Source organism: Microcaecilia unicolor, chromosome 2, assembly GCF_901765095.1.
Source record: "Microcaecilia unicolor chromosome 2, aMicUni1.1, whole genome shotgun sequence".
NCBI classification, from domain to species: domain Eukaryota; kingdom Metazoa; phylum Chordata; class Amphibia; order Gymnophiona; family Siphonopidae; genus Microcaecilia; species Microcaecilia unicolor.
Genome location: NC_044032.1, coordinates 271,427,933 through 271,500,021, shown reverse-complemented (window position 1 = coordinate 271,500,021; position 72,089 = coordinate 271,427,933).

Genomic DNA, 72,089 nt, shown 5'->3' with positions numbered 1-72,089 from the left:
CTGTGAGGAGGTATTGCTAGATGTCTCTTGGTCGTGGGGGAGGGGGAGATAGTGTGTATACATAACATTTTCACAGGTATCCATGCTATTTTATCCTTTTTGGTGCTTAGTTGAAAGAGCAGGTGCAAAGCATGAAAGTTGTTTTTTTTAAGTATGCATACTTTATGCAAATTTTGAAAAAAGCACTGACCTACTTTAAAAGTGTATGGGCTAGTTGAAAAGTGCTGCTATTATTGCCAGAGTTAATAACAATGATAAAGTTCTGCCCCATTAAAATCAATTTTTTTTTCATTACGAACCATTGCTTTACAGAATGACCCTAGAGGCACATCTCGCCAACATGTCTGTTATGTCTGCTTGACATCATTCTTTCTCTTGAAAAATGAGATTTTCTTCAAAGCTTTGAAGACCAGATAATAACTTAGATCTTTTGATTCCCAGAATTTTCCAAGTTCAAAAATGAAATAAACAGCATGAGGTTTGCACAGTATGTTTTGTTTTAAACAAGAGGCCTTTTTGTTTTCTTTGCTTTTGACCACTGTAGTAACAGAATCATTTTCCAGATGGGGTCAGATAGGAGGGCATTAACTACCCATATTGCATGAATTCTCACTCTTAGTCAATCATCCTAGAAGACTGCCCGCAGCTCATGACTCAGACTTGGTATTTGATTTTACTTAACAAGAAAGGCAATAGCAAACAATAGATGTACCCTTAGTCAAGGATATGGGGAGGACAAATTTTTTGCAGCTTGCCTAGCTTGTTCATCATATACAGTACACACATAGGTTATATTAATTCTTAAAAGGAAAATCATCCCACAGAAAATACCTATATACACAAACATCTGCTATTTTATACTTCCTATCTTTTTCAGACAATTTTCCCCCTGATTCTATGAAAGTCACCAAAAATTGTGTGCGCACATTTGCATGCACAATTTAATAGAATAACGAGCCAATTAGTGACAATAATTGGCTTTTTATCAAGCAATTATTGGCACTATTTAGATTTAATTGGAACGTATGCATGTACATTAAGCCACAGGATCTACGCCTAAAATGTACACACTGCCTGAAAGAGGGGGCACGGAAATGAGGAGCTCATGGGCATTTAAGGGCAGATCGGGGGAGTGGTTTTGTTATGCACATAATTATAGAATACTAATGGAACCATGCCCGTTTCCTTAACAATGAAACGGGCCCTAGGTAGGCTGTCCTGTAAGCTTTTTTTTTTTCTCTTCCCTGCATTTCCAGCGATTCTCCTCTTCTCTGCCCTCCCATCCGTGTCCTGCAATTCTCTCCTCTACTGTCCTCCCATCCCATCCATGTCCATTAATTCTCCTCTGCCCTCCCCTTCCCTTCCTTCCTCCCCTCGATGTCTTGCGATTCTCTCCTCCCCTCGATTTGTACCTGAATGTTCTCTGGCTGGCTGGCGCTGGCTTCCATTCTGTTCATAACATCCCTCCTGTTGTCAGCTTGCCTCCAGCGTTCCGTTCCCTCTCATTGTTCTGCCCTCTGATGTCATTACGTTTTGATGCGAGGGCGGGGCAATGAGTGGGAATGGATGTTACGAACCCAGGCATCCAGACGTAGAATGTTGGAGTTGCAAATTATTATATAGGATGAGTGTTCTGAGTGTAAATTTAGGCCTGGGCATTTGTGCCACGTTTTTGTTGGTGCAAATGGCAGTGTCAAAATTTATGCACAACCTCTCAGTTTAAGTGTTATTCTATAAACCACGCTGAACTTTAGATGCAGCTTATAGAATACTGCTTAAGCGGGTTTTTTTTAAGAACCCACCTCTTTGTGTGCATAATTTTGAAAATCTCAATGAATACACATAAATCTAAACCCCCACCCTAACCACATCCATGAGAAAGCATTTGCTTACACATACACGTGTGTTTACCTGCATAGGGCCAGATTTTATATATGGTACTTAAAAATCTGCATGGAAAACATTTCCGCCTAAGAGTATTCTGTAAAATTTAGGCACGGTATATAGAATACCGTGCAATTTATATCCTAGCACATAAAACTACACACCTCCATTTACACCAATGAAAACGTGACATAAATCCCTGCTTCTATATTTACATGCACTGGTCCATATTCTATAACTATATGCGTACATTTTGGAATGCCCATGGAATGCCCCTTTTGAACTGCGCACATTAGAATTTAGGTACAGTTCATTACAGAATTTGCTTAGTGAGTTCTGAACGTGAATTCTAATTAATGCCAATTAGCGCTCATTATTGCTTGTTAGGTGCTGTTATTAATGCTGATTAGCTTAAGCCAATTAAGTTGTGAGCATTTTTGTAGAATATGCTTAGATTTCAGTGTGGAACACTAGCAGGCTTATTTTCGAAAGAGAAGGACGCCCATCTTTCGACACAATTCACAAGATGAGCGTCCTTCTCACAGGGTCGCCAAAATCGGCATAATCGAAAGCCGATTTTGGGCATCCCCAACTGCTTTCCATCGCGGGGACGACCAAAATTGCTGGGGACATGTTGGAGGCATAGCGAAGGCGGGACTTGGGCGTGCCTAACACATGAGCATCCTCGACCAATAATGGAAAAAAAAGGGTGTCCCTGACGAGCACTAGGATGACTTTACTCGGTCCTTTCTTTGTTACGAGCAAGCCACGAAAAGGTGCTCGAACTGACCAGATGACCACTGGAGGGAATCGGGGATGACCTCCCCTTACTCCCCCAGTGGTCACTAACCCCCTCCCACCCTCAAAAAATTCTTTAAAAATATTTTGTGCCAGACTCTATGCCAGCCTCAAATGTCATACTCAGGTCCATCGCAGCAGTATGCAGGTCCCTGGAGCAGTTTTAGTGGGTGCAATGCACTTCAGACAGGTGGACCCAGGCCCATCCCCCCCTACCTGTTACACTTGTGGTGGTAAATATGAGCCCTCCAAAACCCACCAGAAACCCACTGTACCCACATCTAGGTGCCTCCCTTCACCCATAAGGGCTATGGTAGTGGTGTACAGTTGTGGGTAGTGGGTTTGGTTTTTTTTTTTTTTTTGAGAACTCAGCACACATGGTAAGGGAGCTATGCACCTGGGAGCAATTTCTGAAGTCCACTGCAGTGCCCCCTAGGGTGCCCGGTTGGTGTCCTGGCATGTCAGGGGAACCAGTGCACTATGAATGCTGGCTCCTACCATGACCAAAGGGCTTGGATTTGGTCATTTCTGAGATGGGCGTCCTCCGTTTCCATTATCGCTGAAAATCAGAAACGACCAAGTCTAAGGACGACCATCTCTAAGGTCGATCTAAATTTCCAGATTTGGGCGTCCCCAACCATATTATCAAAATGAAAGATGGACGTCCATCTTGTTTCGATAATACGGGTTTCCCTGCCCCTTCACAGGGATGTCCTGCGAGGACGTCCTTAGAAAAACTTGGGTGTCCCTTTCGATTATGCCCCTCCACGCATGCTATATAGAATCTGGGAGATACATGCAGGGCAGTTTGATAGCAAGCGAGTTCCAATGCATAAAACAGTGGTTTCTGCATGGAACTGACTTTGCAATGTATCCCTGTGATGACCAATAATCCTCAGCAGGGACTGAACATTTACTATCCCAGTCATGGAATTCTTTCCTAACACTGTATTTCATTGTATTTCATAAATATGCATTATTTGTTGTTGCAGCATCTGAATTAATGAAACAAACTGTGTCACTTTGCTCACGCTATCAAAAAGCAACAATGCATCTTAAAACCATCTTTATTTTATAGGAATCAGCAGTCAAATATATTAATTGAATTTCACCCTGATGGTAGAAAGAATTTGCAGAGCCCAATTAAAGGGTCAGTTGAACTATGCCACCAGTACCCTATCTATCTTGTTGTCATGGTACTGTTCTTGGAGTGACAGCACCATCTCACCCTTGAAGCAATTAGAAAACTCAATTGATTAATTATATATCAATGGAAGTTTGATTCTGGAAAATGAAATCACCTAGTAAGGATTCAAATCACACATATCTTATGCCTGCCATGGGACTGCAAGTGCTATTTTACAACAGTGTGCTATAAAATAAAAAAATGTCTTGTCTTCCTGCAGGTCTCAACTTTCTAGCATCTCTGTTTTAGACTTTGGGACCCTTTTACTAAGCCGTGTAAGCATGCCCAACATATGCCAAAATGGAGTTACCGCCCAGATACCGAGTGGCTATTGCGGTAATTTCATTTTTGGTGCATGTCCAATGTGCGCATCAGAAAAATACTTTTTATTTTTGGATCCTCATATTGGACGCATGCAGGTCATTACTGCCTGGTTACCACGTGAGACTTTACCGTTAGGTCAATGGCTGGCAGTAAGGTCTTAGACCAAAATGGACGTGCAGCAATTTTCATTTTGCCGCATGTCCATTTTCGGCAAAATGTTTTAATAGACATTTTTTACAGGTGCGGTGAAAAATAATTCTGTGTGCGCCCAAAACACGTGTCTACACTACCACAGAAAGCCTTTGTAAAAGGGCCCCTTTTTTTCAATACAAATCATAATTTTTAGTGGAATGCTAAGAAGTAAACCACATGTCTTATTTGTTGTTGTTGTTGTTATTATTATTATTTTCTGCAAAGCTTAATATCTCTGCAAATTTTGAATCCGAAGCTAGTGACAAATCCTGTGATTGTCCATGAATATCTGTGACTAGTATGATCATAGTTTGAGGGAGGCAAACAGCACTGCTCTCTCTAAGCTGAGTGGGAGTCCTCCATCTACAGTCCTGCCAGTGAAGGGTGCTGTTTCACTGTCACATTTTCAATAGTGAAGGACAGGCAAGCTCTGCAGGACTCCAAGGAATCTGCCTGCCCCTAGGAATTGAAAACACAGTATTGAAGCACCTTCTCCTACTGGTAGCAGTGCAATTGAAGGACCGTTCAGCTTAAAGGGAACAGTGGCGAACAGTGTAGTGGTCTTATTGGAGCTAGAGGATCAATGGATGGAATAGTTGTGGCTGACTGGTACCCTTTGACCCCAACATCAGGAAGTAATCTCAGAAATCTGTGCACTACCAACAGTTAAGATCAGTGGATTGCTGCACAACACAGGCCATGGAACATTGGCCCATGGACACATGCTCCTGGGGGCATGTCCGAAGGGAGACTCCCAGGAGAAGACCCCCTTTAGAGCCCACTGAGGAGCTCATTGAGGAGGTATTGAGGAGTGCCATCTGTTTATGTAAATCAAGGCACTGTTATTAATATGAATTGTGGGATAAAGAAGTATGGGGGAAAAGAGATTATAAAGATTTAGGACCATCTTCAATTTCAACCCCACAAGGCCCAATGGATTACTTTGTTGTACTAGGGCTTTTGGCCCCTAAGGCCTCTGGGAATATAATTTACTATCTGGTTTTAGATGAGGCCTTGTTAAACCCAATCTTGCATTCACTGCCCTTATGTTTTTCTGCACTTGGGGAGCAACTACTCTGATTCTGGAATCTCTCAGAGAAGAAGTACAACTGTCAATGGCTAGATCATTCTTCTCAAGGTCTCCTGATTTAGTGACTAGTAGTTTAGGGGGTACCATTCTGTTGTCTTTACATGAGGGGTCACTAATGACTGTTCCAGCTTTGAAATAAACATTTTTTTCAGGTTGCTCTAGATTTGATCATATCTTACCACGTCTCCTCCTGTGGGCAAATTGGAATCAACTTTGCCAGGATATTTACCCCAGCTATGTAGATTCTCTGGAGAAACTTCTGTGAAACTTGCAGAACTGGAGAGGAACTTGGGTTAACATAAAAAGAGTCTGGAGGAATTGACCATGAAGATTGAGAAGCTGGAAATCATCACTAAAGCATCATTTACTTTTTCTGAATTTTCCCAATTCCATTACAGTATCAGCAAATGAAAATGTTTATGAAATATGTTTTTGGTATTTTGCATTGGAACCCCAAATCCCTGACAGGAGTAGAAAGAGCTGATTATGTTCCTTGTTCCATAACGTCAATTCCTATTGACCTCTCTGCCCTCTCAGAGACTGGGGAATGATCTTATTACTAATCTATCCAAGTTGATGCCTGATTAGATTCTAGAGAAAGGTATGTGTAATCACTGAGCTGAAAAAGTTGGAGTTATTGAGCCAGCAACAGGAATTTAATCATTAAAGCTAAGTGATACTTCATTCTGAGATATCTGGATTATTGTAGAGTCATTTGGTAACAGACCAATACTGAGTTGAACTAGTCAGAAGCGTAGCCAGGTTTTGATGTCAGGGGGAGCACTTAACTAGAAATTTAAGCCCATTCTATAAAATTTGCCTAGGCATAATTTTTTCTGTGCAGAATTTTCAGGCATCACATACAGAATCTAGCCCCATGTGCTTAAATTTACATGCGCACATCTTAATTGATTCCAGCTAGTGCCAATAATTGCTTGTTATAAAGCCAATTATTGGCACTAACTAGCTCATTATTTAATTAAATTGTGCGCTCAAATTGGGCACACACCCATATTTGTGTGAACAATTTTTGGCAACTTTTTTAGAATTAGGGGGATGTGGTGCATCTTCCAGAAAGAGTACACCCTCTTCACGTATAGTGCGACCATTTCAAAAGAGTGTGCACTCAATGACTTTGCTCCCTTGATGAAAAAATGGCCAAATGAAAATCATATACTATGTTTCTGTGAAGTGCAAAAGAATCCATTCAAGAGAAAGGGAAAAAACCTCTGTATCCCAACCTCCACCCTATCTATATTCTTTGCAGGGTAAGGAGGAAATGACATGGGTCACTCTCTTCATCGGATTCTGATACACTGAAGACGTAGAGAGCTCAAAGTTACCGATGAGTTATGCACGCCTTGAGACAACCTTTTATGGCGAAACTTTGGCCTTAGTCGGTGTGATTGATTCTTCTTACACATCTATGTTTACCACCAATTAAGAAGTCTTAAGTATTTTTCCATTTCTCTTTTGGGATCCATGAGAGAAAAGATTACCTTCCTGTGAAGTATTTAGCAAAAACAGAAATGAGATAAGGGTTTTCTATGCCGATGAAGAGAGTGACCCATGTTATTTCCTCCTTACCTTGTAAAGAATATAGATCGGGTGGAGGTTGGGATACAGAGGCTTTTTCCCTTTCTCTTGAATGGATTCTTTTGCACTTCACAGGGACATAGTATATGATTAAGTAAACTTGCAGTTTATATAAGAGAGTTTGTTGATTTTATGTTTCTATAACTAAATACTCTCTTTCCCCTTTTTTTTGGATCAAATGAAAATGAATAACATGAACATTCCTGGAAATGACATGTGGAAACAAAACAAAACAAAAATTTGGCTGCCCATACCTAATAAATATCTCATACAGTGCCCTATAACTGAAGAAATGTAACTCCTTTTACCACTTTTCTGATTTATTTCATAAATAAATGCTCAGTTCAGGTCAACTCAATGGCAGATAACCAAAGGTGACTGCAGTTTGCTACTTTGAAGTGATTAGAACTGCATTTTACATAGTTTAATAACCGAAATTATATTCTGTAACTGAATTGCACATTTGCATTACAAGTTAGAAAGCATCAAATGTAAAATTCAAGGAGCACAGCAAAGAATATATTAAGCAATTTAGAAAATTGCTTTGTCTTACCTAGGATCTCCCTGCAGTACAGCATATTATAATTGCATCTTTGAGGGGGAGGGTTCTAGAACATGATAGGATTCCTTCGGTTATAGGAGCCCTTTTACTAAGCATTGGTAAGTCGGAACTATTGCCAGTCCAACGCGGGTACCGGCGATAGTTTCGCCCCAGCGTGTGGCATTTCCGGCGCTAGCGGAAATATTTGAAAAATATTTCCGCAAGGGATTACCTGGCAGTAGAGCGGGTGGTGGTAAGTGTCCCCTCCCCCATAGCCACACAGTCAGTGCAATCTTACTGCATGGCCATTTCTTTTTTCAGTGTTTTTACCTGCTATGGTGAAAAGGACCTCTGCACATAGCAAAAACAGCCGTCGCAGCTGCTAGCGCAGGGCCGCTTTTGCCGCAGCTTAGTAAAAGGACTCCTTAGGGCCCAATTCTATATATGGCACTTAAAATTAACATGTGCTAGGCAATTACACCTAAGCATATTTTATCTACGTGCGGTATTTAGAATATGCTTAGGTGTAGTTAATACGACTAAATCTATGTCTGTGATACGCTTAGCAACGTATACGTGTAAATTCTAATTTTTGCCAATTAGTGCTCGTTATTGCTTGTTAAGAGCTGTTAACGCTTAACAGCATGTTTAAACAATTAATCTATGCATATAGTTAGAAATATGCCTAGATTTACGCACAGAATCATGTGTAATTCTAAGGGTACTATATAGAATCTGAGGGTTAGTTCATGCTGACAGACAGCACACACTAACACCCTAATTCTGTAAAAGCAAAAATTGCACATGTAAATTTGGCCACATGCCCAGTTTGCTCATGCAATTTAATTAACGAACAAACTAATTAGTGCCATCAAGCAATTATTCAAATATGCAATAGGCACCAAATATTATTACAATTGAAGGGAGCTCACAGTCATATAATTCAAAATACGCTCTGCTTCGTCATATTAACCACAAACATTCAAAAGGTCAAATGAGTCAAGGAATCATAGTAGGATCTCTCAGATCAGCGTACATACCCCTATTTTGGCTAAAATGAGCCAAGCATATTTCTTTCAAGGGTAGTATTGCAATCGTCATCAATCAATTTATGCTTATAATGTTTTAGTGCTCTTTTAGCACTTTCAGCCTTTTACTTTCAATTTTTTCAATTTTTGTTTACATATATACTATAGCCATATAACAGTTTCACAGTGATACTTAGCTTTTACTAAGTTGTCAATATTGGAGACAAGTTGCTGCCGACATAGATCCATGTTTCGCATTTCAACGCCGCTTCAAGGTAGTCTCCAAGAGTGTTTCTGACAGACAGCATCCATCCATGTGCATTTCCCCCCACTTCCCTTCCCTGCTATCCATAGACGGTCGGTAGCCTACTGTTTTGGGGAGGCTAAAGGGGGCGGAGTTTACCTCCATGGCGACGTCAATGATGTTGCATCGCTGCCAAGAGGGTGGAGCTGACCTCCATATTCTCCGTGGGAGCGACGTCAATGACGTCGCTGCCATGGAACTAAAACAATTAAACCGCACGCACGAGGGGAGCGGGTAGGGTGGGCGCAACACCCGGAAGTTGACCATTGAGCTGGGGACGCTTAGCCTCCCCAAGCCTCTTATACGGGGCACCTATGCTGCTATCTGTTAGTAGCATTTCCCCCTCTCCCTTCCATCCATGTGCAGCTTCTTTGAAAGAAATATGCTTGGCTCATTTTAGCCAAAATAGGGGTATGTACGCTGATCTGAGAGATCCTACTATGATTCCTTGACTCAATTGATCCTTTGAATGCTTGTGGTTAATATGATGAAGCAGAGCGTATTTTGAATTATATCAAGCAATTATTGGCACTAATTAGATTTAATTTAGACACAAGATTTGCACTTAATTTTTTACGTGCAACTCATACCCACCCATCCTCACTAAGATTCATTCCATCCCTACCTATGCCCAACACTCATCTTCTCCATCCCCACCCATACCTATAACCTTCAGAAGTAAATTTTTCATTTAATTATGCTGCTGAAATACCTGCCACTGGGAAACTGGAACAAGATGGACTGTTACATATTCCTACACAGACACCACATGTCAGCAGATTCCTTTACCTCAGTTACAGATGCAGAACATGACTCTCACCTGATACAAAACAGGGAACCACAAAACACATGCAGACAAAAACTGAAGGCAGAGATATCGGACTCTACATGTCATGCAACACCAGAGAACTAGAAAGAAATGCATGTTCTCCTGTACAGTGCAAAATAAAGCCGACAGATGTAAATTCTCAACACCACCATGATTCAATCACTAAACTGAAAATAAAATTGTTTTTTCTTACCTTTGTTGACTGGAAATTTTATTTTTCTAATCATCTTGTTACCACTCTTTGGTTCTGCTTCCCTTTCTCTGTGAGCTTAGCTCTGTTTTTAGGACCCCCTGCCATTTGCTATTTTTTCTCTCCTCTTTTCTTCTTCATTCCCTGCCCTACATCCATCTTTAACACTAATCTTTCACATTCAGCTTTCTTGCATTTTCTGCCTCCTTCTCAAATCTAGTTTCCCATATCTTCCCTTCTCTTCCATTCATGTGCAGCATGAAAATAAAAGGGCTGCATCCAGGCAAGCGCCCTGAAGGAAGTGGGAAAGGGTTGGTGGCCGGCACAGAAGGGAGAAAGAGCTGCTGGGAATCTGAGGGCAGCAAAAATGCAAAGGGCCAGCACCTTAAAGGTAGAGAAAGACAGAGGTGATCCAGGGATGGGAAAAAGTGATGTCCATAGCACTGGTGGGGCCAGGATTGAGGGGAATATGAGGGTGGTTTGGAGACAATGACAGCTGAATGCTGTGTAATTTAGTACAAATAGGATGTGTGGTGTATTGGGTGTTGGGATTGTATAAGTTGGGTCATTTTTCATTGGAAAGTGTCCTTAGCTACTTTAAAACAAGTTCACATCACTCAATGTTCAATCAACTGCAGTTTGGAATCCAAGTGGTACCTAAATTAAAACTTGACACATCCTGGTTAACACCATAGCAAACTCTTGAAGCTAAGCTCATAGCCATGGTAACACTTTTCTATACTGCAGGAGACTCTTTGTAGCAGCTGAACTGAGTGGAGGTGTTTGTGAAATGCTCTAACATAAGTGACAGAAATTTGAGAGAAAAAGTCCAGTAAAGAAAAAAAAAATTGCGAATGAATCAGTGTATAAATGAGGTAATTCTAGTTTCTGAGCCACTCGTGTATCATTGAACTGCTCTAGCTGTGAATGTAATAGAGGGGAGTGAAGGGGAAAACCTTTAAAAAAAAACTGCTCTGATCTCCTGTGAATAAGCCACAGCTACTGTAGTAAATGTTGGGCCTTTTCCGAAGAGAGAGACTGGGCATTTTGTTAAAATGGTTGGCTTTAGGGGGCCATTTTACTAAGCTACGGTAAAAGAGGCCCTGAGCTTGTGTCAGTAGTCGTTTTTGCCATGCACCAGGGCCCCCTTTACTGCAGCAGGTAAAAAGGCCAAAAAATGAAATGGACATGTGGTAAGTTCGCACTTGCCATGCGGCCATGTTGGGGGGAGCACTTACCACCACCCATTGAGATGGTGGTAAGGGCTCCTGCGCCAACACAGCAGTAACTGGGCAGCGCACAATGCTGCCTGATTACCACTGGGTTAACCCCCTGTGGAAATGATTTAAAAATATTTCCACTAGCGCAAGAAATGGCATGCACTGGGGGTGAAACTACTGCCAGCACCCACGTTGGGCTGGCAGTAGTTCCGGGTTGCCACGGGTTTGTACAAGTAAAAGGGCCCCTTAATAATTTAAGAAAAGATAGTAGGGTGGCAATTCTTGTTTCCAGAGGAATTGTATCAGAGGGAGCCAGGCCAAAGAATCTAGATTAAGCAATAGAAAGTAAGCAACTATAGGAAAGCTAAGTGTAAACCATTCATACACACCCTGACCAGAGATTAATATTTAGAACCCACAGAGTTTTTTTAAAGCAAGAGTTAAATAACTCAAACTGAATATTTTAACATAGCAGTCGGAAAGGTACATGATAGGGGTCCTTTTATTAAGGTGTGTCAAAAAATGGACTGCGCTAGTGTAGGCGTGTGTTTTGGGTGTGAGCAGATCCATTTTTCAGCGTGCCTGTAAAAAAGGCCTTTTTAAAAAAAAATTCCGAAAATGGACATGCGTCAAAATAATAATTGGCATGCATCCATTTGGGGTCTGAGACCTTACCACCAGCCATTGACTTAGCGGTAAGGTCTCACGCGTTAACCGTGCGGTAATCGTCTACGCGTGTAGAATGAAGATTACTGCCTGGTTTCTACCGCGTACCAGAAAATAAAAATTATTTTCCGGTGCACATAGCGGACCCGCATCAAAAATGAAATTACCACAAAGGCCACACGGTAGCCGAGCGGTAACCCCAAATTCACGCACGTTGGGTGCACATAGGCGCCTATAAATAATTATGGGCTCATTTTCAAAGCACTTAGCCTTCCAAAGTTCCATAGGTTTCTATGGAACTTTGGAAGGCTAAGTGCTTTGAAAATTATGCGGCTTAGTAAAACGACCCTATACTTACCTGAAGGTGTCATCAAGCTGAGTGTACTAGAGACCTATAAAAGAAAATTCATGAAACAAAAAAACATATTTAAGAAGTATATATTTGATTGAGTGTTGAAATAATGGTAATTTAAATGTCCTTATGTGATGCTCTCCAATCGGTTCAAAACTCTGCTGCCCGTCTCGTCTTCCGCCAGGGTCGCTTTACTCATACTACCCCTCTCCTCAAGTCGCTTCACTGGCTCCCTATCCGTTTTCGCATCCTGTTCAAACTTCTTCTACTAACCTATAAATGTACTCACTCTGCTGCTCCCCAGTATCTCTCCACACTCGTCCTTCCCTACACCCCTTCCCGTGCACTCCGCTCCATGGATAAATCCTTCTTATCTGTTCCCTTCTCCACTACTGCCAACTCCAGACTTCGCGCCTTCTGTCTCGCTGCACCCTACGCCTGGAATAAACTTCCTGAGCCCCTACGTCTTGCCCCATCCTTGGCCACCTTTAAATCTAGACTGAAAGCCCACCTCTTTAACATTGCTTTTGACTCGTAACCACTTGTAACCACTTGTAACCTCCTCTCCTCCTTCCTGTACACATTAATTGATTTGATTTGTTTACTTTATTTATTTTTTGTCTATTAGATTGTAAGCTCTTTGAGCAGGGACTGTCTTTCTTCTATGTTTGTGCAGCACTGCGTACGCCTTGTAGCGCTATAGAAATGCTAAATAGTAGTAGTAGTAATGTAAAAATGGGCTCTGAATTCTGAATTGGTTGCGTTCTCTGTAAAAAAACAAAACAAATAGTAAATGTTTGGTTACTTTTCAGAGTTCCTTAAAAGGTAAAGATGCAAAGTAACTGAATTATACAAGGTTTTAAAGAACTAACTGTGCAACATAACTTATTGTTCTAATTGGCTTATATTAATGGCCTTCTAGCAACTATTTATATACTCTAGCTTAAACTCTAGAATAATAAATTGCAACCTATTTGCACAACCACTTCTTCCATTTATTTAATTACAATACACTGCTAGGAACTCCTTGGTTTGCATTTAAAAAAAAAAAAAATCTTTGTGAATGCCTATTCTCAGAGGGGCAGTCTGAGTTACACTTTGACAGACTGTGACAATTAAATGAATGGGGTATTTGAGTGAAATTGCTTTCTCAGGAAGACTAGTGTGTTTACAGTAAGAATTACAAAACCTGCTTTCTCTACTTATTCTTAACATTGTTAGCTTGATCACAGTCAATAGTGGACAGGTCTTTGAACTGTGGCTGTACTTCCACTTGTATGCATTTTAGGGTGGGTTCAACAAAGTGCACCCAAAATTAGGTGCAGAAAATATGGGTGCTAACCCCCTAATTCTGTAAAAGTCAACAAAAGTTGTGCACGCAAATTTGGGCATGCACCCAGGGCTGCTGAGAGACTGGGCTGGGTCCGGGGCAAGGCTGCCCCTGGAGCCCCGCCCCCCTGAAGTCACCGCTGCTCCCCCTTCCACCCCCCCCTGAGGTCACCGCCGCTCCCCCCTCCACCCGCCCCCTACGTCCACCACCGGGCCAGGCCCCTTGCATTGAAATCACAGCGCCTCTCACCTCCGTGTGAAAGCGCTACAGGCCTTCCCGCCCTGTGTCCCGCCCTCGTGGAAGTTACGTCAGATGAGGGCGGGACACAGGGAGGGAAGGAGGCCCGAAGGGAGGTGATCTGCTGTCCTGCTGTCGGCAACGCTTTCACATGGAGGTGAGAGGCGCTATGATTTCAATGCAGGGGGCTCGGCCCGGTGGCAGATGGTCGACGAAGGAGGGTGGGTGGGACTGCAGTGGCTATGCCTAATTTGCGCATGCAAGTTAATTGAATAATGAGCTAATTACCGCCAATAATTAACTTTTTATCAAGCAATTATTGGCACTAATTTGATTTAATTGAACTTTATATGCATAAATTTAGGAAGTGAGTCCTCGGACCATCGCCAAGTTCCCAACCTGGAGGCCAGGATGGTCCCCACACATAGTAGACAAGTCACTCTAGAGTAGAGAAGCCCAACGGGTGGCCATGAAAAGGGACCTTGGGGGCAGGCCCGGCAGAACTGGGACCTGGAGTGGCTCTGAAAAGATACAGCCCTTGTGTAGATGAAACATGGCCTGTTTGGGGCATTATTTTGATTTGTGTTTCACCAGTAAAGATTTTTTTCCATCTCTAATTGATCTGCTTGGTTTGTTTCCATGTTGGAGTTTCCAGTTAGGCTGCCCTGTTGTTTTTTGGGACCAAAGCAAGAGATAAGGCAGGGCTAGGAGCTGGAGACAAGGGCGGTTTGGAGCTGGAAACAAGACAGGGCTTGGAGCTGGAGAGAAGGGAGGGTTTGAAGCTTGAGATTAGGCAGGTTTGGAGCTGGAGATGAGGCAGGGCTTGAGCTGAAGACAAAGCAGGGCTTGGAGCTGAAGATATGGCGGTATGGAGCAACTGGGCCACAAGCTAGCAGTTTCGAGAGCAGTGGACACTGGACCCCATTGCCCTAAATGGGCTGGAAGGGCCTGACATCAGCAGGAAGTGCTCAGCCCAACTTTTGCTGCAGGAGAACAATGATGCCACTGGCACGCACATGCATGATCCAGACCGCCAGCAGGAGGAATGGGTGACCCACGCAAGCAGAGGCAGCGTCAGGGCCTGGAGGTACGAAATGTTGTGTGTGTGTGGGGGGGGGGGGGAGGGCATGACCCGGCACTGTGATACCCACCTATGTCCCTCCCACATTACACCCCCTTTGCAGACCTGTGGGGAAACACTTAGGCACTATTCTATAAATGGGTGCATGTGTTTTCATGTGGATCTGCCTTTCTGCCTTGTTTCAGCACCTTGCATCCATTAGAATGCTTTTCAGTACAGAACTATAGGTAGCATATATAGAATCTGGGGGTTATTGGATAAACATTGGAAACATTCCACTTCCCCTGATACTTTTTCACCCCTCTCCTGGCTTATCTTGTACCCTTGTACCCTCCACTTATTTTTTTGTGCCATTTCTGTGCTAACTTGTCCTAAGTTACACACACGTACATATTTGATTCTACCAGAAAAAGTATCAAGCAATAGTACCTGTTGTCTGAAAACAGCAATGAATACCAATTTATTGTACGCTCAAGGAACCCTAAAAGCCAGAAAATAATTTATTTTAAATAAATAGTTAAATTTACACTTTAAAAACAGCTTAGAAGAGATATATGTATGATGGAGATGCCTATTCATCTATTTTACTGTTGCTTATATGCATATTCCTCACTGCTTTGATGCTTCCATTGTGTTAAGGACCTGAATACCCATGCTGGGTGGTGCCTTTGACTCACTATTGTGAATCAACTATGTAGAAATTGGACCTAAAAAATGGAGTCAAATTAGCCCTTAGTTTAATTTTTTTGGTCCGTTTTTGCAAAAAGAAAATTGACAGTACCTGAGGCCCACATTGATCCTTGGATATTGAAAGTAATAAAGAAAGTTTAGAGTGAAATAATTACAAGTAGTGAGATTGTAGAATCCCTGATGCAGCGGCGAGGGAGCCGTGAAACGCTGGCCAAGTCACAGTCATTTCGTTGGACTGCAGTAAGAGAGTGTTTCAAGAAGGGTGCTGCATGACTTTAAAAGCCAAAGAGCAGAACTTCAAAAGATAAGTGGTTTATTTTATGAGCCACATTTTGAGCCTGGCGAATATGAAAATATATTATGACTACAGACTGTGAGAGGTGCTGGAACAGTTTCTTAACTATGAATGTTTTTTGAAGTTGTAAATTCCTGAAAGATTTTACAGAATAAAAGGGAGAGTTTTTTTTTAAGCTGGTGTTGAAAGGAAGGGAGCAAAACACATTGTGGTTAAGCTACCCAAATTTTCTGAGGCTTTTTTCTACCCTAAAAAAGATACAACCAGCTGTGCTATTAAGAAGATAAAGATGTTATTGAACCATTAGGGAAGTTCCTGTATTTGTCACAGTATTTCAGTGGTATTATGGTATGTTTTGTTAATAGCTGGAACCACTGTCCTTATTGTACTTTGGAACGAACTGTCCTTTTATCAACACTGCTTCATTGATTAGTCCTTTTTAGGTGATCAATAGAAATAGAATAAAATAAAACAGAGAAAAGAAAAAAAGGTGATACCTTTTTTATTGGACTAACTTAACACATTTTTTGATTAGCTTTCAAAGGTAGCCCTTCTTCGTGAGATCAGAAATAAGCAAATGTTGATGGATAACAGTATATATAAGTGAAACATCAAAGCATTTCAGTGACAGTCTAACAGAATGAGGGTGGGGTGGGTTAGGTGAGAGACAGGGAGGGCAGGGTGGATGAGGGACAGGGATGTATTCATGGTGATAAGAGGGTGACAAAGAAGTAGAATTTTGTTGTTTACAATGGGCTAGAAAACCCAGATCTTTGATAAGTCCTGTCTGGTGGGTGTCAAAATATTTAATCATTCTGACTTCAAAGGTCTTATGTTCCTATATTGTTAAAGTTACCTTTTAGTATTCTCGCCATAAAATCACTGGTAGAATGTTCTGGTTTTCTAAAGTGCTGCCCCTTTTTAGGGGAATCCTCAGACTAGGAGAAAGGGGTGGGATACAGAGGGTGCAACTTGAAGAGGTAGCCCTGTCTTGTGTCAAAATGCCAGCAGTTTTTGTTATTAATGGAAAATCACATTCTGCCAGCTTGCACACGCAGATGGCAGCCAGGGAGACTGATGCCTGGATGTGAAAAGGGCAAAAGACTGCCACCTATATATACAATACATAGCATACAAAACTACTTTAACAATCCACACAGTTACCGCAGTTTACCTCTAACCTACCTAACACTTTCCGTCTATTCTCCCTTACCTAATCTTTAAACAGTAATAATTGTACTTGTTATCATGAAATGACTATGCCTATCTTCTCTTACGATCATTCAAACTATAAGAATTGTACCTGCTATCACGAAATGACTGTCATAACCACACTCTGTAAGCCACTTTGAGCCTGCAAATAGGTGGGAAAAGGTGGGATACAAATACAATAAATAAATACAAGTTACACTCTGCCATAACCACATCTTGTCACTGCTTTCCAGCTGCCATCATCTATTTATGCAAGGCAAAGTATTTTAGATCATCTACACAAATTTGTATTAGGCTGGTAGAGAGAGAGAGAGAGAGAGAGAGAGTGAGAGAGAGAGAGAGAGAGAGAGAGATTAAAACCAACATTTACGTCAAGAATGGGATGTTCAAGGTGGAACATCCAGACTAGCGCCAGTATTTTACAAAATATAAATAGTTGTTGGTACCATTCAAGAGAAATAAATCATTACTCTTAATTTTATTTGAATTGAGAAGTACTTTGCAAATTTGTATGAAAGAAAATATTTTCTTAGTATAATGTAAGTGTGCTATTATGTAGGTTAGGCGAGAGTCACTTTAAGAGTAAAAGATATAAATCATACATTTTAATGCCTCTTTGGAATACCAATTAGAAAAGCAACTGAAAGCAGAATGTGGTGTTGGGAAAAGTGCAAACTATTTCCAAGGCAGAAGTGTAATTAAAAATATAGTTATTTTTCACGTATAAAGAATGTTCCTTGCTGAGATTTTTCTTAAAGATCTAATTATATGGAAATGAAGGTTTAATTATAATATTGATTCCACATTTTTTCTGTAGAAAGGAACTAATTGAATTACAGCTATTTATATGAATCAAGAAATCAAGCTTATCTTTTGGGCTCTTATATTACCAGCAGGGATGGATAAGGGGATTTGGATTTAGCACCCACTTTTTTCAGGAGAAGCTCAAGGTGAGTTATGTTCAGGTTGAGTGAGTTTTCCCCTGTCCCCAGAGGCCTTATATTCAGCAATGGAGGGTTCAGTGCCTTTTCCAAGATCACAAAGAGCATCAGTAGTATTTGAGCCTTGGCTTCCCTAGTTATTAAGAAATAAAAAGAAAAAAATAATTCTAAAGAGAAAGAAATATAAGAAAACTGGGGTTTTTTGCCAATGAAGAATGGAGGTTCAGCAAATCTGTTAAGTCAAAAACATTCAGACCGCTGACGTTTAGAGGCATTTTCCTGCTTAAAAAATCTCATCTCTTTAAAATCCCATCTCTAGATAACTTGCATAAGAAGTAAGCTTTGCAAGACAATAATAATTAATTCAGAATATTATCTAGAAAGGATTTCATAAGTGGAGTTAACACAGCATTATTTAGTAAAACCACTTCAGTTTAGGATTAATGTTCATAGTTGAGTGGTAAAAGTTCTACTATTTTGGAAAGTAATTTCCCTAGTTATTAGCCTACTGCTCTAAACATGAGATTGCCCGTTCACTCTAGGTCGTCTGGGTTGAATTCAGACCATTGTTTAAATCAGAGAGGTACGGTGGAACATCTAACTATCTAAACTATAGCTATATCTGCCCTAAAATGTTTTATGAGTGAATTCATACTTCCTCGGAGTAGCACAGAAAAGCTACTATTACTAAACATTTCTAGAGCGCTACTAAGGTTACGCAGCACTGTACAGTTTAACAAAGCTAGCGCTGTTAACCCCTATTTTCATTTTTTTGGTATGTTTTACTAAATACAAGTGCAATTGATGTTAAGGTTGTATCAATCAATCTGTCTATTTGTCTATCCATCCATATCATGTGTTTTTACATACATGTGACTGAGGCAGCAAATCTATGCATATTCCATGATGAGAGTAGGTGAAAACACTGGAGGGTTTCCAACCCTTGCCATCTGAGGACCTGCATCAACACAAGCACTGAGTGCTTTCAGGATTCCTAACCTATGCAGGGGTAACGGCTGAACTGTTAGGCAGGTTCCCAATTTGAATCAACTGAAGAGATGGACCCATGGAGGTTACAAGAGTGGCAGGAAAGAGAGTGCTGTAGAAGGGTGGGGGCATGTAATGGGAGGAGGTAGGGAAATAAAGACAACTTGGAAGAAGGGAATCCAAAGAACAATAGTCAATCATTAGCCACGGTTCATGCACTGACTCAGACAATTCACTTGATCCATTCATGCATATTCATGCAATAATATACCCAACTCATTCACAGACACGCATCCCCAAACACCCACATACCCCCTGTCTAGTAACTCATTAGATAGTAACATACTCATTTACAATCACACAAAGTTCAAACATAGACTCAAATTCATATACACCTTACAATTTCACTGACGCATACACACAAACACAGCCAAATCCCATTCACTCATACCTCACACACCCCATCCAGTTATGGGCATCTACCTCTCCAATACACACACATACATCACTCACACACACACACACACACACACACACACACAAACACACACACACTCATACACATACCCAGTGGCGTAGCTAGGGTAGTTGACACCCGGGGCCGGTCATTTTTTAACACCACCCCCCCCCCCCAAATCCAGTACTAGGCATACCGAGAATACAAAACACTCAGGACCTATAGCGCAATTCTACCATACCATAAGCAGTCATTTCTACAAGTCACACAAGCATCTTAAACGCTACAGTGAGCACTAGAGCATCAATTCACCTATTGTAAAACGAAAACAGACAGATTAGTACAGATCGTCGATCCTGCACAGTCAATGCCAACCGAAAGCCATGTCTTTTTCACAAACACAGATACACCCTAATCCACTATAGAATAAGTAATCATAAACTTTCTATTTAGACAAAAATTAAACTGAACCCCCGATGCCAGACTCTGCATACAATGCAACACCACAGAAACAGAAAATGTCCCCTAGTACTGTGCAAAATATAAAGACAGTGGATGTAAATTTGAAAAAACTAACAAATCCGATCACCACTTTACAAATTAACAAATAGAAATAAAACAAATATAGAAAATAAAATACCATTTTATTGGACTAATACATTTAGCTTTCAGAGGCCAAAACCTCCTTCCTCAGGTCAATACAGTATAGTGCTGTTATAGTATCCTATCCTGACCTGAGGAAGGGGGTTTTGTTCTCTGAAAGTTAAGTCAAAATGTATTAAAAATTAGTCAAATAAAATGATTACCTTATTTATATGTTCTATTTATAAACATTTATTAACACATAAACACAGATACAATACTATACCCTAAAGCAAAAAAATAAAAAAATATATATTTTATTTATAGTTTGTTGTCTCTGGTTTCTGCTTTCCTCATCTTCTTTTCACTGTCTTCCTTCCATCCAGCATCTGTCTTCGCTCTTTCTCTGAAATCCAGTGTCTGTCCTCTCTCTCTGCCCCTTCCATCCACCATCTGCCCTCTTTCTCTCTCCCCCTTCCACCCACCATCTACCTTTCTCTCTGCCCCTTCGATCCGTCTGCTCTCCCTCTCCCATCCATCCAGGGTCTGCCCTCCCTCACGCTCCCCCTCCTTCCATCCGGGGTCTGTCCCCTCTTTTTAGCCCCCTCTTTCCATCTGCACCTAGTTCCATTTCCAGCCCACATCTCCCACCTGCCACCCTTTTCAGCCCCACTATCCCACCAGTCCCCAGCCCTTTTCTCCCATCAGTCCTGGGCTTCAGCCCCCAGCCACTTCTCCCTGTCCCCTTTTCAGCCCTAGTTTCAACCCCAGCCCTTTTCTCTCACCAGTCCCGAGCTTCAGCCCCAGCCAGTTCTCCCTGTCCCCTTTAAAGCCCCCAGTCCCCACAGTTTCAGCCCCTGCCCCTTTTCAGCCCCCAGTTCCAGACCCCTTCTTCCATGAGCACTTCCCTCCCAAGTCCCCTTATCCCCTCTGAGCACCCCCACCCCTCCCCAATCTCCCCTCTAAGCACCCCCACCCTCCCCAATCCCCTTCTCACCTCTGAGCATCCCTCCTCTGAACTCCCCCACCCCTTCCCAATCCCCTTCTCACCTCTGAGTACCCTTTTGAGCTCCCCCAACCTCCACAATCCCCTCTGAGCACCCCACCCCTCCCCAATCCCCATTCTCCCCTCTGAGCACCCCTACCCTCTCCAATCCTCTTCTCCCCTCTGAGCACCCCTCCTCTGAACTCCCCCACCCCCTCTTCAATCCCCTTCTCCCCTTTGAGTACCCTTCTGAGCTCCCCCACCCTCCCCAATCCCCTCTGAGCACCCCCACCCCTCCCCAATCCCCATTCTCCCCTCTGAGCATCCCCACCCTCTCCAATCCCCTTCTCCCCTCTGAGCACCCCTCCTCTGAACTCCCCCACCCCTCTCCAATCCCCTTCTCCCCTCTGAGCTTCCCCCCTGACCCAGTCCCGTCCCCCCTCCATTGAGAGCCACAGAGCCCTCTTCTTCTGCCACCGCCTGCCTTTTTCTTTCTTTTTTTTAAATCCGTGCAGCCACGCAGGCAGCGCTTCGTGTCTGCCCTGTGTGTGCTGTGAAAGAAGTAAATCACCAGCACTGGCTTCGGGCCTTCCCTCGATGTCCCGCCCTCGAGGAAATAGGAAGTTACCTCACAAGAGGGCGGGACATCGAGGGAAGGCCCGAAGCCAGCGCTGGTGATTTACTTCTTTCACAGCACACACAGGGCAGACGCGAAGCGCTGCCTGTGTGGCTGCACGGATTAAAAAAAAAAGAAAAAGGCAGGCGGTGGCAGAAGAAGCGACACGATGGAGCACCCCCCCCCCCACCGCCCCGCCCTTGCTACGCCACTGCACACACCACACTTACACACCCCATCAATTTATGGACATTTACCTCTCCAGTACACACACATACACCACACATACACCATTCAGTAATGGACATCTACCTCTCCAATACATACACACACACACTACTATATGTGTAGGCCATCCAATCATTAACACACATATACACACTTTAAACAATCACTCCTTCAGTCACACATTCCCATATCCTCCTCACACACACCCTATTTACTTGCTGACCTAAATGAATGGGATGCAGAATGTAATAGCACTCAAGCCATAAGTAAATACAGATTAAATGAGTAAGCCATCTCAGCTGGCTACAGTTTTTACTTTTTCAAAGGAGCAATTTATTTATTTTATTTTTATTTAGTTTTCAAACTTTTATACCACTTATACCTAAGCAGTTTACAAAACACAAATACAGCTATAAATAAAATATAAAAAACAAAAACATGCAAAATTAAAAAAAATAAAACTATCTGTGAATAATTATAATAATATAATCTGCTATTACACTCAAGCTACAACAGTCATCTCATATGGTTGAAATTACACAAATGCTTTAACAAACAGAGACGTCTTAAGATAGCATTTAAATTGTAAAATCTGTGTACATAAACGTAGCTGCCCCTTTAAAGAATTCCACATGGGAATCCCAGGAATAGAGAAGGCTGAAAGTCTTGCATCATTGTATCTCACACCAACAAATGGATCAAGTGAAATGCGCAATTCTGTCTCAGATCTAACGCACCTCCTGGATGATATATATAAAAAGAATCTTTCAAGTATTGTGGAGCTGGCAAATAAGGTGCTTGATATACACAGTGCTTTTTTTGTGCCAGTACGCGCTGGTACGGAGTACCGGCACCTTTTTTTCCTAGGACCAGCTCACTTGCCCGCCCTTAGCTCACCAGTCCTGCTTTCTGTTCCTGCCCGCGACGAGTTTAAATCTTTTATCTATTTTTTTTTAACCTGAAGTTGTAGCGCCGGCTTTAGTGAAAGGACCAGGCTCGCATCCTCCAGCCTTGCCTTTGTTCCTTCTCAGTGTCCCGCCTTCCTCTGATGTAGTTTCCTGTTTCCATGAGGGCGGGACACTGAGAGGGAATGAAAGGAAAGGCTGGAGGAGGTGAGCCTGGTCCTTTCACAAATGCTGGTGCTGCGACTTCAGATAAAAAAAAAATAAAAGAATTAGACGTGCACGCATCGCAGGTGGCAGGAACAGAAAGCATTGCTGTTGGGGAGCTAAGGGCGGGCAGGTGGGGCTGGGGTACTGGAACTTGGCGGGGCTTAAAAGGGGGGCAGGTGGAGGTTGGGGCGAGTTATTGGACATGGAGGAGAGGATAGGGGCAAAGGAGAATCGGTGGACATGGAGGGGAGGGCAGAGGAGAATCACTGGACATGGATGGGAGGGGAAGGCAGGGGGGAGAGGAGAAATCACTGGACATAGATGGGAGGGGAGGGCAGAGGAGAATCGCTGGGCATGGAGTGCAGAGGAGAGAGGAGAATTGCTGGACATGGTTGGGAGGGGAGGATGGGACAAAGAAAAATCACTGAACACAGATGGGGGGGAGGGCAGAAAAGAATCTGGACATGGATGGGAAGGGAGGGCAGGGGAGAGAGCAGAGTTGCTGTGCATAGATGGATGGAGGGAAGGGCAGGAGAAATGCTGGACATGGATGGAGGAGAGGGAAGACAGGAAGGAGATGCACATGGAGGGGAGGGGAGGGGAGAGAGAAGAAATGCCGGCCATGGATGGAGTGGATGGAAGACAGGAAGGAGATGCACATGGATGGAGGGGAGAGAGGAAAAATGTTGGACATGGATGGAGTTGAGGGCAGGGAAGAGAGGAGAAATGTTGGAAGGAAGGAAAGGCAGAGGAAGGAGATGCATATTTTCATATTTTCACAGCAGATGTTAATTTGAACATGGGCATTTGTGCATTATTGGATCTGGACCTGGAAGCCTATTTTATAATGGCAAATAGGTGTTTATGCTGATTTTTTTTATAGACTTAGGGGCCCTTTTGCAAAGCCATGAGGTTGCACATGCCATATTGGCACTACTGCTGGGGTAGCACATGTGTCCGGCAATAATTTTCTACTGCAGGGGGTGTTCCTGGTGATAATTGGCAGTGCAGCCATGTTGGCATGTGCTGCATGGTTACCGCACAGGTAGCACGTGAGCCCTTACCACTGGGTCAATGGCTGGCAGTAAGGGCTCAGGCTGTAAATAGGCACGTGCTAGTTTTAATTTTTTTGTACGCCCATTTCTCAGCCCATTAAAAAATGGCCTTTTTCCCAGCTGCAGTAAAAAGTAGCCCAAAGTGCATCAAAAAGATGCGGACACACTACTACAGGCCACTTTTCACCACAGCTTTGTGAAAGGGTACCCCTTAAAGAGGATAATTTTATTGTTGGTCACCTAAGTGATGTGACATAAGGCTCTTTTCACCTGTCGTATTCAATTGTTAGCACAAGTAAGATCATTTTCCCTTCAATTTCCTTGCAAATGTTTTATCACATTTTCTAAAAAAATGTATGTTTTCTTAGATCCAGAACATTTAAATAGACTCTTAAAAGCAAGGACTCCTATCCCTTTGGCTGCATCTTCTCCTTCTATTAATCCAAAGTAGATTTGATTTATGAAGCGGTAATATTGTTAATTACTCTGGCACTGTTCTTGACTACTTTTACAGCTTTTTTTCCTATTATAGATTAGAGGGTGATTCCTCCTAGCTTTCCCTGTTTCTTTTGGATACCCATTTTCTTTGAATTGGGATTGGTGATATTTCTTATAATTATGATTATGCTTTGATGTAGTATTATTATTTTTCCATAGTTCCTTATACTATTTTTCATTTAAAGATTTTCTTTCGGTTTTAAGTTTATGCTTATAAATGTAATGCAAATATTCTAAAAATAATAAATAAATTATGGGTTCTTTTACTAAGCATCGCTAAAAAGTAGCCTGTGCTAGACCCAACACAGGTCTTTCCTGTGCACTAAAACCACTTGTAGTGCTGCCAGTAAATGGTTTATTTTTATATTTCAGCAATAATGGCCACATGCTAATTTTCCCATTAGCACATGAACAGCAACATCTATTTTGTAGATGGTAAGGGCTCACAAACTAATCCTGCATTAATCAGTTAGGGGCCCTGTCATGAAACATCTAGCCACCCGCCTGAGGTTACCCCGCGGCCACTTAGAGAGTCTATCCCCAGCACAGCTCAGGTCCACCTTGTGAAGGAGAGGACCTGGGGGTAGATAAGATGGAAGTGGAAGAGGAAGAAGGGAGGCGGCTCACGAGCAGACATAGGCAGAACAGAGCCTTGCCTCCATTCCATCCCCAGAGAGCGAGAGAAGTAGTAATGCCCCCTAGAAAAGGGTGGAGGGAAAAAGACTACATTACCCAGCATCCCCCGAGAGAGAGCAGAGAAAGGTTCATGACCCCTGTAAAATGGAGGAGAGGAAGAGACTACATTTCCCAGCAACCTCGGGGCAAAGCCTGGTACAGAGATTACCTTCCCCAGCAGGAACAGGGGGAGAACTCTAACAAGGAAAGGGTGGTGCCCCTGCAGGGTAATCAAGGGAAAGAGGAACAGCTGCAAAGTGGGTGGGACGGGGAGCCCATGGAGTATCAAGAAGCTGGGCAGAGAGAAAGAGAGGAGAGCGAGGAAGAGCCTATGGACCTCTCAGCCTGGGCTCACTCCTTAGGTAACAAAATAAGGGACCAGGTAACTTCATGGTATGGTAACTGGGCTAAGAGAGGAAAAAGGAAAGGTCATGTGGGAGAATGGGTCAGTGCTTAGAGAGAGTGACCCAGATGGGTGGGGCCTTTTCAATTTCCAGAGTTCAGGCTGTGAATGAACTTTGAGTTTAAAGAGTTCTGGTTGAAGAGGGATAAGAGATTTCCTCGGAGTGGGCTGAGCCCAGCAGGAAGAAGGTGGAGTGTGAACTGTGGCTAAAAAGCCTAAAAGAAGCTGAAGGGGTTTGAGCTGTGTGCTGAAGCCTCAAGAACTGTGTTTGTTTGTTTTTTTGGAACTGCTTGCAGTGTTTTGCCCCCTCCCAAGGGAGAGGGGGGGGGGGGGGAGAAAGAAGACCCAGGGCTATAAAACTGTCTAAAAGGAGCCCAGCTGGGTGCTGGAAGCCTGGGAGTTAAAAGTTGTTTTTTTTTCTTGATGTGTTTGTACCCCTGAGAGGAGCAACAGGGGGAATTGTGAGGTTTTTTTTGTTGATTCAAGTATTGTGTCTTTTTGCACTGCTGGACTGTTGGATCCCAAGCAAAATAAAGAACTTGTTAAGTTTGCTTTGAAGTTGATTTCTTTGAGCCCTGCCCTGTGGACTGCAATGAACCAGGAGGTTGGGCAGCAAGGGTGAAGGGGAGATCCCGAGGACCCTCAGGCGCAGGGGAGGATCATTTTCACAACCTACACCTGCTACTTATGCTCTACACTAGCATCCTCCTCCCACTGTCTGGGTCACAACTGCCTCTGGGTGAGTCTCCCACTGTCAAATTACTCCCAGTGATTTCTAGGTTACTGAAAATAACCCTAAAAGAAAGATGGAGCGAGTACATAAACATCTAAAATAGGGCAATTTTCGAGCCAAAAAGAGAGACATTTTTCTGGTTCGAAAATTACCATGTTTGACACTGGATTTTTAGACTTCTTTGCAAAACATCCAAAATCAGATTTGGACGAAAATGCTCTTCTAAATATACAGTACAACAAAAAAAGTGGGAGAGCAACCAAGGATACCAAAGACAGGAAGATGTACATTAAATGAGAGTTTATTTGAAGTATGAAGAGTCTTCATACTTTTTTCTTCAAATAAACTTTCTCATTTAATGTACATCTTCCTGTCTTTGGTATCCTTGGTCGCTCTCCCACTTTTTTTTGTTGTGCTGTTGTATCTACCGTGGGGTGGTTTGAGTTCTCCGTCTTCTGGAGGATTTCTTCTTCTAAATATACAACCAGAGAAGCCTAGAAAGCATGAAAAGAGGAAAAACTACATGATTCAACAGAGGACAAATATAAAAGATAAAAAGTCATCATGCTACCTGTTCCAGTCCCAGACCTATCATAAATATCTACATGAAGGGGCATAATCGAACGGAAACGTCTATCTCCATGGGCATTTATCTCCGAGAACGGGTCCGTGAAGGGGCGGACCGAAGCATATTTTCGAAAAACATGGACGTTTATCTTTTTTTGAGCTGGGCGTTTTTGTTTTTCAGCGATAATGGAAACCGAAAGCGCCCAGCTCAAAAATGAATAACTCCAAGACATTTATTCGTGAGAGGGGCCAGAATTCGTAGTGCACTGGTCCCCCTCACATGCCAGGACACCAACCGGGCACCCTAAGGGGCACTTTTACAAAAAAAAAAAAAACAAGGTAAAACAGCTCCCAGGTGCATAGCACCCTTCCCTTGGGTGTTGAGCCCCCCAAATCCCCCTCAAAACCCACTGCCCACAAGTCTACACCATTACTATAGCCCTAAGGGGTGAAGGGGGGCACCTACATGTGGGTACAGTGGGTTTGGGGGGGTTGAAGACTAAGCATTAAGCAGCACAATTGTAACAGGTAGGGGGGGTGGGCCTGGGTCCACCTCCCTGAAGTCCACTGCACCCCCTAATAACTGCTCCAGTGACCTGCATACTGCTGCCAGGGAGGTGGGTATGACATTTGAGGGTGAAAATAAAAAGTTGTGAAACGGCATATTTTGTGGTGGGAGGGGGTTTGTGACCACTGGAGGAGTCAGGGGAGGTCATCCCCGATTCCCTCCAGTGGTCATCTGGTCATTTAGGGCACTTTTTGGGGCCTTATTCGTGGAAAAACAGGGTCCAGGAAAAGTGCCCTAAATTCTCGCTAAAAACGCATATTTTTTTTTCCATTATTGGCGAAAGGCGCCCATCTCTGATCGCCCGATAACCACACCCCAGTTCTGCCTTCACCATGCCTTCGACACGCCCCCATCAACTTTGTCCGCATCCGCGACGGAGTGCAGTTGAAAACGTCCAAATTCGGCTTTCGATTATACCGCTTTATTTGTTTTTGTGAGATAAACGTCTATCTCCCGATTTGGGTCACAATATAGGCGTTTTTCTATTTCGATTATAAGCAGGATAGCCTCCTATCTAGGGGTGGACTGATCATTGGAACAATAGGGCAGCATCCCAATGCCCCCTGCAGTAGTGGGCCCACTCTCCCCTAGCTTCCATCTAGATTAATCATTTTCGATAAGTGGTTAGCTGCCCATGACATTTAGTGCCCATGGGCCCAGATCACTGTCAGTCCACCCCTGCTCCTACTACATGTCTCTGTGTTGGAAAAAAGAGGTGAAGGTTAGCCTTTCTGATTTGGGACTATGTGTGCATCCTTCTGAACATGGACAAGATCAAACCAGTTCCCAGTGTGTTACTACTTGTATGCATTCTGTAGCTGTATTCCCAGAGTCATAATATCTTCATAAAGTGATAAGTGATTTCAAAGAAAATAAATGTTGTAAATTACTTTGGGACTTGGTTATTCTCATTGTTGGCATCCTAGCATCTCCCCTTTTGATAAACATACTGTACATCTTGTATGCTGTCGAATTTGAAGGCATGCATATCCCCTGGACAAGCTTGGATATAGTTTTTGTAGCATGAGAAAAAGAGGGCAGGCTGAATATATCTAGATGTTTGACCATTTATGCAACAGAGGAATTTTGCAGAATTCAAACAGTATGTTGTAGGTATCCTGTCATGCTACTACGCACAATGTCAGCAGGATCTATGTAAAGTGGTATGCTAATTAGAAAGGGGCAATTTCTTGGGCAATTAGGCTGCAGCAAATATTTAAATGAGGTATAAAGATAGCTGGCCACCCTGGATTTTTCCATATTTTTTGCACTTTTCTAAAGATGATACAATTTGTCAGCTCATTAGACAAAACAATCGTTTTTTATTGTACTTTTTGTTCATTATTTCTTAGCACAAAAAGATATTCAAAGAAGTGAAACTGACTTAGATGTGTTTTTTTTCTCATTTTATTTAATATATTAAAGGCCTGATTAATGGGTCCTTTTACTAAGGTTCATCGTAAAATGCTCTGTGTTGGTGTAGACACATGTATTGGAAGTGCGCAGGTCAATTTTTCAGCATGCCTGCAAAAAAAAGGGGGGGGGGGGGGTTGGCCGAAAATGGATGTGCAGCAAAAAAAAAAATTGGTGTGCGTCCATTTTGGGCCTGAGACCTTACCGCCACCCATTGACCTAGCGGTAAGGTCTCACAAGTTAACCAGGCGGTAATGGTCTATGTGTGTACAATGACGATTACTGCTCGGTTAGCACTGCGCACCAGAAATGTTTCCAGTGCGCTTAGTGGACGCACATGAAAAATGAAATTACCACCTGGGCGACGCAGTAGCTAGGCGGTAGTTCAAAATTGACATGCATAGCACGAACGTATGCGCCTAAAAGGCTTAGTAAAAGGGCCCCTAGCATTTTCTCAATATGCAAAGAATGAGGAAAGAAGCACCAGTAAATGAGCCCTAGGCTGGTGCCTATATAGGAGGAACTTGCTATTCCTATAAATAATATTGTCATCTCCCCTCCCCTCAAATGGTAGAAAAAGAGATTTAAGCGTTGATGTTTTTCATGGAAAACTGAATTTGTCTTCTTTTTCTTGTTACTGATCAATTAACACATTATAGTTGGAATCTGAGGCAGGGATGAAACTCCTATAACAAAGACAAAGAGTGAGAATAAGCAATAAACATCCTCAGAAACTGGACTTGATATACTGCCTTTCTGTGGTTACAGTTGAAGTGGTTTATATATTATATTCAGGTACTTATTTTGTACCTGGTATAATGGAGGATTATGTGACTTGCCCAGAGTCATAGGGAGCTGCAATGGGAATTGAACCCAGTTCACCAGGATCAAAGCCTGCTGTATTAACAAGTGAGTTACTCCTTTACTCTATGCAAAACCCTCTTTGAATAAGGTTCTTATTTTAGTAATTTCGGAGTCTTCGTTGCTAGCATGTTGAATGATTGAAACAACAGCAGAGAAATATTTTATTAAATTATAAGACTCAATGGTGTGACGGCTTCTAATAAATGTCATTCTACAAGACAAGATTACATAATTATAATACTAATTATTGACTGCTGTAGTTGATCAGTCCAAAGACTGTTGCAAGCATTCTGAATCTTGAGCTAATGTGAGCGAACACGGCTTCTTTGAGGTCAACAGTGCTTTTTGTTTGCCTACAGAGTTCTTTTCTTAGAACTCTGAAAGGCTGAAGGAGAAAGCTATCGCAGGCAAAAAGCATGTGGTTACCTAGAGGTCTATGCATGAGTTTCTCTGCACGTGATGCAGAAAGAGGTTTTGTGCAAAAGTTAATTCACACGGTAGACATCAGTGCATAGTATATTAAAATGAATGGTAATGAGGCTATTAGTTATTCCACTGCAATGCAGAACTCTTAAAAGGAAGCACAATGCAGGAAATTGACTGGCAGGTCCGAGGATGTACAGAAAGGTTATCGGAGAGGTTTTAATGCCATCTTTTTTTTTCGTTTTGCTGTGAGCATGCAAGACATTTTTGCAATGCTGGAATTTATCCACAGAATAACATTCCAGCAAATGTGTGCTGACACTTTCATTTTGCTCAGATGCACACACAGTGCTAACTGACCTCAGCTCAGAACTTCGTGTGCATACATAGTAACATAGTAACATAGTAGATGACGGCAGAAAAAGACCTGCACGGTCCATCCAGTCTGCCCAACAAGATAACTCATATTTGCTACTTTTTGTGTATACCCTACTTTGATTTGTACCTATGCTCTTCAGGGCACAGACCGTATAAGTCTGCCCAGCACTATCCATACATCTGGCAAGCTTACCCTAACTAGTGCACAAGTTCTACACACTTCAAATTTGCCTTTGATTAGCTTACTGCATCAGCATGTAGTGGTGTGCTGGAGCAGGCTCTCACAGGCTCACAAGAGCCGGTTGTTAAGTTTTTAAGAATTTTGGGAGCCGGTTGTTAAAGTAGGACCCTCCATGGCTACTTTAACAACTGGCTTCCAAAATGTGGGCTTGGGCCCCCTGCTGAATTCTCTTTTACTTTGCTGGTGGGGATGCTGAGCCCTGCCAGCCAAGTAAATAGACTGCTGCTGTGCCCTGCTCCTTGTTTCCAGCTCTGAGCAGCAGGCTGGGATTTCTAGAGCATGTGTGAGAAGTTCCAGCATGCTGCTCAGAGGAAGACATTGGCAGTGGTGGCAGTCCATTTATTGGCTGCCAGCAAAGGTATGCCTAGTGTGCCTGCACGAAGGGAGGGAGGAGAGGAAGACAAGTGTTGCTCCCCCCTCCCCCCGCTGGCCCTTCCAACTGCAGAGCTGGATATGTCCGGAGAAAGAACCTGTTGTTAAAAATTTACCAGCACACCCCTGTCAGCATGGAATATTTTATCTGAAACCTGGCTTGTAAACTCTGACTTATTTTATTTATGTAGTCCCCCGGACTGTAAGTTTATTTTTTCTAACCATATGAATGAATACAGAGGTGGTTTAGCAGCTCTTTTTTTCTTCTCTTATAGACATTTACCAACTTCCAACATACTCTAGCCCTTTTCTTGAGGGCTTGCCTTTGTTTCTATGGTCCATTCTGTCACCTAGTTTTCTTCTGTTCTACTTACCGCCCCCAGTTTCCCGTACCTCAAGCTCTGTTTGATGTGCTGTCCCCATATCATTTTGACTCTTCATCAGGGCTTTTTTTGAGGGGGTACTTGGGGGCACTGAGTACCGGCACCTTTTCCATTGTCTGTAAAAATTGACCCATGGACCCCAAGGTTTAATGAAAGAGCTCAGGCTCTACACACCAATCCTGCCTTGTCATAGGTTCTGTGACTGGCTGTAGGGGGCTTGGCTGTTGTGGGGTGGGTCCATTAGTGACCACCCCACCCCTAAAGGACAGCCGACACCTTTTTTGCTCAGAAAAATGCACTGCTCATCACTCCTTGTTCACTTATATGATTTCAATACTTCTGACCCCATTACTAAAGATTTCCAGACAAAACCTTAGATCTGCTAATAACTTATCTTCTATCCTCTGCCTTGACCATTTCTACTCTTACGCTACCATGAACCGATCATTGCTTTCTTACTTTCTTTTCTCCCTTCCTATTTCCTTCCATAGCAAATTCTGGATTTCATTTAAAACAATACAGAGATCTAAGATCCCTCACCCAAGATCACTTCTTATCTTGCTGTGATCCATTTTCTACAGATTATACTTTGCTGAATTTGCATGGTCAAATTTTTGGATCATGTGCTTCAACTCCTGAAGCAACAGCTCCACCATTTGGAGGGTCAATGATAAAGGTTTCACCTTCCTCACAACTTTCAAACTTTTAAAAATGCAACTTCACATTATAAACAGTCCATTGCACTAGCAAAGAGGTGGAATCCAAATCCAAATCACTCTCAAAGTAAGGTTTTGTGACAGGTTACAAATTCCTCACAATATCAACCATCTACTTCCAACCTAAAGGCTGAAAACTTTGCACAGGCATTCCAAAAGATTACTGATATTCAATCTACTCTTCTACTTTTGCCTTCACCTCACTCTCCATTGCTCTCTTCAAAGAATATTCTTGACAGAAGTACATTTTCTATTTTTCAACTTCATTCTCACACAGAATTGGCCAAGGTCCATATCACAGTCATCCACAGCTCCTACTGAATCAAATTCTTACATCCTTCTTGAATAAAATCAGTGAATTATTTCTTTCTTATCTATATTCCATTTTTTTCACCAGTCTGAGCACTGAATATTTTCCTCCAAGTTGGAAAATGGTAATAATTTTTCACACTAAAGAACACAAATTCCTTTTCATTCAAAAATGGTTGAAAAATTAGTGGTCCAACAGCTCACTTTGTTCCATGTCTAGATCAATGTCCTACATCCACGGCAAGCTGGTTTCAGGTAGCACTTTTGCACAGAATATACTCTCTTAGGGATTACAACCTCACTCACACCACTCTAGACAGGGGATGAAATGCTTCTTCTCTTTTTAGACTTGACAGCCTCATTTGACCTTGTCTATCATTCCATTTTGCTTCAATATTTAGAAGAGCTAGGTATTTCAGGGACCCTAATATCTTGGTTCTATTCATATTTCCAGGGTAGAATGTTTCAGGTTCATTGGTTCACTTCTCTTGCTTCCACTCAAGATCTTTTACGTGGGGTGCCTCAGGGTTCACTGCTTGGGACAGTTCTTTTTAATTGCAATCTTTTCCCTCCTTATCTAATCTTTTGGTATTATTTTTTTATTTTTATTCAGATGAGATTCAGCTATTGTTCCCATGGAAATCATGCACAGGACAAGCTATTACTGAGATATCTAAAAACTGGATATAATGGGCTCTTTTTATTATGGTGCGCTAATGGTTTTAGCACACACTAATAATTAGTGTGCGCTAAATGCTAAGATGCCCATTTAGCGCATGCTTAATCCAGTGGTGCCCCTTAGTAAAAAGAGCTCAATATGAACTGACTGGCTAACCAGCAACAGCCTGAAACTGAATACTTCCAAAACCACCTCAGTACCTTTCTTTCACTTTGGGTTTCTCATCCACATTTCCCGTTTAACCCATAATACATGGGCTGCAAATCCCACTCAGTGATTCTGTTAGAATCCTTGGTATTACCGTTGACTCCCATTTAATCTTTATTACTCATATCTTCTTGTAGTACAGAATTCATTTTACAAACTAAGACAGTTTTGTTTAACGTGACTCACTTTTGGATATTCAAGTCCTTCGATTACTGGTTCACTGTTTAGTGTTTTCCCAAATAGACTATTGCAATTTACTTCTTCAGGGCCTACCTCAGTACCAGTGAAGGAGATTACAAGTCGTACAGAACACCATTGTAAATTAAATTTATGGATCTTACGATTGGGTCACACCAATTTCTTACATGTTGCTTTCAAAATTCTAGTACTATCCTATCAGGTTAAACATACTGGTGCCCCTTCCTTCCTTCCTGCTTGCTTTTCTTATTCTGTATATTCCAGCACGTAATCTTCATTGTGCCAATCAATATTTACTTGCCAGGTCTGTTCACATTATGCTGAAACATCTAGTCTTACTGTTGTAGCCCCAACAATTTGGTATTCACTTCCATTTGCTTCAAACTCTCTTTTCATAGATTTAAAGATCTGCTCAAAACTTATTATTTTTCCTAAGTGTTTCCTTCTAATGTGACCTGAACCTAAAATTTGAGACATAGCTGCAGCAGTTTCACCGAAACCATTCTCTTCACTCCTTCCCTCCCTACTATATCATACTACATATATAATATTGTATTTAATGTATTTTTATTTTAAATCAACTTTATATTATATTTATTTTACATATGACTGTAATTTAGTTATTTTTATGCATACTTCCTTTCATTCCCTCCTCCCATATGTAATAGACTATTCGTTTTTCTTATTATATGCAGTATATCACATAAAGTAAAATGTGAACTATTTTCTTAATATGTTCACCTTAGAATGGTCATTGGCATATGGCTCTAAAGCGTGGCTTTCTGTATTGGCCCCTGAGTCCTTCCCAGGTGAAACCATTCCCTTAGTTGTAGTCTGGTAAGTTTAGTATTTATTTGCTTGTTTTCCACCCATATCATTAAGAGGTTAATTTTATAACTGGTCACCTAGGTTGAGAGGGAAATAATGCATGACAAAGTAATGTTAACAGCTCTGAATTATCTCAGCCATTAGCAAGTAACACACAATGGGGCCAATGCAGAAAGTCTAGTGGTAAAGGCTTCTCAGTTCTGAGCTTCTACCAAAAAATTAGCAAGCCCAAAATATGGCTGCATGATAATACAAAGTTCATTGCAAAATGTCACCCTTCCTATCAGTGCCTGAGCAGTGATTGGTGTTAGCCCCAATCACCCTCCCTTACCTGTCCAACCTGGCCTAATCCAATCTGAATGGACCACCCTCCTTCACTCTACTTGAATAAACACTCCCTTAGCATCTAGTGCCCTCCCACCCTCCTTCACCTGTCCTATCTCTCATTCGCTGCTGCAGGAGGGGGGTGGCGGGGGAGCAGCAACGGCAGCAGTGGTGGTGGGGTGGGGTGGGGTGCGGTGGAGCGGGGGGAGGGCGGCAGCAGCGGGGCCTTGAGGATTGTTTACCTTGGGCTTAGCTTTATCATTTATTGTTTTTTTGTTTTACTATACTGTCACTTATTGCATAGCAAATCAGAATGGTTCACATAGCAAATATTACAATAAAATTGCCATAAAACTAAATTATTTAGGAACTCCATTTAAAGATAGGAAAGAAGACAAAAAATCTTTCTTACTAGAGAAAATAAAACAATCAGCTTGTACAACAATCATACATTATAACAATAACATAAATCAAAAACATCTCATGAAAACTTCATGAAACCTATGTAGTCGACCAACCAACAAAATTGGTTGGTCGACTACATAGGTTTCATGAAGCAAAAAGCTGATGTGTGAGTGGATACTCATCTAGCCTTGGAAGGTGGAGGTAGAACCAGTCTATTGTCGGTTAATGAACATACGGGCTGGTGTGTATGGAATGGTCAAAGCCGCAAGATAGGATGGGGTGGCAGTATGAAGTGCCTTATGTGTCAATGTAAGAACTCTAAATTTTATTCTAAATTCAATAGGAATCCAGATAAGACGTTGCAAGAGAGGGGTGGCCCTATCATATTTAGAGGTCCAACAGATGACGTGGGCAGCAGTATTCTGAATAGTTTGTCTCTCAGCGGCCCTGGCTGGAGGCAGGAGGAAGTGAGTGAGCATCACACTTGCCTCTTTCAGAGCTGAGGACTGGGGGGGGGGGCACTGGAGAGGAGGTTGGATTTGTTTTTTGGGGAGGAGGAGTGTTGTCACTAGACACTAGGAAAAGCAATTTTGCTTTTTTATAAATCAGGGGTGGAGAGTGGAAGGGTTGCCTAGAAACAGCAGGGCTTTTTTAAGCTGGAGGAGAGAGGGAGGGGGTCAGTGATGTCAAGTGGGTGGGGGGTGCTGCAAAGCACCAAGAAAGTGTTTAAGTGGGGAGAGGGGAGCTATGTCAGGGGGGGATATTGCTAGACACCACATAGTTTATTTTGATATCTGGTGAGGCAGAGGGTTGGGTCAGGGGGGAGAGAAATGGGGCCAATCCATGCTGCCTCAGACCTGGCAGTAGGTTTCATGCATTGTGCCCCCATGGAAAACATCAGTACCAAGCTGTGCATTGCTGCAGGGTAAATAATAGCCTCTTTAGCATACATTTTAATAGGCTATTTGCTGATATCTATCACAGGAGTAAACTTCAGCAGAGAAACCCAGTGGCTATTACGTAAACTGCTTGCTAACTGTGTGCTGCAGCCCACAGTAGCCTTCTGCATTGGCCCAAGGAACTGCTTCCATTTTAATTGAAAGGCACAATTCCTGCCCATTCCATGTCCCCTTCAGTGCTACAGGTTAACATGGGAATTATTGCAGGCCTCCTAAAAGTGCCCCATTAACTGTCAGCATGCAGTATTTCCTATTTTAAGTACTTTATGCAGCTTGGTAAATGGAGGCCTCAATATTTGTAATTTTGACTACGTTGGATTGGTTTCTATATGTGTTTTGTGGAGAAAAATGTTTGAAAGATTTTTTATTTTATTTATTTATTAGGATTTATTTACCGCCTTTTTGAAGGAATTCACTCAAGGCGGTGTACAGTAAGACTTGTTGACAATAAAATAATATATATAAAATGAACAATGAAGAGTTTTACCGTGCTCCAAATCTCCTCTGCTTGTCTGCAGGTTCTTTTTATATTATTCAAAGGTTAGGAAAAATTAGAGTTATTGCTACTGTTCATTAGAGCCTGTTTTCCAACAATTTACTAATCTATTTAATTTTTGCACAGAGGTATATGTTTATATATTGAACCTAAGAACAGTAATGAGGAAAAAGGAGGTGTTTGCATGGGATCAGAGGTATGTTAATATTCGTTCATTACATTATTGCAACTATAATGCACATGTCAGTGAAAAAAGTCACCAAAGTGTAAGTATTTATTAGTGAACAGTGGCCTACTCTGTGAAAAATATTATTCACTGTAACAATGGCATATACAGTAGGCCTCTAACCACGTGTGAATAACAAATATTTCTCCTCTTGCGACTGTAATGTCCTTTTCCATTCATTTCACATTTGAAGTAATCGTTCCTCTATTTAACAATGTAGATATAGTATAAAGGAATAATAGATGCTCATGGATTATTTTGAAGACAAGAACGTGGAGATAAACTTGTTGATATTTTTATATTAAGAGAAAGTTGGAGTAGAGTGGCAGGAACAGCAAAGAAGGGATGAGGTAGTAAGGAAAGACCACAGCACACCATGAAATATAGCTCATTGAGGGTCCCTTTTACTAAGCTACGGTAGCGTTTTTAGCTCATGCTAATGATCAGCACGTGCTAAATGCTAGAGATGCTTACATATTCCTATGGACGTCTCTAGCGAGTGCTAATCATTAGCGAGCACTAAAAACGCTACCACGGCTTAGTAAAAGACCCCCGGATACATTTGATGCATGTATATATTTTCACAAATTATAAGTGTGATTGGTCTGTCCTACCCTTTTCAGTACTCCCTAATCATAAATGATACCAATGAAAGTATGAGAGCCAGCTTTAGCTCAGTTATGAGGAATAATGAAGGAACAAACTAAAAGAGAACTGTGGTATAACTTTGGGTACATAATGGGGTTAATGCTGTTAAGAAGGCATCAATACAATACAACACAATGAAACCAAAGCTCGTAATAGACACAACTCTTCCTCTCTATAATTACGTTTTTTTTCTCCTTTTATCATATTGCCCAAGATCCTTCTATAACACTAAATGTCTATTCTCTATTATATTTCCACTAATCATTATGTATTGTAAGCCACATTGAGCCTGCAAAGAGGTGGGAAAATGTGGGATACAAATGCAATAAATAAATAAATGATTCCCCAATGTGTCTATAACACATGAACCTTATACGTCCACTACAACTCTCTCTATTTGTTTCTCTACCGGAAATGGCGAATGCCTCTACGGTATATGTAAGCCACATTGAACCTGCAAATAGGTGGGAAAATGTGGGATAAAAATGTAACAAATAAATAAATAAAATAAATAAATAAATAAATATATCAACATTTAGGTGCCAAGAATGTGCATATATGACCATAATACTGGAATATATGTGCAAAATACCAATATTCAGGCTAAGTGCTATATTATAACCTTGCAGTTAATGTGATGGTGTATAGTATATGGTGGGTGTACACATGGGCAGAGCCTGGGTGTGCACATGGATGAATTATAGAATTCTATAAATTATACACATTTTGGAAAATGTTATCAGTGGCGCCTAAAAATCAGTGCCAAATATTTTATGTGCTGAGCACTATTCTATAAAGGACATGTAGGGTACGTGTCCTTTATAGAATAGCGCTTAGAACGTAAACTGTGCCTAACTTTAGGTGCCAGCAATTATGCCTGCTAAAAGCAGGTATAAATACCAGCACCTAAATTACGGGTGGTTTCCCTGTATTCTATATTTACATGCGTAAAATTTTGGGATGCCCCCAAAACGCCCCTAGCCATGCCCCCAAAAATTTACATGCATTAGGATTTATGCATAGAGTACAATCTGCACGTAAATCCTAATTAAGGCCAATTAAAGCAATAATTGGTTCTTAGCAGCCAATTATTGGTGCTGATTGACTCGTTAAGCAATTAAGTTGGACACGTAAATAGGCTACATGAGCTGATTTTCTCATGCAATTTTAGTCACCATTTATAGTATCTGGGGGATTTTGTCTTAATCTAGGCCTAAGCATTTACACCAGCTCTATCTATAGCTGGTATAAATAGTCACTCCTAAATAATATGTGCCTATTGGCATTGCTATGCTAGTATTCTATAATGTAAAGTAGGGACTTAATTTCCTTTATAGAATAGGCTCCAAATAGGTGCCTTGTTGGTGCCTAAATATAAACCACTGTTTACAGACTTGCCCTTGAAATGTATGTTTTGTAGAATAAGGGCATGACAAGGTGCGTGACAAGTTTGAGCAGAGTTGACCATTTCTAAAAGCCAATATATTTTCCATTGTAGTGCAATCCATGACATCTCTGAATATATGCTAGCAGTAGAAACACATGCTTCATTGAGGACTACAATTACAAGGGCACACTTTTGTTTTGTGCCACTGAGCAACAGAGCTGGCCCAAGGGTATCTGATGTCCTCGGTGAAATCTTCAGCCATGTGCACCTCTTTCCCTGGAGTGGCTAAAGGCCCTACCCCCTAAATAGTTCAGAACCTCCCATTTTCCTCTCTCCTCTCCCCCAAAATCCAGTATCTCCTCTTCCCCTCCCTACCCTGCCTCCATAGTCCATCATCTCCCTTTCCTTTCCCTTCCCTAAAAACCAAGACTTCAACATCTCCCCTCCTACCCCACTCACCTTCCATAGTTCAACATTTCTCCATCTTATTATTATTTTCTGCCTAGGTGGCCAGCTTCCCCTTTTCTACCTCCCATTTAGCATCTTCTCTCCTTTTCTCTACCCCCATCCCACATTCACCACCCCTCCCCCCTTACCTGATCACACCAGTACTCTACTTCTTACTGAACTCGGGCTGTATAAAATGTTTGCACATTTGGGTAGCTTGCCAGGTGCCCTTGACCTGGATTGGCCGGTGTCGGGGACAGGATGCTGGGCTCGATGGACCTTTGGTCTTTTCCCAGTATGGCATTACTTATGTACTTATGACATTACAAACACTCAGCACTGGTAGGGGACCTTTTAACCCAGGTCCATGCACAAATCCTGCTGCATCCCACCCTCTCTCTGATACAGGAGATCCTTTTGGGCCTGTGTTTAAAGGTCCTATGCTGGTGCTTAGAGTTTGCAATGTCAGCCCAGATTCAGTAAGAGTGGTGGCAACAGGGTCGGGAAAGAGGCCAATATGGTGTGGGGGGGGGGGGGGGGGGGGGAAGAGGAGAGAGGGGGGAAAAGATGCTGCTCTCCTGCTGCCTGGCCAGCCTTGCTAACCAACTCATGTCAAGATGCATCAGAAAGCCTACCAATAAAATTTATATATACACTGAACAAATATTCTTAATTATGTTTGGCATCTTCCTGTGCATAGATTGATAAGATAGTCTTTTCTCGGGTGGTATCCTAAATGCCATAAGGTACACATTTAGAGAGACGGATTCAACTCCAGTTTTTATATACCTTGCAGAAAGAACATAGGATAAGTTAACTGTAAATTCTCATGGCCTACTCTCTGTTTTAATGAAATGCTTGGGCAAAACATTTTCACAGGGGTTCAGCCTTGAACAAAAGGCTGCTCCTTTTGAAGAATAGCTATTTCCCCCTTGGCCATGGTTCCCAAGAAAAAGATTGAGAAGTCTTGGTTAATTTAGAACTGGTAATCACTACCTGATTGGATGGTATGGTGAAATCATTGAATCGGCCTCTCCAGGTTCAACAATAGCCCTAGCAGAGCACTGAGAAGATGCTCAAATTTGACTACTTAGAGGAAGTAAAACTCACAACAAGGATTCTTTGTTGAGCGACTTGCAAAAAGTTCATTACCAGAGGCAGCTGTAAGGTACATAGCACAGATCTAACTTTTGGCAGTGAAACACAAAATGGAGAGGCCACTGAGTGTGACAAGGGAGGACAAAGCAAAGAAGGGATGCATAAGCCAGTTTCTTGCTCACAGTATGGATCAGGTATGGAGGTAATGCTGAATGGTTCATCCTACAGGTGAATAGTCATGAAGTGGGGGACTACAGAGTACTTCAATCTGTTCAAAATTCTGCTGCACGACTAATATTCCGCTAGTGTTGTTATGCTCATATTAGCCCTCTCCTCAAGTCACTTCACTGGCTTCCTATACTTTTCTGCATACAGTTCAAACTCCTCGTATTGACCTATAAGTGCATTCACTCTGCAGCTCCTCAGTACCTCTCCACTCTCATCTCTCCCTACATTCCTCCATGGGAACTCCGTTCACAGGGTAAATCTCTCTTACCTGCACCCTTCTCCTCCACTGCTAACTCCAGACTCCGTTCCTTTTATCTTGCTGCACCATATGCCTGGAATAGACTTCCTGAGCCGGTATGTCAAGCTCCATCTCTGGCCGTCTTCAAATCTAAGCTAAAAGCCCACCTTTTTGATGCTGCTTTTAACTCCTAACCCTTATTCACTTTGTTCAGAACCCTTATTTTATCATCCTCACTTTACTATTCCCTTATCTCTTGTTTGTTCTGTCTGTCCTAATTAGATTGTAAGCTCTGTGAGCAGGGACTGTCTCTACATGTTCAAGTGTACAGCACTGCGTACGTCTAGTAGCGCTTTAGAAATGATAAGTAGTAGTAGTAGTAGTAGTAGTGTTGGGCGTAACCATTCTATGAAAGGTTCTTAACTTAGGAGTGTGCTGAGAGTCAGGGGTACCAGATGAGCATATTACTTGCAGGGCACAATCAGACCACTGTTGGCACCTGGATTCAACATCTGTAGTTTGCGCAGGGCATGTCTTTTGTAGTTACAAAATATTGTGCTAATACTTGAAATATCCCAGACATATTTCAAAGTTGGTTTGTTGTGGAGAAGGAAATACAGAGGTTCATGCTGCCTATGTTATGAGCAATAAAGTTATATTATAAAATGTCTCCTGTGTAACTTCAAATTGTCATTGGTCCCATCTAACCTTTAAAATTATAATTTATCAAAGTACACCAGTAATGATCATGATTTATTATACAAATATATCACAGTGACAGCTGACTGATTATCTATCGATCTTACTTTTGTTATAGAATTGTGGGACATCCAGTAAAGATAACAACAGAAAGAAGCATCTCTCAGTAGAGCACAGGAGTCAACAGATTCACAACATAAATGTGCAGCAAGGTTACTCATCAGGTAAAAGCAAAATGAAGTTTCATAATAGACGTCAAATTTGATTTCAAAGTTCAAAGTAAAATGCAGAGAGCAGCTGGGAGAAATACAACAAAAATATCAGTCATTAAATAAAAAGAATGACAATAAATAATAATCATAAATAGTAGGAACGAGCATTCATTTGCAACGATATGGGAAATGTCAATGACGCATCCCGTGTCATTATTAAATGAAAATGAGCAGAAAAAAAAACATGAACATTTGTGTTTTCTCATTTGCCAATAATAGTGTCCACTCTTTTGAAAGACCGGCCCTGGCTGTGCCAGAAAAAAAAATCAGTATTAAGTATGATTCTGTAAAGGGCGTGTGCCCTTTATAGGATTGTGCTTGATGCTGATTCCTGCACCTGCTGAAACCTAGTGTAAATGCTGGCACACAAGTTAGATGCACAGAGGCCATATTCTATAACCACGTACACAACTTTTTGGAACGCCCTTGACGTGTCAATGGCCACACCCCCTTTTGAATTCCATGTTAGTAGAATTAAGCACCACGCCTTATGGAATAGTGTGCAGCCAATTGCACATACAAATATTAATGAATGCCAATTAACATCAATAATTAGTTGTTATCACTCAGTTATTAGTAGTTAAGGGCTTGTTACTCATTTAATTTGCATGCACTTCTTGGGTGTATGCACAAATTTAGGTGTGCAAATCTGGGCACCATATATAGAATCCAGGGGTTAATGCCCAGTTTACGCTATCGTTAACTGTTAGCACAGAGCTGTGTTAATGGGGTATTTTTGCATTTAATACAAGGTAAGGTGGGCATTCAGGAGTCCTTTTACTAAGCTGTGGTAAAAAGTGGCCTGCAGTTGTCTGGGTGTGTGTTTTTTGCACGCGCTGAGACTTTTTTTTTTTTTTTTTTTACTGCAGCTGGGAAAAAGGCCTTTTTTTCAATGGGGCAGTAAATGGCTATGTGCTAGAATTATATGTTAGCGTGAGGCTATTTACTGTCTGAGCCCTTACTGCCACCCATTGACCTAGCGGGAAGGGCTCAGGTGTTACACAAGCAGTACTCATGCAGCGCACGCCAATGTGGCCACACTGCTGAATAGCTCCAGGATCCCCCCCCCCCCCAAGTAGAAAATAGAAAAATATTTTCTACCATGAGAAACAGTGCATGCAAATTTTGACATTATTATTTATTTAGATTTTGCTCACACCTTTTTCAGTAGTAGCTCAAGGTGAGTTACATTCAGGTACACTGGATATTTTTCTGTCCCAGGAGGGTCACAATCTAAGTTTGTACGTAAGACAATGGAGGGTTAAGTGACTTGCCCAAGATCACAAGGAGTAGTAGTGGGATTTGAACCAGCCACCTCTGGATTTCAAGACTGGTGCTCACTCCTCAACTCCACTCCAGTTTTACAGGCATTATTGCTGGGTGGGGGTGCTCACTGGGTGGTAGTGTTGATTTGGCGTGCGCTACACACACGGTAGCCCTACCGCCGCTTTGTAAAAGGATCACTCAGTGTTTTTTGTGTAAGGGTTGTGGCTGGGTGGAAAGTGGACATGGAAGGAGTTTGGAAGTTAATGTGCTACACTTACTATATCCCTGTGGCCTAATGCAGAGTTAACATGGGACCATTTACTGCCTCCTAAATAGGAGGTGCAAAGTGCTTCCGCATTACCAGGAGCTAGTACTATGTAGTAATCTGAATGTTAACACATGATCTACAATAAAACATAATAACGGAAATGCCCCCAATAGCTGCCAAATTAAGGGCTCTGTATACTAAGTCACGCTGTAGGTACGCTAGCTTTTTTTAGTGCACGCTAAAAATGCTAGTGCACCTTAGTAAACAGTAAAATCCTACATTAAGCCAGGGTAACTGGAAATTTTAGAATGGTTTAATAAAAGGGATCCCTTTGTGCACAAACAATTGATTTTGCATGTATTATCCTTAATGAATGTACAATTGATCTTCATGCATTAGAAAGTTCTGTAATGCATGTAACATTTTTTTTCATTAAACTGTGTATGTGAAAGAAACTGAAAAAAAAATACACCAATTGAGAAAATGTCTGAAAATTCCAAAAGTGAACTAGAAATATTTTGGCCATGCACATTCCTATTATTCTTATAAGGCTTCTTTTAAAAAGCCACGCTACCGATTCTCGGTGCGGCAAATGAGAGAAAGCCCATTCAATTCCAATAGGCTTCCTCTCATTTGCTGTGCAGGAATTGCTAGCACGGCTTTGTACAAATAGCCCTAAGTGTTGTATTTTGCTTCAGAAAATCAAGGAGTCCAAGAGCTTAATTCATTAAGGGGCCCTTTTACAGAGCGGCAGTAAACCCAACATGAGCATACCACTCCCTCTTCCAGGACAACCACCGGCCCAACTCGACTGCCGGTGGTAGTCCCGCCTCGAGCACGCACCATTTCTGGGGGAAAAAGAAAACCTCCGGAAATGGCTTGTGTGGCACTAACCCAGCAGTAATTGAGCATCGTGCTGCCTGGTTACCGCTGGGTTAGTGTGGAAGCCCTTATCGCCACCTCAGTGGCAGTAAGGGCTCCCTGCCGCATGGCCACAAGGTTACAGTTCTCTTAATGCGTTGTCATGAATTTTGCCACATCCATAGAAAAAAATGTGTGTTTGGGGGGGGGGGGGTAGGATGGGGGAGGAAGGGTTGCCAACAATTTTCAAATTACAATAACTAGATTTTTGTTTTTCTATATTGTGCCCCATCCTTCTATGTATTAAAACCCTTTTGTTATCACCAGGTTTTGAGCCACTTAGTGAATTTCTCTGATGTGAGGGGACATTTTTGATATGACATCTAAATCTGATTTTGGACGTTTTGCTGAAAACATCCTAAAATCAAGTGGCTAACATAGCGATGTTCAAACCAGAAAAAGTCAATCTTTTTGTCTTGAAAATGGCCATTTCCTAGACATTTTGTGCTCAGTGCATTTTTCTTTTGTGACCATTATTGGAAAACCAAATGTTCAAAGGGAAAACGTAGAAAAACAAGCCATTGGGATGTATGTGAGTCAGAATTCTTAGTAGATTGGCTACATAGACATCCCAGCAGAGCAGTAGGGTACCCTAGGGGGCACTGCAGTGGACCTTACATAAAAGATTCCAGGTACACATCTCACTGTTACTCCCTTATATCGTATGGTCAGCCTTCCAAAACCCACTAAAAACCTAGTGTATCCAACTGTACATTACTACAAAAGCCCTTATGCCTGCAGATGTCACCTATATGTGTATACAGTAAGTTTTTGATGGGTGTTGGAGGGCTCACACTTTCCACCTGGGATATGGACCTCGGGTTCTTTCTCTACAGTGAATTGCACTGACCACTAGGCTACTCCAGGGACCTCCTTGCTGCTCTAATAGTCCTGGCCAATATATCTGAAGCTGTCATAGAGGCTGGTATGTACTGTTTCACATCTTTGATTAGTAGGAGGGAGTCAGTGACCACTGGGGGAGTAAGGGGGATCTTGTTAATCCCTCCAGTGGTTATTTAGGGCACCTTTTTGTTACTTAGTCGTAAGTGAAACAGGTCTAGATCAACATGTCTAATTTTTAAACCTGAACATTTTTTGCTTTGTTCCATTATGGCAGAAAAATGCCCAGGTTTTCAGAATGTCCAAATCCAACCCCCAACATGTCCCTGACATGACCCGACTGCTAAGCCCATGTCTACCATGGCTGGCAAAAAGGGCTTTTTTTCAATTTGATTCATTAATGACCATGCGCTAATGTTATCATTAGCAGGTATTTTGTAACCTAATAAGACAATTGTTGAGTCAAGCTGTTTGCGCCGCTGGATTGTTAACTACTGGGAACCATAGGTTAGAGGGAGGGGGGAGGGGGGGAGAAAAGGCAAAATCCTTGATGATTAATGAGGCCTGTTCTCTACATTTATGTTCACAAGCATGTTGCAATACTTAAAGGCCAGATTTGAATGGTTATGGTTCTGTTTAATGCATTTATCATCGATAAAATTTTTGAAACCTAGCAGGCAGCCATTATAAAAATTACCACAGGAGCACTAAACACCACCAGACACAATCCCTCAAGAAAAAAAAAATACCTCTGCTTAGCACATACGCATGCCAAAACTATCATAGAACACGTTAGAGCCTCCGGCGTCAGGCTATTTTTTTTGCTGCATTAAGAGCGCGTTATCACGTAACACAGCTTAGTAAAAGTGTTGCTAAGTTACTTATTTTTCTTTATGTGCACTCAGGCAAACCATAAATCCATGTTTTCAGTACAACTAGATTTTCATTTGTGGAAATCTCATGTGGCTACCTGGTCAAACTCACTCATAATCTTTTTGTGACTGGAGAAAATGTGTGGAAATAGCTTTTCTGTGATAATGCTGTAGTTCAAAAATCATTAGGGGCACCGGAGCACTGCAGAGAAGAGTTCTCATCCATCCCTGAAACCCTCATTTATCTAGTTTCAGAAAATGAAACCTGTGATAAGATGCCTAACTGTGCAGACGCTGTTTACACTATAGATATAGACAATGGGTATCCATTTGACACAGCAAGTTACCTGGCTTTTATGTCGTCTGTGAATTCAACACCTGGAGATTAAAATAGTGAAGCATATGAAATGCTTTCTTAAACGGCACACAATGGAGATTTAAGGCACATGAACAATATATTTCCTTTCCATGTTTTACCTATCCATAATCTCTCTTGAATGGGAATAAATTTATGGAACGTTTGATACTTTTTCACTCAGAATTAATGGACGTCAAGTATTGGAGAACACTGCTGAGTAACAAAACTGTTGTTACTCATACTTGAAAACTTCCAGGGGAGTAGCCATGTTAACCTTTAGCAGGGGGCATGACAAAGAAGTTAGTGGCACCTAGGAGAATAAACGGTTTATTGAGGCAAGAACTTTTGAGAACAAAACTTCACTTTAACAGATGCATCTGCACAAAAACTGCTCAAGTTCAGCTACAATAAATCTCTACTGATTCTTCAGCTCTCACCCATCATTCCCTCCCTTTTCCCTCCTGCTGCATTGCTCCGTTCCCTCTATTCTCCCTGCTCCCCCCCCCCCCCATCCAGTCTTCCAGTCTTCACCTGGGCAGTGCCAGGAGCACTCATAGGCTGCCTGTGGCCTGCATCAGGGCATTCTTTCTGAACTGCCCTGCCCCTTCTGGTGCAGCTTCTTGTTTTCTGAAGGACAGGATGTTTCAGAGAGAAAGTCCCTATGTATCACTGCTGCTGGCGCTGCCCTGGTGAAGACCGGAGGTGATTTTAAGGTACGGGGAGGGGGTGGGGGTGGGAGGAAGGAGAGAATTGTGAGAGCTTTGCGGGGTTAGGAAGGGAAGGGAAGAAGGAGAGAAACAACAGGAGGGAGAAGGGAGAGAAATTCAATGTGAAATGTACCCCCTGTTGAAAATTTCTGGCTATGTCACTGCACTCACCTAATAATAATCTTTTCCTGATCAACTTTCCTCCTTCATGCCATCTCCAGGATATTTCAGCCATTTTCCAGTGGCAGAAGGAAAGCAATGGTAGCACTCATGGCTGCTGAGAGACAAAGCTGTGTCCGGCGCAAATGATGTTAAGTGGCCCACTACTGCTTCCACCACCCTTCCCCCTACTGCCACAACCCCCTCCGATTCTCCACTTGCCTAGAGTCATTGAATGGCAAGCTATCGAGAGAGACTGCTCTACCAGTCACGGGTTCTTCTTCCTGCCACGTCCCACCTTCTGTTCAGTAACTTCCTGTTTCCGCATTGGCAGGACATGGCAGGTAGAAGGACCCGTGGCCAGCAGAGCAGTGTCTCTCAATCACTGCTGCCTGCCATTTAATGACTCCAGGAAAGTAGAGGACAGGGGAGCTGGAAGGGAGGGAAAGATGCTGGATCTCACCTGGGCTGCCGGTGCTGGGCCCCCCTTGGAGGCTGGCCAGGGGGAATCTTACCCCCTGTCTCTCTCTTGGGACAATGCTCAGAAGCAAATACAGGCACAAGAGGCTGTTAGAGCCATACTAGCGTCTGCGTTTGCTACCGCCCCATGATCAGAACTCCTAAGCACGTGAAACAACGTGTTCGTGGGCTCTGAACGCAGCTAGCATACAGATGCATACAAAACAGGGCTCAGCACAAGGAGCATGCAAATGCATGCTAAACCCATTCCTCCCCAATGATCGACGAGCAGTGCGCCAAACATTGGCATACTGTCCATCGGAGCTGGCGTTAGGGTTTGCAGACCATTGGTGAGGAATGGTGAGCCCTGTTCAGCATACATTTGCATGCTAGCAGGCCCCCCAATCCTCCCAATGCAGCAGCCCACACTCCCCCTGCAGGAGCAAGAACTCCAACCTGACCCTCCCCAGCGACACTGGGGCTGGAGGTCCATGGACCTCCAGTCCCCCTGACCACCCCCCCAACACAGATTCAGGGAGGCTGGAGATCCAGTGGGTCTCCATCCTCCCTAACCCTCCTGGCATCCCCTCATATGCAGCCCTGGTGGCCCAGTGGACTGCGAGTCAATCCCCCCCCCCCCCAACCTGGTGGTCTAGCGCCTCTTCCCCACCCCCTACCTTTGTTGGAGGAGGGAGGTGGCCTCCCTCTTCTTCCATCGGTGCTGCCTCGAAAATGGCGGTGCTCAGTCCTGCCCAGTGCATCCTGGGATGCGCTGGGCAGGGCTTCACACCATATAAGGTAAAATCATGAGTTCAGCAGACACAGCAATAGGAACAAGGTCATCTGAACCTAAAACTTGAAGATATCCTTGGCTTTGACAAGTTCTTCTTGTTTCAAGATTCAACCTGCAAAACATGAACGCAAAGAACTTAACCATCATTAGCAGAGCTTTCATCATTCTGTTCATCAGCCTATATTGTAGTGAGTTTCCTAGGATGGTATGGCTGGAGTTGGTTAATATAAACCCACTTTAAGATCCCTTCTTCATCCCCAACCCTTGTAATAAGAATTTGATAGGCTACAGGTGACACTTTATCAACAATTAGATAAGGGTCATTGCAACTGGGTAAAAACTTATGGGCTTTGGCCTTTTCCTTTCCATAATTATAATAGAAGGCCTGGTCACCAATTTGATACTCCCGTGCAACTGCTTTTAAATCATAATAAGCAGGAGGTCATGTGACGCAATGGGCAGGAGTGCACACTGATCAGCGTAGCTCCTCCTCACCTTTCTCCATCCTGCTAAAAATTTCAGATTTAACCCACCAATTTACTTCATCATTCTTTGGTTCTCCCTCTTGATCACTTCCAGCAACTGGGAAAAGTTTCCCGAGGCTGCGACTGCAATGGCTTCTAAATCTTTATGAAAGAAGCAAGACAAGCAGCGCCTGCCAGATGCAAAGATGGTGGCTCCTCATTCTCCATTGAGCCCCTCTGTTGTCTCCAGGTGGTTCTCTCGGATCACTGCTGAAGTGACTGTCATTGTAGATGACATGTTGAATAAAAAGCTTCAGCATATTTATGATCAGACTGAGGAGGCCCCTAACCAAACTAACAGAGAACTGGCACAATTGAAGATCAGGCTCAGCAGGTGACTCAAATCCAACAACAATTGCTCAAACGACTGGTGGCTCTTGAGCAACAGATGGATGATTTAGAAAATCGCTCAAGGTGAAATAACTTAAGACTTATAGGTCTTCCAGAATCTCTTGCTGACAATGATCTAGTGGGTTTTATAGAGACATGGCTCCTGAAAACTTTATCATTGGAAGAATGTTATTGCTCCTTCAGGGTGCATATTGATTGGGAGCTAGGAGGTCTGAAGTGGCTCGCTCATGGGCTGTGTTTTTCTGTGTTCTCAACTTCGTCCATAAGCAACTCATACTGCAATTTCCAAGCAGGCTTGTTGGTATGGATAGCTTGGAGCTGCATTTGCAAACTACGATACTAGCTGATTAAGTCTGACCCCTGATGACGCCATAGTATGAACATAGGACTGTGTTGGGTTTCAGCAGAAGAATGTAACTGATTTGTGAAAGGTGAACAGGTTTATCTGTTCAAAGAATTCAGAGTTTATTGAACAATGGAAGGAAAGTGGAAAATGTGATATAATTGTTCATTGGAGATATACAGTGGACTGATACTTTTGGAAGTTAAGGAGCAAGCAGAAGATAAATACTTGAGGAATAAGAAAAGTGATTGCAATGGAACAATAATAGGAATGATGAACAATGTATAATGTGTTAATGTACATATGGACATAAGTTCTAACATTAGGTTGAGTACTTATAAAACACATATATTTAAGGTGGTAGAAGAATCAGTTCTGAGGATATTCTGTTATGCCATTTCTATTTACGTTGATAGTGTGATTGATAAAAAGATTACTTCAGCACATTTGTATTATTTAGATAATGTTAAGACCAGTGGCCTATTGAGGGTTATATGGAATAGAGAGGTGTGGTAGCCGTGTTAGTCCACTCTTAAAGGTTATCAATAGAAATCAAACAAAATAAAACATGGAAAATAAAATAAGATGATACCTTTTTTATTGGACATAACTTAATACATTTCTTGATTAGCTTTTGAAGGATTTCCGATCTGACGAAGAAGGGCAACCTTCGAAAGCTAATCAAGAAATGTATTAAGTTATGTCCAATAAAAAAGGTATCATCTTATTTTCTTTTCCATGTTTTATTTTGTTTGATTTCTATGGAATAGAGTGAAAGTGTATGATTGAGATTTGAGTGAGAAAACAAATGTGCGTTGAGCAAAGAATTTTATTTATTTTAGGAGAAAAATTGTATTAGATATGCATATGATTAATAAAGGATTTTTGATGGTTTGTTTATAATACATCTATGGTTACTATAGTAAGTGTAGGATCCTTGGCAAAGGACACCTGTGATGGGACCCAGGTTCCAGCCTCTAGTATGGAGCTGAACTGGGGGACCATCATGCCAAGTGTTCACCAATGCTTATGTCATGGACTATGCAGCCTCATCAACCTCAGCTTTCCCTCAGACCAGATATCTGGCAGCAGCATAGGTCTAGGAGAATGGCCAGATAGTTCACCCGCAGGGGACAGATGGCTACAGAGTTCAGTGGTGACATAAGTGGGCAGTCTGTCCCATACCATGACCCACATTGCTATTTTTAGCTACATTAGTGGATAATCTCCTTTACTCCTTGAACCTTCAAAAAGTTCCCGTAATCCCCAAAGGGAAACTGGCTGAGCTCATGGCCATTGGATATCTGGAGGTGGAGTCTGAGCAGAGTCAAGAGGCCAGATATTGTCTTGCCAAGTCCTAGGAGCCATCTGGCCTTCCAGTTGGTGAAAAGCTGGCCCAGAAATCTGTCTTGAGACGCATGTGTATGCATCGGCAGCATTCCCTGCACGTATCTCTCATACAGTTGTGTTGCCCATCTCCTCGTCAACTGAGGGTCTGGCCTGCCCCCAGGACCTGGTGGGCCAATATCTGGCCTTTTGACTCTCTCAGGAATGGCCCCACTCCCAAATGCCCTACTGCCATGAGATGAGAGAAAGGAATGGTAAGGAAGATTGCAGGTCTGTTGTCCCCCTTGGGGAACTAGGTAGCAGCTTCCATAGAACTGACACCTATGTCAAATGCTGTGTGGCCAACCTTATTGCAGGCTGTGGCAAGCCCTAAGATATTTGCCGTGATCTAAATTTTGGCTACTAGAAGCATAGCATGATGGTTTAGGGTGTGGGCTGAGATCTTGGGTGGGGGGGGGGGGGGGGAACAGGTCTCATAGGTCCTTCTTATGCTGCAGGGCCCAAAGGATCCCTTTCCTTTAGCACAGCCCTCTGGTATCACACTTGACATTCAGCAGGAACTGCTCTGATTGTGGACATGGAGGGCCCTTTGGACACTCTTCTCCCATCTGGAACACCTTCCCACTCAACTGTGCCGTTTGCCTTTCCCAGGACTTGCCTAATAGTGATGCCACCACAGCACCTGTCAGCCTTGCATATCAGGATGTCAATATATTTTGTACAAAGTGGAGACACAGACCTTTTATGCAAACATATTTAAACCTTGTATTTGTCAACATTTAAACATAAAGTATACTAACTATGGAGATAGTCCATTGCCCTCATTGAGGGTGGGGCTGCTCCTCATGGAGCCTCTGGAGCTGGGCTACAATCTGCCCCAGTATTTGTCTTTCTGCTGCTAGCTACTGAAATTTTTGGGATGTCTTCTTTCAAAACCTTTTATTGGAATATTTTTGAATATCGGAAAATGTTTAGTTTTTTTCTTCCATTATAGACTTCAATTTTTAAACATTTTCCAATAAATGATTATTTTGCCATTTTTCTGTGACATTCACTAGGCTGGTATATCTTATTTTATTTTCCAGTACCTAATTGAGGGGTCCTTTCACTAAGCTGCATGAAAAAGGGCCCTGTGGTAGTGGTGGGGGCTGTTTTCCTCATGTGCCAGGGACCCTTTTTACCACAGTGGGTAAAAAAGGCAAAAATAAAAATGGCCATGTAGCAAGATAACTCTTACTGCGTGGCCACGCGGCGGGGAGCACTTACTGCACCCATTGAGGTGGTGGCAAGGGCTCCCGCGGTAACAGGCAGCGATGCCCGATTACCGCTAGGTTAGCGCTGTGTGCTAGAAAAACAATTTCCTGGCTTTCCACAAATGGCACGCGCTCAAACCAGAACTACCGCCAGCAGCCACGCCGGGCCAGTAATAGTTCTATTTTAGCATGCGATAAGCCCATATTGGGCTTACCAATACTTTTTAAAAGGGCCCCTGAGAATTTTAAATAGCCCAGGGAATGTAAGATTTTTGTTCAAGTAACTGAAATCTACAAAATTATATTTTTCTTTTGTGATTTCAAATTTTGTTCTTAATTCTAGTGTACTTTAACACTTAAAACTCATCTCTTATTAAAAATATATTATTTACTATAGATATTAAGTCAACATGTTTAACAATCAAGCAAAAATAAAATGCATTTTGACTCTTGGATGTACACTTTAATGTACCAAATAAGTAAAATGATAATAGAATTATAACCTTTCACTTTTCCTTCTAAAACCATTTATCCCATCATTTCTGTCAGTCAGGAGAGTAGAACCCTTCATCTTTCATAATGGACATTTGAACTAGTGAATTTGCTGCACTGTGAGATGTTTTATAATATAGGGCATAAGGTCACTAAGAAACATAAGATGCTGTTTCACAGGCTATGAGTAGTTCTCCAATGAGTAAGAGTTATTGCTTCTTTGGAAGACCGTATAGAATTTATTTCAAAGCATCAAAATAGCCAAACATGCATATTGAACCATTCTTTGCCTTATTTCTTTTTTAATTGAGTGTCAAAGGTTATACATTGCTATTAGACTAAGACACAAGTGACAGCAGGGTCAGGGACTCTATGGCATTCTATTAGAGCCATAAAAGCAAAACAGAATGATCATTTCACCTGCTCTAACCCCAATTTTTCCAAGACAAGCTAGGCATTGACCTTGTTGCTTGACTACCATTGACTCTGTAAACTTCAGCCATCCTAATTCTGCTTTCTAAACATCCAGCCTGATCTTCTCAACCAATCGAAGAAAGAAAACAATATATTTTTGAGAACATATACACAGATGTGACTGAGAAAAAGATCATCCAGGTGACGGAAAATTATCAAATGACATCTCTTTACTCAGAGGTCATACTTTTTCGAACAAGTTTGTGCAGTTGGATATGTCTTGAATACCTCCAGCTTGTTATCTTTCTACATAACATCATTCTACTCCACCTTCTTAAATGAATTCGAACAGCAAAATCCTAGCCAGGGCTTAGAAATTTCTATATTTCTTGTTCCAGTGGCTAGGACTATTTTAACACAAATATATTAACTATAATGCTTACTTGTGAAAAATAAATGTGAACTATAAGAACAAGAAAGACACTTGCACAAAATAAATCATGTCCTTCATTGGAAAAAGGAGTCATAGATTTTCTACCAGTAAAATGTTGTGGGTATATTTCACTTTTCCATACTATGGCATGTTTACCAAATAAAAGGGTCCTTTTATTAAGTTTAGCAAAATGTGGCCTTATTGCAACCTTATGCAGGTCTTTCTCATGTACTAAAGCCATTTTTACTGCAGCTGTAAAATTGGCAATTTTCTATTATTTATATTATTGGCCATGTACTAATATTGCCATTAGCCTGTGGCCATTTTTAAAAATCTCTATTAGTAACTAAAAGTGAACTACAAATGATCCACACACAAGTTTGTAAAAGGAGGAAAACTATCAACTGTACAGATACTCATAATTGTCAATAGTAACCGATACTGCAGCAGCTATATCAATGCAAATACTGCAGTAGCAGTGACATCTCAGAACACTCAGAACCCAACAGGTACCCATTTTGCCATAGCCATTTCAGGGGATCTTCAAAAGGTCTGTAACAGTGCTTGTTCTCTCATCTCCACTCCACAAAAAAATGGCACACTGCTAATGAGCTTTTCAAGGTCCCCCGAAGAAGCTATGGCAAAACAGGTGCCTGTTGGGATCTGAGTGTTACAAGATAAGTGTCACCGCTATTGCAGTATTTGCATTGATATAGCTGCTGCAGTATAAGGGGGTCTTTTACTTAGGCTCGCTGGCGTTTTTAGCGCGCGTTAAAAATAGACATGCGCTAAACGCTAAAGACGCCCATGGGAATACATTGGCGTCTTTAGCGTTTAACATGCACCTATTTTTAACGTGAGCTAAAAACGCCAGCGCACCTAAGTAAAAGACCCCCCTAAGTTATTATTGACAATTATGGATATCTGCACAGATGATAGTTTTGCACCAGTGAAACACTGAAGAAGGATTTAGAAATAAAAAACTAATTAAAACATTTTTTTTTTTGTGAGGGAGGAGGCTTTCTGTTTCTCTCCCTATTTCCCTATTTCTCCCTTCTCCTCTGCACAATCCACCACCTCTTCCTCCCCTTTTAGCCCTGTCCGTGGCTCTTTCTCAAGTTCCACCTTCCCTCCCCCCATGGTCCATCATCTCTCCTTTCTCCTGCCCCTGGCTTTCTCAAGCCCCCTCCCCCTGTGGCTCACTCATGCCCCTCCCCCTGAAGCTCTCTCATGCCCCCATGGCTCTCTCATAACCCCTGAGGCTCTCTCAAGACCCCTCCCCTTGTACCCACCTGTGACACACTCTGAGGGGAATAATCGAACGGTGCCGGCGAAATAGATCACCGGCGATCTATTTTGGCGGTGGTGCCATAGGAACCAACTTTTCAGATTTATTGGGGAGCTAAGCCCAATGGAAATGACCCCGCCTTGAACACAAACAAGGAATTTTTCTCAATATTGGGGGTGCTCAAGCACCCACAGCACCCACACAGTCGGCTCCAATGGGTGGCGCAACAGCTGGCCGGAATCGTATTATCAAAAAGATGGCCGGCCATCTTTTTTTTTCGATAATACGGTTTAGACCGGCCAAATGCCTTGGATGTCACTGGGTTTGAGATGGCCGGTTTTTCAGCGATAATGGAAAAAAATGTTGGCCATCTCCAACCCGGTGACATCCAAGGCATTTGGTTGTGGGAGGAGCCAGCATTTGTAGTGCACTTACATGCCAGGACACCAACTGGGCACCCTAGGGGTCAGTGTGGTGGACTTCAGAAACAGCTCCCACATGCATAGCTCCCTTACTGTGGGTGCTGAGCCCCCCCCCCCCCAAACCCCCTACCCACAAATGTGCACCCACTAAAAGTGCTCCAGGGACCTGCACACACTCAGGTGTCTAGGACTTGTTGCTGCTGTATAACCTTGGCACAGCTATTGACACCTGAAGACTAATGTCTTTGAAAAAGTGCTTTATTTGAATAAGCACGTTTACTCACAGTTAACTGCAGATCAGAGGTTGTGCCCCACTGGCAAAGAGTCTCCCTGATACTGAGATTAGCAGTAGGTCCGAGCTGGCAGAATGCTGTACAATGCCCTCTTTCAGCAACATTCAAGGTAATAATGCTTTCTAACTTGGATAACACATGAAAGGGATCTAAAACTGGCTTACAAAAATGGCCACTACCTCATGGACTACCGGAAACAAAACAGGGCACACTCTGACCCAGTTAGCAGGGGGGAAAAGCACCATGGGAGTATAGCCCAGTAACCTACACCCACCACAATGCATTGCTGATGTGACTCTGCAGGGCACCTAACAGAAAAGGTGTCACACTCACCCGAGAGCCACATCGCAACCACGGAAAGGCTGTCAGACGATACAACACATTCTGCTGTCATGGAGGTGGGTACGGGATTTGAGGCTGGCATACAGGCTAGCAAAAAAGGTTTTCATTTTAACTTTTGTAGTATGGGAGGGGGTTGGTGACCAATGGGGGAGTAAGGGGAGGTCATCCCCCATTCCATCTAGTGGTCATCTGGTCAGTTGGGGCACCTTTTTGAGACTTAGTCGTGAAAATAAAAGGACCAAGTAAACCCGACCAAATACCGCTTAACGCCGCTTTTTTTTCCCATTATCGCCAAAAGCCGGCCATCTGATAGCCACACCCATGCCCGCCCATGCCCCGCCTTCACTTCACCGGCGACACGCTCCCTTGAACTTTCGCCGGCGAGGCGACGGGAAAGCGGCGATGCTGTTAAAAAGCCAGCTTTCAATTATACGCTTTAGCTGCTTTTGCAAAATCGCCAGCGATCTCCCGATTTGTGTCGGAAGATCGCCAGCAAAAAGTTTCGATTATAAGCTGGTCTACCTTCTCCCACACACCCACACCTGGGCTCACAGTATAAACAAAGTCTTCCGCCTCTCTCCTCTCCTCTCCCTCTTCTCCCCTTCTGGACCTGACTGCAGATCTCCCTCCTCTCCAGGACCTGACTGCAGGTCCCCCTTTTTCTCCCCCTCACAAACCTGACTGTGGGTCTTCCCCCATATACCCCCCCCCCCCCCCCCACACACACACACAGTATCTTTTGAAATGGGAAGTCTTTGGCTCTGCAGACCAGCTGCAGTTGTACTGAAAGGTTGCCTGCAGCCTGCACCAGGCCTTCCCTCTGACCCGTTCCACCCCTTTTGATGCAACTTCCTGTTTGCAGAAGGGGTGGACAGGACATAGGAAAGTCCCTGTGCAGGCCAAAGGCAGCCTTTCAGCATGGCTGCTGCTGACCTGCAGGGCCAAAGACTTCCCGTTTCAAAAGCTACAGTTGGGGTGGGTGCAGGTATGGGAGTGAAAGAAAGAACAGAAATGGGAGAGCTGTGGAAAGGTCCAGGAGAGGAAGGAGAGCCATGGGAAGGTCTGGAAGGGGAGGGAGCCAGTGATGCCGGGCAGTATGCGATTAATTATTAGTTGCAATTAATAATTAATGTGTTGCTTGTAGCATTGACCGTGATTAACATGCAACCAATAGCAGTGGTTTTCACAATGAATAAGCATGAGAGATTTGCATAAAAATGCATAAAATACATAAAAATGAGGTACTGCATGCAAATTTATCTCATGTTGGATATCCTGAAAACCCAACTGGCCAGGTGGTCCCTGAGGACTGGGTTGAAAACTACTGGTTTATAGTATTCTATAAACTTTCCGGCCAATGTTCAGCGCTATTTAACCAGCCAGGAACAGCTCCTGGCCAGTTAATTAACATTTAGCCTGCTAACCACTAATATTCAGTGGGAGATAGCAGCTAACCAATTATATTGTGTGGTATAACCAGCTGTCCATGAATATTCAAGCGCTGGCCAGCTAAGTTTAGCGGCCAAATCAGACTGCCTAAATAGCAGTCCTATCTTTGGCTACTATAAACTTAACCAGCCAGTGATGAATATTGCAATAGCTGTTTAAGTTTGAGACTTCCAAGAAAACCCCAGATATTCAATTCTGGTCATCGTAAATGGGCCGGCATTGAATCTATAGGGTCATCAGTGATCACAGCACTTAGGTGGGCTGCCTCCCATAGGATGAATATCAGCCTCTGTATGCATAACTGGAATACATGCCCAACGAATCAACGAAATCAACCAAAGTCTACACATCATGAACACCTGGGCAGATGCATTCAGATTGAAACTGAATGCAGAAAAAAATCAATGCCTCATACTTACCTCCCAATACAAACCGAATACATTTACCGCTATTAACACACCTAAACTAAATCTGCCAATCTCAGAAACTTAAAAATTTTTTGGAGTCACTATTGACCGCCACCTAACACTTGAGGCTCACGCGAACAACACAACCAAAAAGATGTTCTACTCCATGTGGAAACTGAAAAGAATAAGACCATTCTTTCCAAGATCTGTCTTCCGCAGCCTAGTGCAATCACTCGTACTCAGTCATCTGGACTACTGCAACTCACTATACGCAGGATGCAAAGAACAAATACTGACGAAACTTCAAACAGCCCAGAATACAGCTGCCAGACTCATCTTCGGAAAACCAAAATACGAAAGTGCAAAACCCTTACGTGAGAAACTACACTGGCTCCCACTCAAGGAACGTATCACTTTTAAAGTATGCACCTTAGTTCACAAAATCATTCATGGTGAAGCCCCTGCTTACATGTCTGATTTAATAGACCTGCCACCCAGAAACTCTAAAAGATCATCCCGAACTTTCCTCAATCTCCACTTCCCTAAGTGCAAAGGCATAAAATACAAAGTACTGCATGCATCAACCTTCTCTTATATGAGCACGTAACTCTGGAATACACTACCACGCAACCTGAAGACGATCTACGAACTAACCGACTTCCGCAAACTATTGAAGACTCATCTCTTTGAAAAAACCTACTGCAAGGATCAAAACACATGAAGTCCATACACACTAATAAAAATGCATCAACACACTTACTTCTGAATTCTCTTCCCCCGTACTTTCACCACATTAAAACTCTACCTTCAGATAAAATTGTAATACCCTAATGTTCTCTTGCTATTGTTCTATCGCCGTATCATTTCCTCATTGTTTCACTCCATTGTTCTATTCCCCAAATGATATTTGACTTTGTCTTCCCATAACTCTTCACAATGTAACCCATAATCGTATTGTATCAAATTGTATTTCCATCACTCACAATGTAATGTAAGCCACACTGAGCCTGCAAATAGATGGGAAAATGTGGGATACAAATGCAATAAATAAATAAATAAATGGCCCGCTCATGCTATGTTCATATGTAGCACCCCCCCCCCCCCCCCCCCCCCGTAGTTAGTGCTATGGCACTTAGGGGCTACCTTAAAGAATAGTTCCTAGTGCGCATAGAGGCCTGTGAATTCATGGCTCCTTTGACATGTGTAAACGGCGCCTACCTCTTGATGCAACTTTATGGAACTGCCCTCATAGTTAGAAAATATGGCCCACTGAATGAGATTTGCATTATTTAATGCGCATTAAGAGGCTCATTTTCAAAGCACACTGACTTACAAGATTAAACCAAAAATAAGTATTTATTCAAGGGAAAACTTGGGCCTGTTCCTTTCAAGGGGTCCAAGAAAAAGGATATGGAAACTTCTGCAGTTCAATATTCAGTCTTAGCAGCCTCTGGAAGTAGGCCAAGCACAGTCTGTGACTGCCGGGGTTACCACGCCCCAAACACAGCCGATAAGTCCACCGGGGTTCAGGTCTGGCTCCAGTCAGACCTCAATGCAAAATTTATGAAGTTCAATCTGATAAATCAAATGGCTTACCTCAGCCAGGTCGCAATAATGGAACAGTACCTAACACATCAGATGCTGGGGGGTTCAAATCTTCTTTCCCTGGGCTACCTTAGCCTGGGCCTGTCTTCTATACTCCCAGATATGGGCTCTGCCCCACCCAACTCATCTCCTCCCAGGGCGGGTCTCGTGCTCTTAAGGTGGTCCAGACTATTGGAGGGACTGTTCTTAACATGGCCCTGGCTATCAGAGGGACTATTCTTAAGGGAGAGGGGCAGTATTCTGTAGAACCCCTCACACATAGGCTACTATCCTGCTTATAATCGAACAAGAAAAATGCCCAAGTTCCGACCTAAATCGGGAGATGGACGTTTATCTCACAAAAACGAATAACGCGGTATAATCGAAAGCCGAACTTGAACGTTTTCAACTGCATTCCATCACGGAAGCTTACAAAGTTGACGGGGGCATGTCGGAGGCATGGTAAAGGCGGGACTGGGGCTTGGTTATCACTCAAACAGAGATGGGCACCTTTCGCCGATAATGGAAAAAAAAAGTATGCGTTTTTAGCTATAATTTAGGGCACTTTTCCTGGACCCTGTTTTTTCACAAATAAGGCCCCAAAAAGTGCCCTAAATGACCAGATTACCATCAGAGGGAATCGGGGATGACCTCCCCTGACTCCCCCAGTGGTCACTAACCCCCTCCCACCACAAAAAATGATGTTTCACAACTTTTTATTTTCACCCTCAAATGTCATACCCACCTCCCTGGCAGCAGTATGCAGGTCCCTGGAGCAGTTGTTAGGGGGTGCAGTGGACTTCAGGCAGGTGGACCCAGGCCCATCCCCCCCTACCTGTTACAATTGTGCTGCTTAATGCTTAGTTGTCCAACCCCCCCAAACCAACTGTACCCACATGTAGGTGCCCCCCTTCACCCCTTAGGGCTATAGTAATGGTGTAGACTTGTGGGCAGTGGGTTTTGAGGGGGATTTGGGGGGCTCAACACCCAAGGGAAGGGTGCTATGCACCTGGGAGCTCTTTTACCTTTTTTTTGTTTTTGTAAAAGTGCCCCCTAGGGTGCCCAGTTGGTGTCCTGGCATGTGAGGGGGACCAGTGCACTACGAATCCTGGCCCCTCCCACAAACAAATGCCTTGGATTTATTCGTTTTTGAGCTGGGCGCTTTCATTTTCCATTATCGCTGAAAAACAAAAACGCCCAGCTCACAAATTGTCGAATAAAACATGGACGTCTATTTTTTTCGAAAATACGGTTCAGTCCGCCCCTTCATGGACCCGTTCTCGGAGATAAACACCCATGGAGACAGACGTTTTCGTTCGATTATGCCGTTCCACGTGGTTTGAAAACGCATATCTTAGTAAATCACATCGGCACTTATTAATATGCATTAATGAATGTTATCTGATTAAAACACCATAGAAAATGAGGTCCTAAGTTTTTTAACTGACACTTATGAACACCCAGATGAGAGAGCACAAGAGGAAAGAAAAAAACCCGTTAGAACTCAGAAACGATCAAGTTTATATTTTGAGGAATCTAGCTTGTACCGTTTCTTTAATGACTGAGCTTCACTATGCCAAAGATTAGAGGACGTTAAAAATAATCCAGAAATTTACACTTTAGTTACGGTTGAAAGTTCTGTGGATCAGAGCATGGGAGATCTGTTTAATCCCCTCTGCTTCCTGTATCTATGGAAACCAGAGTTTTGAAACATTAATTCGTGAACAGATGTAACATTCTTTTATGGAAGCAAGAGCAATAAAGTATCCAACCTTGTACTAAGCAGGTCAAGCTTTTGAAACTATTCAGTAGTTTCATGTCGAAGGAGCAGAACCCTTGAGGTTTACTGCAACATAATCTACCAAAGTTAGAACGCAAATTCTTGTGTTCTATTACAAAGATAATCCACTCCTGAGGATTCATTTCCTTCACTAGGAAACTCACGTTGCACAAACACGTTTTGATCTGTGGAGAGTTAATAGGTTCAGATGTTTTCCTGGTGAACACAAGAAATAAAACCTAGACTATGGAAAGCCAATCAAAAGGTTTAAAAGTGCCTGGATATTCAATTAAATTAAACTTATTAAAGCCTTAGTGATTCGGTGTTTTGGTCACTGATCCTGGCTCAGACTCACAGGTGATAAAAGCAGACAAGATGCGCTGAATAATAATAACAATAATAATAATACATTTCTTTTCTAGCCAAAAAGACAGCCTTTTACCCGCAGCGGTAAAAGGGGGCTTCAGCGTGCATCAAAAACACACGCTGATGCTAGCACTGGCCCCCTTTTACCACAGCTTAGTAAGAGGATCCCTAAGTCAAGTCAATCTATTTGAGCTGTCCTATATTGGTACAAATAATTCCCCTGAAATCTGGGTATGGCTTTGATGAGCAGGACTTATTGGGGTAGAAGTGACTCCTACCCAGATAAATCCCACTGGATATTGGGCTCAATTCTTGGTGTGACAGCAAAGACAAAAGTGCCCTATAATACAGAAATGCCTAATCACAATTCTAGAACTGTGATTGAATGCCTTTAAACCAAAATAGTTCCATTCACGTTTTCCCTATAGTTATCTTTATGGAGTTGAGGGTGAGCTTATTACTGTACATAAACATATTAAACAGTATGGGGAACAAAGGTGAGCCCTGTGGAACACCACACAGGTTATATCATTGCTCTGAAAGACAGCCAGACATCTTGACTCTGTTTGAGGGTTTAACCACTACTCACTTGCCCTGTTCTTTTATCCTCACTTCTTTATTCCCTTACCCTTATTGTTCTGTCTGTTTACCTGTCTTATCTAGATTGTAAGCTCTTTGAGCAGGGACTGTCTTTTTGTGTATAGTGTACAGCGCTGCGTATGCCTTGTAGTGCTATAGAAATGATAAGTAGTAGTAGTAGTAATAGTAAGGAATCCATGAAGCCAGTCATAAACCTGGTCCATTACTCAAGTGTATATAGCAAAATATCATGATCCACAAGATCAAAATGTACTTAAGAGATCAGTTTGACAATAGCTGTTTTACCCTCACTAAGGATTTGATGTGCTGTGTCCAAAAGAGAATCTACAACAGTTTACGTACTATGCACAGTTCTAAAACCGGATTGAGATAAATGTAAAATGTTATAATGTTCAAGATAATCAGTAAACTGAGATTAACTAACCCTCTAGTAATTTAATAAAGAAAGGTATGAATGCCACTGGCCTGTAATTGGAGAGTAAGTTGTGTGTGTCTTTTATATTCTTCAAAATAGGAGTAACAATGATTTCCCCTAGTTCTGACTAGAAAGGACCATGAGATAATAAAAACTGTAACCAATTAAAAAGATGACGACAAAAGTTCACTGAAGCCACTTTCATAAGGACCGGAGGACAACTGTGTATGGTGGGTAGGTGAGAAGGGCCCGGAGTTTGCTGATGTGCCTAGCAGATGTTATGGCAATGAGAAAGATAGTCTTCCAGGTGAGGAACTGACATCCATGCTTTCCAGCATTTCAAAAGGTTGGAGCATGAGGCGGCTGAAGACAATATTAAGGTTCCAAACCAGTGGTGGACGCCAGTCCTTTCATGAACTTGGTCACTAGATGGGAGAGCAGTGGTTTACTGTCCAGTCTGTCATGGAAGGTGGATGTAGCACTGATGTGAACCTTGATTAAAGCTGTCTTGAGGCCTGCGCGTGATAGGCAGAGTAGGTACTGTAGGACAGTTGGGATAAGGAATGAAAAAGGACTTATCTGTGCAGTGGAACACCAGGTCTGGAATCTTTTCCACTTGAGTGCATAGGATTTTCTGGTAGATGGTCACCTGGCTGCTAGTAAGATCTCTGTGACCTCTGGGGACATGTGGCGTGGGGCTAGGATCTGCCTTTCAACATCCACGCTGATAGGGTAAGGGTCCTCAGGTTGGGGTGCAGTGTGGTCCCTTCATCCTTGGTGATGAGGTGAGGGTGGTTCGGTAGATGGATCGGTGGTATTGTTTCTAGACATTTTAGGAATGGAAACCATGCTTGTCTGGACCAGTAATGGTACAATGAGGATGATAGTGGCTTTTTCCTGGATGATTTTCAGCAGCGTTTTGTGAATGATCAATGTGGGGGGATATGCATAGAGAAGTTGTCCCCAGTGGGTTGCAAAGATGTTGTGGCTCCATCTGAGTTGTGAAAGCTGTTTGGAGAAGAATTTTGTGCACTTTGCATTGCCTTTACTAGCAAAGAGGTCCACTGGTGGTGTGTCCCATCGGTGGAATAGATCCTGCGTGACTTCTGAATAGAGGGACCATTTGTGAGGGTATAATTTCCGGCTGAGGCTGTCTGCAAGTGTGTTGTGAAGTCCCGGCTGGTAGGTTGCCTATAGGAGGCATCGCTTGGAGAGAGCGAATGTCCAGATCCTTCGTGCTTCTCTGCAGAGGGGAAGGGAGTCCATGCTGTCTTGTTTGTTGATGTAGGACATGGCGACCTGGTTGTCCATTTGTGTTAGAATGTTTTTGTTGGACATCCAGGGAGTGAAGGCTTGTAGAGCATTTCCAATTGCTCTGAGCTCCAGGAGGTTGATGTGATGGTTGGTTTCAGAGGTGGACCATGAGACTTTGGCTCTTAGGTGGAGGAGATGGGCTTCCCACCCGAGCTTGGAGGCATCAGTGGTGGCTGTGAGCTAGAGTTCGGGAGACTTAAGGGGTTTTCTCTTGTAGATATTGCGGTGATTTTGACACCATCTGAGGGAATTGCAGGTAGACTGGGTGATGGTGACCTTCTGGGGCAGGGGTTGGCTGTGCTGGTTCCATCTTCTGCATAGGTGCCAATAGAGTGTCCGCATGTACAGTTTGGCTAGTGGAACGACGTGGACTGGTGCAGCTAGGTGTCCCAGGAAGTGCAGGAGAGTCCGTTCCAAAACCCTGTTTGCAGATGTGATGCACTGCACCAGGTGTGATATTGCCTGACCTCTCGGAAGGGGCAGGAAGGCCTTTCAACGTTTCGTGCAGATGTTCACTTTGATGCACTCTAGAGATTGAGTCAGTTGCAAGTTGAGGTTTTTGGTGATGGGGCTGCCACTTTGTGGAGCCGTCATACCATCTGGAGCCGTGATGATGTCTGCAATAATGGACAGACTGGTGTCTTCTAGATGATGTGGGCCACACCAGGCCATCCATAGATAGAGTTTGCAACATTGTGCAGTGGTCTTTCAGACTGTTCACTGTTTCATTGACTTTGTCCCAGAAGAGGTTCTCCCCTTGAGCAAGGCGCATCAGCAAGTTGTTCGTGTGTGTCCTCACGAAGTCCTGAGGCTTTGAGCCATACCATGCATCTTTCAGCTACGGTGATGCTGGCTGTGTAGGCAGAGGTCTTGAAGGCATCAAAGGCTGCTCTGATCATGTGCTTTCCGCATTCCTCCATGTCCCTGAGGATGGGGGCAATGAGTGACTTGTTATCTGGTGGCAGGAAGGCAATGAGCTCCTCGGTTTTCTTCTTGAGGAAATCATTGTACAGAATTAGTTGAAAAAGATGAGCATCGATTTTGGCATTCAGCATGGTTCCATGGTACACTTTCTTTCCAATGGTGTCCAGGGTTTTCTGCTCTTTTCCTGGGGGATCATTGGTATGGGTCTTGGAACTTCTAGCCTTCTTTAGGGCGGATTCCATGATGATGGATTGGTGGGGAAGCCGTGGTTTGTCAAAGCCAGGGCAGACAAGGACTTGGTATTTGAGGTCAAGTCGCTTCAATATGGCTGATCCAAAGAGTGGTGTCTGCCAGATTTATTTGCAGTAGTCCAGGAGGAGTTGGTGGACTGGCATCACAATGCCAGATTCTGGTGTATCCAGATATTTGAGAACGCCCATTGCCTCATTGTGCCGATCAGGTATTTCAGTAGGAGTAAGTCTGAGATATGTTGAGGCTTTTTGTAGGAACTTTGGGTAGGTCAGCTCCTCAGGTGCTGGGAGACTTGGGTCCATGGAGATGCTCGAGGAATCCTGGGGCATTGTGGAATGCAGGTCTTCTCCTTCAAATGCTCAGTAGTCAAGGATGAGAGGTTCACTGTCTTGGTCTGATGTGTAGTCACCCAAGGTGGATGTTCGTGTGGGAGAAACCCTAGTGGTGCCAGGGGCTGATGAGGGGGCTGCCAGATTAGCATTTCCTGGGTGTGCAGGTGGCACTGCCGACAGCAGGAAGTGGAAACATGAAAAAATATCTGCAAAAGTTAGAAGAATGGTTTAATATTTGGCAATTAAAATTCAATGCAATCAAGTGCAGACTGATGCATTTAGGGATTAGAAATCCAAAGAAGCCATATGCGCTAGGAGGTGAGAGGCTGGTATGCACAGACAAGGAGAAGGATTTGGGGTGATAGTATCTGAGGATATGAAGGTGACAAAACAGTATGACAAGGTGGTGGCTGTAGCCTACAATGGAGAGTTCAAGCTATCCAGGTGTGAAGTAAGCTGGAGTGCTAGGAGGTCACAGTCCATTCCCCATCACTTTGTGCTGTGAAAAGTGCACTGAAGCATTATTGTGTCTAATGTGGTGGAGGGAGCCGGCAAACCTCTAAGTGTACCCAGGGACTGCTGTATCCCTGGTAAAAAGCAGCCCAATGGAAAGACAGGGCTAGGAAACCTGAAGAATCTGGCTGTAGACTTGGCAGGGGCCAGTACTGTAGTGAGGACACCCTCACTACCCGAAAGCCTACCCAATCTATCCATGACCATGTCCGACATGCATTCTGCCCTAGAGGAGCCAGTAAGACCCAAAGGTTGGGGCAGAGGATTGGTTTGTGATGCACAAACACCGGGATAAGCACCCAGTCGGGCTTCCATTAGTGAACATTCATCTACCAGGTCAGTGACTTCTTTTCCTGGGGTTTCCCATGGTTCATGCTGGGCTGAAAGAAGCAATGAGGGTCCAGTTATGTCACTTGTGAGCCCAGGGTCTTTTATCTCTGAATGATCTTGGCCTTGTCATTCCTGTGAGGCCCTGCTAGTGCCAAAGCATTGGAGAATGCAAGTAAATGTTTTGAACCTGACCCATCATCTCACTGTGAGTGTGCTGTGCATTGACAAGGGGTTCACTATTAAAATTCCTCGGGATCCTGACAATGGTTTGCCAAGAAGACCATCTAATCTTTTTAAATTCACCTGTTTGGCATGGGGTCAAATCCTCCTGGGATATATTGAGAGAGGGAAAGCACCTTTTGCCCCTGCAAATAACTTGCTAGTATCTGGTGCTGCAATATTTCAAGAAGATGAGGAAAATGATGTTGGAAGAAATTTAAGGTCTCCTTATGAATGTTTCAAAGATCTAATAGACACACCTCTACCCGACGCATATATTCAGAACCCCTGGCTGGAGCCTGGAAGGAGGGAAAGACCAGAGTATATTCAAGGTAAGTTGCATTGACAAACATGTAAGAAGGATGGTGTATGATCTGTGAGGGCTACATTACCCCTATGTGCCTTTGGCAGTGATGTCTCTTGTTGATGTGCAGCAGGACGCATGGATGCGGGATGAAATACTTAAGAGACTAGTTCCTAAGCCACATCCTGATGGATTTAATAGAGAATACGTAGTGGTGCAGTGCTCCATCAGCCGAGCTTTTGTAGAATGACAGAAGGGCCGTTCCATGTTACATAATATAAAGGTCTTTTTACTAAGTTGCGCTAAAGGATTTAGCATGCACTAAATGATAAGATGACGTCTTGTCATTTAGCACACGCTAATCGTTAATGTGCACTAAATCTGTTAGCGCACCTTAGTAAAAGGACCCCATAGTTAAGATAGTAGGGTATATGGATGAGCCTTACTATTATTCAGTGTCCCGCATTATTATAGGAGGTGTTACTATGAACAAACCAGATTCAGCCTGGCACGACATATAAAGAAACTGCAAATTCTTTTGTACCAGAGACTTCAATTATTTGTATACCTGTTGCTGTTCATTCTGAAAGTATTACACAGCCTAAAATGTTATAATACTGAGTATTTTTCTCTCTCTTTTTATGCTGCAAGAAGAGTTTATGGCATCATATTTAAATTATAAAAATATACAGTTTGCTTATAAGTGTTGGTATTCAAATAAGGGACCGATTTCAGGGTTGTTAATTAGAGTGTCCCCCTTATATGGGGCACCTTATATCACTAAGTATTAAAAATGTTGCAGCATATAAGAATTTGTTTGAGACTGTCCTTAAACCAGGGACAAAGTAAAGGTGAATTTGAGTTGCAAAGACAATGCTACTGAGTTTTTTTTGATGTTAATAAAGAATGTTATTTGCTCCAATTGTGCTCTACTCCAATCTTTAAAGTTGCAATTATGGTGAATGTTACTTGCTGAAATTTTGCACTGGTAGGCTCTAGCGTACCTAAGGAGGGGCAGTGGGAGCAGTCTGCCTCGAGTGCAGGCAGCGAGGGGGTGCGCGGAGCAGGTGCACGCTGTCGGTTCTGCCAGTCCCCTGTCCCAGAACAGGAAGTTGACATCTGAGGGGGCAGGAGACCGGCAGAGCCGACAGTATGTGCCTGCTCCATGCATCCCCTTGCTTGGAGGAAGGGCGTGTGTACTGCCTGGGGGTGTGCATTAACAGCGCCCAGTGGTCTGCTCCGCCTCACCCCAGACACCATATAAGTTAGGTACACCGCTGCTGGTAGGGTTTCTGTCCTTTCACCCACGGGGTACATGCCATAATTATTTTGGGGAACATAGGCTGACTCTCCCATTTCACTGAGAGGCAGATACAGCTCCTGTGCTATTAGGAAATCCTAGGTGACTGGTATTTGCCTTGGCTTATATTAATGATTACTCTTTTAACATATTCAGCAATATTAAACAACATTTTCCCCTGTGACGACTGCATCATCACAGGTTTTGTGTTCAGCACTCTGCTGCCACACCACATTATACAATTCTTATAATTAGCATTGCATTTGGTAATTTATGGAAACATTAGTTAATGGTTAATTATGCAGTGGAAGGTAAATCTGATACATCTGTGTTTGTGCTTACAATTTCCTGGGATGGCCCCCTTGGGAAAGGTAGCCCATAACACATTTAGAAGTGAGAAGGAGTAATGTGTGAGGACACCACAAATGATTTCCTCAATCCTCGGTTTGGCAGAGGAGGAGAGTGTAACATTGGGAGAAATTCAGCATATTAGCTACATTAATTTATCCCTGCTGTTCCTAATTTTTCTTTTTGTACCTGGCCCTGTGCAGCCTTATGCTGCTTAGGTTTCCAGCCAATGAGAACAAGTTGCCTGCAAAATCTGGCAGCATTTTGTTTCAAGATACCCCCCAGCAACCCTAGAAGTTCTATGATGCCGTTTTGGTGAAATTGTTTTTTTCTTGCACCTGCTGAAAACCCAGACCTTCTGGCACATGAACTTTCCAGAGACTTGGGGAAGTCAATGGAAGTGAAGGAGAGGTTTGGTGCTTGTTGGATGTTCCTGGTGGCAGCAGTGAACTCCCCCAAAGTAATTTAAGCCTTTGCTTTAGCCCATCAAAATTTGTCTTAAGTTTTCTCCTGCCTCTGATCCATGTCCTGAAGCAGACCCTACTTACTAATTCTACAGCAGATTTCCTGTGACCTGACAGCCACACTATACCCTCATGAGTTAGTCCCATCTAGGCAGCTGCTACAGGAGCTGCGTCACAGAGAGGCAAGAGGACAAGCATCAAATCAGACAGACAAGCTTGTTTTAGCATCCAGGTTGGAAACCATGGAAGCCCTCCATTTGATCTCAGAGAAGGAGAAGTGGATTTGCACAGAAGTATATCTGTCTAAATCATCCAGACTCCCTGCTCTGTTTACTCAGTTAAAATTTAATGCCAAGAAGTGTAGAGTGATGCACTTGGAGTGCAGAAACCTAAAAGAGAGATACCAGACAGAAGGAGAGAGATTAGTAAGCTTGACTCAGGAGAGAGACCTTGGGGTGTTGGTGTCCGAGGATCTAAAGGTGAAGAAACAATGTGACAAGGTGATGGCCATGGTCAGAAGGATGCTAGGCTGCATAGAGAAGGGTATAACCAGCAGAAGAAAGGAGGTGTTGATGCCCCTCTACAAGTCGTTGGTGAGGCCCTACTTGGAGTATTGTGTTCAGTTTTGGAGGCAGTATCTTGCTAAAGATATAAAAAGACTGGAAGTGGTGCAAAGAAAAGCTACAAAAATGGTATGAGATTTGCATTGCAAACTGTACGAGGAGAGACTTGCCAACCTGAACATGTATACCTTGGAGGAAAGGAGAAACAGGGGTGACATGATACAGATGTTCAAATATTTGAAAGGTATTAATCTGCAACCAAACCTTTTCCGGAGACAGGAAGGCGGTAGAACTAGAGGACATGAATTAAGGTTGAAGGGGGGCATACTCAGGAGTAATGTCAGGAAGTATTTTTTCACTGAGAGGGTGGTGGATATGTGGAATGCCCTCCCACGGGAAGTGGTGGAGATGAAAATGTTAATGGAATTCAAACATGCGTGGGATAAACACAAAGGAATCCTGTTTAGAAGGAATGGTTCTGTGGAATCTTAGTGGAGATTGGGTGGCGACGCCAGTAATTGGAAACAAAACAGGAGCTGGGCAGACTTCTACGGTCTACGCCCTGATCATGACTGAATAGATAGGGATGGGCTGGTGTGTACATTTTAAGGGGCTTCGATGTTAGCTTCAGAACTTAGTACACGAACAGTACTGGGCAGATTTCTACGGTCTGTGCCCTGAGAAAGGCAAGGACAAATCAAACTCGGGTATACATATAAAGTATCACATACCATGTAAAATGAGTTTATCTTGTTGGGCAAACTGGATGGACCGTACAGGTCTTTATCTTCCATCATTTACTATGTTACTATCCTGCTTATTTTCGAAGGAGAAGGGCTGCCATCTTCCGACACAAATCGGGAGATGGTCGGCCTTCTCTTAAAGCCGGCCAAATCGGTATAATCGAAAGCTGATTTTGGCCGGATTCAACTGCTTTCCGTCGCAGGGCCGGCCAAAGTTCAAGGGGGCGTGTCGGCAGGGTAGCGAAGGCGGGACGGGGGCATGGTTAACAGATGGCCGGCCTTGGCCGATAATGGAAAAAAGAAGGCCGGCCCTGACGAGCATTTGGCCGGCTTTACTTGGTCTGTTTTTGTTCACGACCAAGCCTAGAAAAGGTGCCCAAACTGACCAGATGACCACCGGAGGGAATCGGGGATCATCTCCCCTTACTCCCCTAGTGGTCACCAAACCCCTTCCACCCCAAAAAAATTAAAAAAACATTTTTTTTGTTAGCCTCTATGCCAGCCTCAAATGTCATACCCAGCTCCATCGCAGCAGTATGCAGGTCCCTGGAGCAGTTTTTAGTGGGTGTAGTGCACTTCAGGCAGGTGGACCCAGACCCATCCTCCCCTACCTGTTACACTTGTGGTGGTAAATGTGAGCCCTCTAAAACCCACCCAAAACTCACATGTAGGTGCCCCCCTTCATCCCTAAGAGCTATGGTAGTGGTTTACAGTTGTGGGGAGTGGGTTTTGGGTTTTTTTTTAGGGGGGGGCTCAGCACCCAAGGTAAGGGAGCTATGCACCTGGGAGCAATTTGTGAAGTCCACTGCAGTGCCCCCTAGGGTGCCCGGTTGGTGTCCTGGCATGTGAGGGGGACCAGTGCACTACAAATGCTGGCTCCTCCCATGACTAAATGGCTTGGATTTGGCCGGGTTTGAGATGGCCGCCATTAGTTTCCATTATCGGCGAAAACCAATGGCGGCCATCTCTAATGCCGGCCCAAATGTTGAGATTTGGCCGGCCCCAACCGTATTATCGAAACAAAAGATGGCCGGCCATCTTGTTTCGATAATACAGTCAGGTACGCCGCTTAACGAGGCCGTCATTAGAGATGGCCGCCCTTATAGATGGCGGGCCCCGTTCGATTATTCCCCTCCACATTACCAAGAGGCAGGTGGAATTCTTAAAGCAAGAGGGATTAACATCTCAATATTCACCAGCAGAGCCACAGTGTCTGCCTGCCAGATTAAGGTAGCCTGAAAGTGTGTTAACTTGTTGATTAACACAGATAAGTTATAACATCTGCTAAGAAGAACAGCAACTGTAAAAAGTGACAGTGCTTATCCCACACCTACCCGGTGACTGGGTATTGTGCATAGGAAGAGGAGTGTGGAAAGTAACGACTGTAACCTTTAAAGTGATTTTTTTCTGTACTGAAGGAGGAAGACTGCTGTAAATAAATCTGCCACCTGTTAAGAATTGTTTTGATGTTTTGCATCATCAGTCCAAAGCACAAGCAAAGCTGTCCTTGGCTCAGTTTAAAACCTGGTGTCGACTACCTTATTTGATAGAATTACAAGTCTGATATTCTGCTTATCCAGCCTGGCAGGACATTCCTAATCTGTGCCCTCCGTCTCACCATCCTGGGCAGTGAATATGCAGCCGCCTAGCCCACATCTACAACCAGGAAGTTACAGTATTTTTTTTTCACAATGTTTTCCTCTGCTTTCATAGTGTAATTTATCACCATGCATAACTGCTGCATAATTGCTTCATCAAACCTCTAGTAGATCTCACTGCTTTCAAAGACTAAATCAGAATTAAGTAAAGCATTATACTGGCCATGAGCACTGCAAATTTGTTAACTT